The 72,089-nt window shown below is 45.5% G+C and overlaps 1 protein-coding gene across 1 annotated transcript; it reads right to left on the reverse strand.

The window, feature by feature from the left end:
* Positions 1-6,467: 6,467 nt before the first annotated feature.
* has2 (hyaluronan synthase 2) lies at positions 6,468-31,227 on the reverse strand. Its single transcript, XM_052023400.1, has 4 exons — positions 31,051-31,227; positions 19,984-20,610; positions 10,285-10,386; positions 6,468-7,600 (listed from the first exon to the last, which is right to left on the reverse strand). The coding sequence occupies exons 2-4, from the start codon at positions 20,608-20,610 to the stop codon at positions 6,671-6,673; spliced, it is 1,659 nt and encodes a 552-aa protein (XP_051879360.1). The 5' UTR covers positions 31,051-31,227; the 3' UTR covers positions 6,468-6,670.
* Positions 31,228-72,089: the final 40,862 nt, after the last annotated feature.

Consider the following 72,089-nt stretch of genomic DNA (forward strand, 5'->3'; position numbering starts at 1 on the left):
TTGTGAGGGGCAGATCATGTCTCACAAGTCTGATAGTGTCTTTGAGGTGACCAGGCAGATTGATGAGGGTAGTGCAGTAGATGTGGTCTACATGGATTTAATAAGGGATTTGACAAGGTTCCACATGGTAGGCTTCTTCAGAAGGTCAGAGGGCATGGGATCCAGGGAGGCTTGGCCATGTGGATTCAGAATTGGCTTGCCTGCAGAAAGCAGAGGGTTGTGGTGGAGGGAGTGCATTCAGATTGGAGGGCTGTGACTAGCGGTGTCCCACAAGGATCGATTCTGGGACCTCTGCTTTTCGTGATTTTTATTAATGACTTAGATGAGGGGGTAGAAGGGTGGGTTGGCAAGTTTGCAGACGACACAAACGTTGGTGGTGTTGTGGATAGTGTAGAGGATTGTCGAAGATTGCAGAGGGACATCAATGGGATGCAGAGCTGGGCTGAGAAGTGGCAGATGGAGTTCAATCCAGAGAAGTGTGAGGTGGTACACTTTGGAGGGACAAACTCCAAGGCAGAGTACTAAGTTAATGGCAGGATTCTTGGTAGTGTGGAGGAGCAGAGGGATCTGGGAGTCCATATCCACATATCCCTGAAAGTTGCCTCACAGGTGGATAAGGTAGTTAAGAAAGCTTATGGGGTGTCATCTTTCATAAGTCGAAGGATCGAGTTTAAGAGCCGCGGGGCAATGATGCAGCTCTATAAAATGCTGGTTAGACCACACTTACGAGTTATGTGTCCAGTTCTGGTCGCCTCATTATAGGAAGGATGTGGAAGTGCTGGAAAGGGTGCAGAGATTTACCAGGATGCTGCCTTGTTTAGAGAGTATGCATTATGAGGAGAGACTAAGGGAGCTAGGGCTTTACTCTTTGGAGAGAAGGAGGGTGAGAGGAGATATAATAGAGGTGTACAAAATATTAAGAGGAATAGATAAGAGTGGACAGCCAGCGCCTCTTTCCCAGGGCACCAATGCTCAATACAAGAGGGCATGGCTTTAGTGTAATGGGTGGGAAGTTCAAGGGAGATGTCAGAGGGAGGTTTCTTACCCAGAGAGTGGTTGGGGCATGGAATGCGCAGCCTGGGGCGGTGGTGGAGGCAGGTACATTGGTCAAATTCAAGAGATTGCTAGATAAGCATATGGAGGAATTTAAAATAGAGGGATATGTGGGAGGAAGGGGTTAGATAATCTTAGGCGAGGTTTAAAGGTTGGCACAACATTGTGGGCCGAAGGGCCTGTATTGTGCTGTTCTGTCCTGTTCTATGTTCTATTGCCAGCAAATGAAGGCTTGTATTTCCAAATCAGCACAGTGGTGCATCTGATAGAGCCACTGCCCTACAGTTCCAGTGACCCAGGCTCAATCCTCATCTCAGGTCCTGTCTGTGTGGAGTTTGCCATTTTCTTTGTGTCTGGGTGTTTCCCCTGGGTGCTCCATTTTCTCCCACATCCCAAAGATGTGCAGGTTGATAGGTTAACTGGCTGCTGTAAATTGCTCCTATATTGTGGGTGAGGGGTAGAATGTGGGGGAGCGGGGGGGGGGCTGGGAGTTGAGGAGAATGTACGTAACATAAACTTTGTTGGCGTAGGTTTGGTGTAAGCAGGAGCTTGATTTTCTGTGCGGATTCAGGGAGCCAAAGGGCCTGGTTCTGTGCTGTATGACTCTAAGTCATTGGGTGACCTGAGCTGTGACGCATATGAGAAAATGGGCTTTACACTCCATGTTTGTAGAACAAAGTTCTTTCACTGCACCCCCCCCCCCCACACCTAACACAATGGCTGTACCTCACCGTACTTGTGCACATGACAATAAACTCAACGTGACTTGACTTGACGCCCCAGCAAACTTCTCCAAATCCACTGGCTTGTCAGTGTCCTTCTCCGTAGCCAACATTCCCAGCACTGTTGTCTTACTTACACAGTCCGGTTCATTTGCATGTCTGACACCAGATTCCTGAAACAAGCACTCTATTACAAGCTCTGTCATGGGAAGAAATGACCTGCAGATTGGGGAAAAACTCAAGGAGGTGCTGACCGACTCCCTGAGGAAATGCAGCATCCCCACCAAATCCTGGGAGCCTCTGGCCTGTGAGTGCTGATGGTGGAAAAGGAGTTGAGAACCTTGAGTCAGTGGGTTGGGAGAACATAGGGGCCCCATGTAATAGGGGTGCACCACCTCACAAACTACCAACTCATCCCGTCAAGCGTCTCCTGCCCCACCTGTGGAAGAGCCTCCAGGTCCCACATCAGCCTCAATCAATGTAGAAGCAAATCATCCTTCATGCTGTGGGAATGCCTGAGGAGGAGATGAAGGCCACTGTACAAACATTCCCTCGGTTGGATAGGACAGGGAAGGGAGGACGGGTGCAGACACAAAGCAGCATGCATTGTAGACTATAGTGCTCGACCAGTGAGACAGGGCTCTTCATGTCCACAGGACAGCAGAGAACAGGGGCTGGTAGGTGATAGGTGGAACCAAGTGTGGTAGGGGAGAGGAAAGTTAAACCAAAGGAGAAGAAACCCAGGTATGTGAGTGATGGCCAGATGGAGCCAGGTGGGTCTTGGTAATGAGAGGGGGAGTGATGTAAAAGGTGAACAAAGGGAGAAAGACCCCTGGTGGACCGGTGGGAGTGGGAAAGGAGCACAGGGGGAGTGGGTTACCTGAAACTGGAAAATTTAACCTTCATACCAGTGGGTTGTGGGCTACTGAAGTGGAATACTGTTCTTCCAGTCTGTGTTTGGCCTCTATGGTAGTGAAGAAGGCCAAGGTCAGACAGGTCGGTGTGGGAATGGGGAGGGTAGTTCAAATGACATGTAACTGGAAGCTGGAGATGACCATTGTGGACAGATGACATTGTGCAGGTCCTCTGCCAAACAAGTTACCCAGTGTACGCTTGGTCTTGCCGATATATGACTCCAGATGTTGTCCATCACTTCTCCTAACCTCCCTACACATACACACATACATGTAGACACCCATGCACCAGTCATTGGAGGGGGCTGGGATCACCCCTACATCAATAAAGTGGTCTATGCCCTTGGGCCTAACCATCTTGTTCCATCTTCCTTCCCAGGTCTCTGGGACCAGACGCAGGTTGGAGGAACAACACCTCATATTCCGCCTTGGAGTCTCCCCCTAATGACCTCGGCATCAATTTCTCTAACTTCTAGTAACCCCACCCCTTTTTCTCCCCCCCCCACTCCTTTGTCTTCCCTTATTCCCATGGCCCCCATCCCCCGCCTTGATGACCTGCCCATCTCTTCTCCTCCCTTTATTCCAAGGTCCACTGCCCTCTCCTACCGGATTTCTTCTTCAGACCTTTACCTCTTCTACTTATCGCCTCTCAGCTTACTACATCTTGCTCCCCCCTCCCACCCACCTACCTTCCCCGTCTCACCTATCACCTGAACTCACCTATCCCCCGCCTGCATGTGCTCCTCCCCCTTCCCCCACCTTCTTATTCTGGCTTCCGCGCTCTTCCTTTCCAGTCCTGAAATGTCGATTTGTTTATTTCCCTCCATAGATGCTGCCTGACCTGCTGAGTTCCTCCAGCACTTTTTGTATACTGATCTAGATTGCAGCATCTACAGAATTTCTTGTCTCTGGGACCTTCTCTTTCCCATATTCTTTCTCCCCTGCCCCTGCTATTATTTTCTGACCATTTACACCTTCTCCTGACCCACCTCTTTCTGTTCTTGTCCCATTACCACACCCATTTTTATATGTACTACCATCCCTTTGTCATTTAATCTCTCTTGATTTCCACTCCCATCACATTCCTCCCTTTTGTTCTCTCCCTTCACTGAAGGAACTTGTTTCAAAACAAGTTCAATGAAAGGTAACTGGGATGATTAATTAACCCACTGCGGTGGTGATACCACTGAGCAAGGAGACCTCCTTTGCAGCAAAACCAGGCTTTGCTTTAAGAAATCATTTAAAATCTTTGTGACTTTGTTTCTGGCACCTGTTTTATTGAGGGCTCACATGTAATAGTGAACTTCGGTGGGTTGTAGTATTGGTTTTGCTGCCGAACTGGACCAATGAATATCTTGCAACACTTATCATTTTAGCCCCATCCCTATTGGGTAAGATAAGGAAAGATAACTTTATTAGTCACATGTACATGGAAACACACAATGAAATGCATCTTTTGCGTAGAGTGTTCTGGGGGCAGCCCATGTCACCACGCTTCCGGCGCCAACATAGCATGCCCGCAACTTCCTAACCCGTACGTCTTTGGAATGTGGGAGGAAACTGGAGCACCCGGAGAAAACCCACGCAGACACGGGGAGAACGTACAAACTCATTAGACAGCAGCCCGAATTGAACCTGGGTCGCTGGCATTGTAATAGCGTTACACTAACCGCTACACTACCGTGCCTGCCCATTGATAGTCAGTACAGACTCTGTGGGCTGAAGGGCCCATTTTTTAATGACTATTCAACTGTGAAAACTTGGCTACATCCCAGCGTTCTCACCTGACACATTCTAGACTTGAAGCTACACAAATCACCATTTTGAGGTTGAAGACAATAAATTCCACATAAACTTAAAGAACTTAATTCTGTACCGAGCAGATCTAAGCTTGGCTAAAAGCTTTCCAAGGCCCCATGTTCATTCAGTCCTTCACAGGTTCTACCTTCTACATCTCCAAGGACACACAGACTCAGTGCCACTGAGGGAGCACTTACCTAATGGGATAAAGAATAAACAAGTGTTCTGTGTTATCAAAAATATTTATTCATGTAGGATTCATAACTTTATCTAATACAATCTGCATTTTGGAATATGCAGCAACTTTGCTTAAATAAATATAGGATGCTATGGTTAACATTCTACAGGGAATGATATAGGCTACATAAAGACTTGTCAAATGTTTGCAGATTTATGAGATTTAATGATTTGCATGTACATTTTTGGTTATCATTTGCAATAACATGTCAAAAATGATATTTTTTAAAAAATTGCAATACTGCTGAATACATTAAGAAAATTTACCATTTTGTTTTATAATCACCAGAAAACAAAGTAAATTTTAACAAGGAAATGTAAACAAAAGTCAATGTCTAGCAGACACAACGTAGTTATTCATAATCCCACATACAAACCTATGGATTCCACCTCTCACTCGAAAGTCTTGCATGCTCTTAACAACATGTTCACAATGGATACAAATCATCAAAATCTATTTCTACCCCTTCTCCCCTCAACCAAAGACGGACATAAGGAATCACATCCTTCAAAAAAAAAGTCCCTCAGAAGTGTTCGTATGTGCATTTGGCAATCTTGTTCATGAAATGTGTAAATGCACTGTAGGAATCTCAAGATGTCACACGCATAGAGAATGGGTGGTAGAGACAGGAGAAGGTCAGAAAAACCTTTTTGTGGAAAACATAACAACAAATGCAAGAGTCCTAACCTTTGATTCACTCAGCTTTTCAGTGACCAGTTGATTGCAGTGCATCTCGTCTTGGAATTGCTCACTCATGACCTTAACATTTATGCTGGTGCTTTCTTCTATTCTAATAGTGGTATACGATCATTCCTCAATAATTCCAAGACTTTGGATAAAGGTGGATCACACTGTGTCAATGGGATTAGGTTTGGCCCACAGGATCTTTATTTCATCTTCACTTATCTTCAGCAGGCAAGGGACTGTGCATTTCAATAACTCTCACCTTTGGGCGCTCCCCTTCTCTTTAGCCCACCCCTGGGTAAGGTGTTTGTTGTTCCATAAAGCACTCCTCATCCCAGCCGAGCGGACAATACCAAGTGGTGGACAGCCTTGGGATCTCGAATTTAGTTTCCACCACTGATTGAGCAGCCAGTGTATAATAATCACACTTATGGACTAAACAAAAAAAAGGAAACATCTAAAACATACTGAGGCAGGGCACAGATAGTTTAGTGCTTGACTGGAGACCAGTTAAGACTTTCACTTGCTGAGAGTGGAGGTTTCTATTTGCTGTCATTTTTAACTGCCACGTCAGAACCAAATCAGCTTCTCAAACTTCACATTTTTGTTCAGATATTCACATAAGTTGTTCAAGCAAAATTTTAACATTTGTGATAAAAACTTTTTGGATTCATTATTAAAACAAAAAAAAGACAATAATAAGATATGCAGAATTCAAATCTCTTCAGTCCGCTAGTCTGGAAAATTCCAATATAAAGTAAACTTTACATAAAAACCCTACAACTTCAGCCAAAAATTAAGCAAGAGGCACTTTCTTCGGGTGAGAGAGCCAATGGTTGCAAGTCAGGACCTGCTCACTTTCACTCCGTCTGTATGGCTTTGAATGAATATGGATTTGCTGAGGTTGTGTACAGGAGTGAGGGATTGAATCATTTCAAGTGACCAAACATTGTTCTCCGCCTCGTTATCCACAAGTACTGCCAGTGAGGTATTCTGAAGCACATCAAGCATTTTGTCCAATGAGGAAAACAAAGTGCAGCGACATCAGAACAAGTCGTAAATAGTTCCACACAGATTAGTTACTTCAGCGTGAATTGTGTGTAAATCTCACGTACTTTAGTTTCTTTGGCATGAGCCGCGTGAACCCTATTGCATTTCTTGGAAGTTGAAGCAGCAACGATTCATATCCCACAGGCAGCGTTGCCTGATAACGCCACCCAATCCTGGAGTCTTTCACTTGCCACGTGCACATGTAAACATCATACATCGAGTACCATGTCATAATTCTGCTCTTTCCTTCGCCTGCAGCACTTGGTGATTAAGACAATGTAGAGGGTTAAGAGCAGGACCCAGTAACAGGCATAGAGTATCGCCCCGATAATCAGAACCGTCTGCTCGGATTGGGAGAAGGGTTCCTGCGTCTCATTGTATATGGTGTAAATGAGGCCTCCCAGAAGAATGCTGAACCACAAGGACACCGGGATCAGCCCAATGAAGTTCACCACGATGGTCTTCCTTCCTGAGGTGCCCCAGCCTGCCTTGTTTATGGTGGCTATGGCAAACATCTTGGCGGGAAGCAGGCTGGACATGTAGAGCATGGAGTAGAGGGACATGAAGACCATCACGATGTTGCCTCTCAGGCAGCTGGCGAAAGACGACTTGATGAGGCCCACCAACTGGACAGTGAGGAGGAATAAGAGGATGTTCCAGATTCTCCCTCGGTAAAACAGCTGGATGACGGTCGCGATGAGGAAGAAGGGGAAGAATCCAGTGATTACTGCCTCGTACGTCATCCACAGGTGGTGCTTGTGAAACCACAGGGCGTTGTACAGCCATTCCCGGAAGTAGGATTTGCTCCAACGAGTCTGCTGGTTCAGCCACCTCAGGTATTGCGTCGGGGTTTCAGTGAGGCACTTGGATCTCGCGGTGTATTTTGTGGCGTAGCCCAGGCTGAGCACCCGATTGGTCAAGTGCCTGTCATCGCCAAAGCTGCACTGTGAGCCCAGGAACTCCTGGTTGTACCAATCCTCCATGAACTGGTGCAGTAAGTCATTCCTGTACATGCCCAAGGGACCACTGATGCACTGCACACAACCAAAGTATGACTGGCATGCTCTCTCGATGTTGAAAGCCATCCAGTACCGGACACTACTGAGGAAGGAAATCCACGAGTCGTACTTGTTGAGAATCTAATTGGTGAAGAAAATCAATCGTTACTAAATGTAGGGACTAAGTTGCATTTATGTAGCATCTTTCACATCCCTGGCAGGATTTCTCAAAATATTTTAGATCTAACAATCATGGTTTAAGGCCGTGGACCAAATGGGGTTGAATGGGATTAGCGTAGGTAGGTACAATGGCGGTAGGCATGGACACAGTGGGCCAAAGGGCCTGTTTCTGTGCTGTCCGTCTCTAATTCTAAGATTCTATGTGATGTAGCAACATGGGAGCCAATTTGGGAACAGCAAGCTCCCAGAAAGAGCAACAAGGTGGCACAGTGATGCATCTTCTGGTAGATCCACTGCTTTACAGTTCCAGAGGCCCGGGTTTAATCCTGATCTCCGGTATTGTCTGTGTGGAGTTTGCACGTTCTCCCTGTGACAGTGTAGGTTTCTTCTGGGTGCTCCAGTTTCCTCCTCACATCCCAAAGACGTGCAGGTTGGTAGGTTAATTGGCCTCTCTAAATTGCCTCTAGTGTGTAGGTGAGGGGTAGAATCTAGGGGCAGTTGATGGGAATGTGGAGAGAATAACATGGGATTAATGTAAATGGGTGGTAGATGGTTGACATGGACTCAGGGGGCCGAAGGGCCTAATTGTGTGCAGTATCTCTCTATGAATCTGTTTAGGTGACTTGAGGGATAAGCAGTGGCAACAAAAGATGGTGCAATGGATATTTTGGAATTCATTTGAGAGAGCATTCAGGTCTTTACGTCTCATCCAACAGAGCTGTGCTCCCTCTGTACATCACTGGAGGGCCATCCTACATTTTCATGTTCGGGCTTCTGGAGTGGGACCTGAATCCTCTGACGGGTGAAAGTATTGTCCCCCTGAGCCCAGAATGACACACTCTAAATGTAAGGAATTGTAGAGAAAAATCCTTGTCCATTTGTTTGCTGGGATCTGTTGGAACTGCCTGCATCCACTGGTGTCAAGTCTGAAAATATCATTGCCTCCCCACGCTACAGGAGAGGTGTGATCAGCAGTGGGTGCACCCACCGAGACAGCTCCCTCTCCTGCTCTGGCACAGCTGGCTGGCCACATCTGTATCCGGAAAAGGACTGTACAGCTCGCCTCTGGAGCCTCCTTCTACCCTTTCCCTGCACCCTGACAATTATTTAAATTTTCAGCCTTAATCCAGCAAATTCCTGTTGAATCAGCTTCCACTCCCGTTTCAGGCAGTGTGTTCCTGGGTCAGAGCAACTCACTCTGTAAAGAAACATTCTCCCCTCTCTCTTCTGCTTCTTCTGCCCTCCGATCTGCCCCCTTTTGTTACCCGCCCCCTCCCACCACTGGAATCAGTCTGCTGAGCCCCTGTTAGTGGTAATTAGTAATTGGTTTATTATTGCCACATGTACCGAGATACAGTGAAAAGCTGTTATTTGCATGCAATCCAGACAGATCACTCCATGTGGAAGTACATTGAGGTAGTAAAAAGGAAAAACAGAATGCAGAATATAGTGTTACATTAAAGAGAAAGTGCAGTGCAGGGAGACAAATAAGGTGCAAGGGCCATGACGAGCTAGATTGAGACATCATCTTTATCGTATAAGAGGTCCGTTGAAGAGTCTTATATCAGCGGGATAGAAGCCGTCCTTGAGCTTGTTCTCATTCTTCATTGAGAGCACTCAATATGTTGAAATAATTAAATCTCCCCTTAACCTTTCCTGCTTTAAGGAGAACAACCCCAGCTTCTTCTCCACATGGATGAGGGGCTTCATCTCAGGGATGTGTTCCAGTAAATCTCCTCTGTATCCCCTTCAGGCCTTGCCATCCATAGTGACACCTGGTGCCCAGAAATGGTTGGAATTCTGCAGTAGTGGTGCCAGCCGTGACTGGCAAGAGGTCTGGTGGTTAAAAGGAGCGGTGCCCTTCAGAGTGAGGGGAGACGGGATGAGAGCAACTGCCAGTCATGCCCTGAAGCTTCCTTGTGGGAATGCTCCGATGTCAGTCTATGGAACTGGAACCGTAAGATTTCCACAAGGGATCCCTCAATCAAAGAGTCAGGCATTGGGGCTGGATGGGAAATCTCCATTCAACCCGTGGTCAGCGGATGCTGGGGGCAATAGGAGAAGCGGAGCAAAGACAAAAGGCTATGGCCAATGGTGGGAACAGATCCCCCACACCTCCCACTGCCCGCTGGATTACATGTATTACATCTCGCCTTCACTCCCCTTCTCATTGCTCTTGACACCCAGTCACTCTCTCAAATGTCAGAAGCTGGATTGCGGTTTCCCAACCATCCCCAGTGCCCCATTCCAACCCTACTTTAAGTGCCTGAATCTTGACATCTGCAACCCCCGTCCCACCACTAATTATTGTTGCTTTTCCCATCAAAATGGGGTGAGAGGGAACTATGGAAGTGACGGAACCACAGAACGCTGGATGGCAGTCTTCCAACTCAGATATATTATTGGTAGTTACCAATAACCTGCTATGTAACTATTAACTTTGTCTAACATTCTTTCCATCAGGGTGATTCAAGCCAGCTCATTTGACACTGCAGCGATGGTGAAAAATCAGTTCCCTTTGCTCTGTTATGGTGAGGCTCTGTTCCCCTACCACTTACATCCTGCCTCCTCATGACCAGCCACTCCCTCCCATTACTAGGAGGCACAGAGCAGTTTCATCAGTAGCCACAAACACTGCCCTGTACCTGGACATCACCACCAACGCCGCCAACCATTGGATCCTCTTCCAGGATCTTCACCATCTCCACCGTTGCAGCAGGGTCCAACATGGTATCTGAATCGCACACCTGCAGAAAGAAGGGAAGCCATGTTAACCCTTTCAGCTCCGTTATCACACCCACGCACCTTCCTCACAGCATCGCATTGGAGGTTGGCCCAGACCATTTGCTCCAAGTCCACATGTACACCAGTGCCTGCTATTTGTTCCCCGTTTCTGAAATTCAACTCTGTTCACTTTGATAAAGTTTTGGAACAGGATGCAAAATGTGAGGTGTTACGGTGTGGTGAACTTAACACAAAAACGAAGGTGGAGTTCACAGCACAGAAACAGGCCATTCAGTCCAACTACTCTGTCCCTCACCAGCCTCCACCCATCTCTCTCCAGTGGTCCTGGAGGCAATTGTTACATTACAGTTAACATGGCGGGCATGGTAGTGTAGCGGTTAGCGTAACGCTTTACAGCGCCAGCGACCCGGGTTCAAATCCGGCCACTGTCTGTAAGGAGTTGGTACATTCTCCCCATGTCTGCGTGGGTTTCCTCTGGGTGATCCGGTTGCCTCCCACATTCCAAAGGTGTACGGGTTAGGAAGTTGTGGGCATGCTATGTTGGTGCCGGAAGCGTGGCGACACTTGCGGGCTGCCCCCCCCATATCACCATGCAAAAAGATGTATTTCACTGTGTTTCGATGTACATGTGACTAATAAAGATATCTTATCTTATCTTGGCAAAGAGCTGGGGATGGCTGGGGGGAGATGGAGGAAGAGAATCTATCCAGTGTTTCCAGTGTCGCCAATGCACCGAGTGACGTTTCATGTTTGCTTTGCAAGTGGTCAAACAGCTAATACTAAAGCAACATAACAGGAATTTCAACATCAGTGTGGTTCAACCTTGAACACTGGTCATCAGCATACTTCAAATTTGGAATTTGTACTGCCTTGCTCTGTTCATTTACTTTGATGACCTTCCCCTTCCTTGGACCTCAGACACATTATAATCTATTGAAATGAATCTGGTCAGCAGTGTGAACAGCTGGTGAATTGGAACCCCTTGTGTTACTCCTGACCTGCCAGTCAAAATAGCGCTGAACGAAATGGTCCCACATCAAGGACGTTATGCAGTGGGACTTCTCAGTATAACCCCCACAAATCACAGGAGAGCAAATATCAGCCAGGATGCTTGCTCCTCATCCCTGTTAGAAGATTACACACGTTTTGTTTCAGTGTATTCATTTTTTAGGTGCTCGGTGTTGCTGGTAAGTATTTATTGCTTGTCATTAGTTGTCCTTGAGAAGGTAGCGGTGGCAACTGAGTGATGTGCCAGGCGTTATCAGTGGGCATTCTAGAGTCCATCACATGATATGGGTCTGGAGTCACACATAGATCAGACCAGGTAAAATTGGCAGATTTCCTCCCTTGTAGGGCACTGGTGAACCACATAAGTTTTTACAATAAACCGGTAGTTGCTATGGTTACTACTACTAGTTATTGTTCCAACTTCTTGATTAGTAACTGAATTTAAATTCCACAGCTGGCATGGTGGGATTTGAACTCATGTCATTGGATTGTTAGTTCAAATCCCTGGACTACTAGTCTGGTAATTTAACTGTAGCACCGACAGTGACTGCCTACTTTGGCAGTTTTGATGGTCGGTTCTGATGGTCAGTTTTCAGCCCTACCCCATGGGAGAACCATCACAGGGGCTACATCGCCCTGATGGAAAGAATGTTGGACAAAGTTAATAGTTACATAGCAGGTTATTGGTAACTACCAATAATATATCTGAAAAATTGAATTGATTCATCTGTAGCCAACTTGACAAAGGTTTTCTTGAGCAACCTTGAATTTAGATCACATTAATTTTTCCAAACTAATTGAGAAGTGAGGGAAGTCCTTCAGTGGACACAGGTAAATCACTGCCCTTCTGGTTACAGTCTTGCACAGGACTGTCCTCATTGCCCGTGAGGCACAGTGGCGCAGCTGGTAGAGCTGCTGCCCCACAGATCCAGCAACCTGGGTTCAATCCCAACTTCGGGTGCTGTCTGTGTGGAGTTTGTACATTCTCCCTCTGACCACGTGGGTTTCCCGTGGGAGCTCTGGTTTCTTCCCACATTCCAAAGACATATGGGTTTGGTAGATTAACTGCCCCTCGTGTGTAGGTGAGTGGTAGTATCTGGAAGGAACATTGGGAGAATTAAATGGGCTCGGGTAGGACTGGTGTTGGTTGATGTTTGGCATGGACTCAGTGGGCTGAAGGACCTGTTTCTGTGGTGTATCTCTCTGTGACTTTTTTATTTAGCATGCATTAAAAGATAATCTGATGCAAAAGGATTTTATTATTCAACAACAAAAGTGTTTGTTTCTCCATTTACATTTATTCCCAATTGTCCTACTGTGCTGTCCTGTCTGGTGTCAATTATTCCCTCACCAAAACTGTGGGAACAACTTCAAAAGATTTCAGCTGAGTTAAGGACAAGTTTACGTTTCCAGTTATTGCAAAAGACTCCAAGAGGGAGGGGAGAGAGACTGGGAGTGGGGAGAGGTGGGGGCAGACATACTGGGAGTGGGGAGAGGGAGGGGATAGTGAGTGGGAATGGGGAGAGGTACTGGTGGTTGAGAGAGGGAGGGGAGAGAGTTCAGGATTGAGGAGCGAGAAGGGAGAGAGACTAGGAATGGGAAGGGGGAGGGGAGAGAGCCCAGGAGAGGGGAGAGGGATGTGAGAAGGACCAGGAATGGGGAGGGGAGAGACTGGGAGTGGGGAAGAGGGAGGGGAGAGTAGCAGTGGGGAGAGGGTGGGGAGAAGGGTTGAGGGCGAGGATAGAGAGGAGAGACCAGGAGTGGGGAGAGGGAGGGGAGGGATACTGGGAGTGGGCAGTGGTGAGAGGGAAGGGAGAGAGACTGGGAGTAAGGAGAGGGAGGGGAATGAGACCGGGAATGGGGAGATGGAGGGCTGCAGACCCTGGGGTGGGAGAGCTGGTGATCTCCTGAAATCCAGGGCTAAAGATCAGATAATCCGCTCAGTGTGGTTGAGGCTAGATATTGTGAAATCCACATTTTTGGCAAAATTAACAGGTCCCTGTCAGGATCATTAAGGCCTCATTGAGCCCTCCCTGCTGCGCCAAGCCCAGGGACCAAACCCTGGAACCTTCCTGCTCTATATCATATCCTGACTCAGTGGATGTCTCTCCTTGATGGGGAGCTGTTGAATAAAGCAGATGAATTAGTTGAAGGGTTACTAATGTAGGCTCTCTATTGTTCCTTCTGCAAACTGCAAACAGTTCCCCAGATTTATTACAATCTGAAAGCCATTTACCACAACTTTCTTCCACCCTCACTGCAGATAGATATATTTTCCCTCTCGCATTAGCTGCTGACAGGATCAATCTGGAATACATTTACTGAGGAAGAATCACGTTGCTACATCAAAAGTCCTGTCTCCTGCACTTGTCTCCATTGTGTAGATGAACTAGATTGGTATCAGTGTATTTACAATCAGACAGCCTGTGCTTTGACCTAAGCTGAGGAATGGGCCCTTGATTACCTATATATCAGGGCAAGGTTTATAGTTCATTTTGGAGAACCCACTATCTATTTGTTGTGGATCAGCACATTTCATAAAAGATTTGGCCTCCTGCATTTAGTTTGAAGCTGTCTGGACACCAGATAAATCTCACAGGTGACAATACAAAGCATGAGAAGTCTCTGACAACCAGGAATATCCAACCCTCACACATTTTAGGCTTAATGTGCGTTACTGGGTCTTGAAGAATGAGGGGTGATACTACTGAAATATAAAAGATTCTGGAGCAAAGTGGGGGGGGGGGGGTGGTTGTTGATAAGGTAGAGGCTGGGAGGATTTTTCCCCTGGTGTGGGGAAGTGGGGCAAGGGGGTGAAGTAACAGAACAATGGGTGATTCACTTAAGACTGACTTGAGGAGGTATTGCTCCTTGTGCCATTACTGAATTCAGGCAGATTTCTGGTCTGTAGAGGAGCCAAGGCCTATAGGTAACTGGCAGGGAAGTGCTGAGACCAAGGCTGGGTCAGTCATGAGCTTAATGAATGATGGAGCAGATTGACAGGCTGAATGGCCTACTCCTGCTTTTATCTTCTTTCTACAGATCTTTCTGCAAATGTACTGTTGAAAGTATCCTGACTGGCTGCATCATGGTCTGGTACGGCAATCTGAATGCGCAGGAATGTTAGAAGATGCAGAGAGTAGTGGACTTTGCCCAATACATCACGGGGACATCATTCCCCATCATCGGTAGTATCTAGAGGAGGCGCTGTCTCAAGGAGGCAACACATATCATCAAAGATCCCCACCATCTGGGCCATGCTATCTTCTCACAGCTACAATCAGGCAGGAGGTACAGAAGCCTGAAGTCCCACACCACCAGCTTCAAGAACAGCTACTTTCCTTCAAACATTCATTCTTGAACCAACCAGCACAACCCTAATCACTAGTTTAGCAACATTATGGCCATTTTGATCACTCTGCACTAAAATGGACTTTGAATTTTTTTCGTTCTAATTATCTTTCTTGTGAAAGTTGTTTAATGTATGTTCAATTTATTTTTTTCTTGTGAATGCTGCGTATCTGATGCTATGTGCCTGTGATGCTGCTGCAAGTAAATTTTTCATTGCACCTGTGCATGCATGTACTTGTGCATATGACACTAAACTCAACTTTTGACCTCTTATGTTCCCACTTTACATTCATGTACTAACCTCAAAGTATCTGGACAATACAGAGGGGGTAATAGAATGATTAGATAGGATTTCATAGAATCATAGATTGGTAACACAACAGAAAGAGGCCAATTGCCCCACCGTGTCTGTGCTGGCTGTCTACCAGAACAACTTACAGGCGGTTCTGCTATGACACGCGCTTCTATAATGTGAATTGGTTATAACACGATTGATGGATGAGGGAACACTATTTGCATTACATGGGTCACATTGGTTATTGGGAGATTGCAGTTGGGATAACCTGTTGAGATCTGTGCTTTGAGGGCAACAGCAGCATGTTGTGCTATAACATGACTTTCCATAATGCGAGCTTTCTTCGTAATGTAACTATCACGTTATAGCATAACTGCCTGTACTTGGTTCCACATCCCGATCCCTTTCCCATAGCCATACAAATTTTTCTCCACCATATATTGATCCAATTCCCTCTTGCAGGCCACACTGGAACCTGCCTCCACCACATCTGCAGACAGTCCGTTCCAGATTCCAACCACCTGCTGCACGAAGATGTTTCTCCTTATTTCACCCTTAATTCCCTTCCTCTATACATCTGTGACTCCTAGTCCTCGACCCCTCCACCAGTGGGAACAGCTCCCACCATCCACTCTGTTCAAACCCTTCATCATTTGTCTATTTCCATCAGATCTCCCCTCAGACTTCTCTGTAAAGAGAACAGGGCCAGCCTCTTCCTTGTAACTGTAGCCTCTCCTTCCAGAACTGTAAGTCTTTTTCGGACCCTCTCTAATGCCTTCACATCCTTCCTGTAAAGAGGTGACCAGAACTGAGCACAATACTCCAGCTGAGGTCAGACCAGTGTTTTGTAAAGATTCGGCATATTTTCCCTGCTTTTATACTCTATGCTTCTCTTAATCCAGCCCAAGATTGTGCATGTCTTAAGGGCTTCCTCGATTCACCGTCACTTGCAATGGGTCCCTCTGCTCCCACACCCCTGTTAGAACAGTGTCCCTTGTTCTATACTGCCTCTCTTTCTTCTTATCACCTCAAAGACTGGCACAAACCTTGGGGCAGAGGCTGCATGGTTTATAAATACCTATCTGAGACCTCAAAGATCAGCTCATTGCTTTGAAACCATTGTGGAGAATCTTACTTATGGAAGAGGGGAGCTCTTCCCGTCCCCACTAACCACTCCCTGCTCTACGGAACCTCTGCAGGCGACCACAGGAGGTGCAACACCTGCCCTTTCACCTCTTCCCTCCCCACCACCCAGTGACCCAAACATTCCTTCCAGGTGAAGCAACGATTCACCTGCACTTCTTCCAATTTGTCTTCACTTGTGTCTTCTCTATATTGGAGAAAACAAACACAGATTTGGTCACCGCTTTGCAGAACATCCGCGTTACATAGAACATAGAGCGGTACAACACAGGAACAGGCACTTGGGCCCACAATGTCTGCATTGAACATGATGCCAAATTAAACCAGATCTCTTCTGCTTAAACAATAGATGATCCCATATCCCTCCATTCCCTGTATTTTCATATGTCTACTTGGCATTTCTACCCTGGGAAAAAGATTCTGACTGTCTACCCTATCTATGCCTCTTATAATTTTATAAACTTCTATCAGGTCTCTCCTCAGTCTCTGATGCTCCAGAGAAAACAACCCAAGTTTGTCCAACCTCTCCTTATAGCTCATACCCTCTAATCCAAGCAGTATCCTGGTAAACCTCTTCTGTACCTTCTCCAAAGCCTCCACATCCTTCCTGTAATGGGATGACCAGAACTGCACACAATACTCCAAGTGTGGCCTAACCAAAATACATATGTGGCTGCATTATGTCTGCAGGGGCAACCCTGAGCTTCCTGTTACCTGCCACTTTAATCCTGCTCCACTCCCACCTCTCTGTCTGTGACCTCCTGCACTATTACACCAAAGTTCATCTCAAGCTGGAGGAACAACACCTCACCTTCTGATTGGGCACATTGCAGCCTGCACAACTCGAGACTGAATTCAACAATTTCAGGGAACTTGCTTTTTCGGAACTGGCCAGTTCTGCTCGAGACATCCATCTGTATTATAACTCAGTTTCTCTCTCCACACACACTGCCTGATCTGCTGGGAATTTCACACACCTCTGACCTGCACTTCACAGATGTTACATGCTCCTTGTTTTCCTCTCTCTGTGACTGGCCTTATTAACCTATCACCCAACTTCATCAACAGCTTATTCCCATGGCACCCTAGGTCTCACCCTACCAGAGATTTTCCCTTTGTCTGACCCACCCCTTCCCCATCCTCCCTGCTGCAGAAAACCAACTTGTTTTCTCTTTCACAGTTCAGATGAAGGGTCTTCAACCTAAAACATTAACTTTCTTTCCCTCTCCACAGATGCTGCCTGACCTGCTGAGTGTTTCCAGCATTTTTCATTGTTATTTCGGATTTCCATAAGATATAGGAGCATAATTAGGCCATTCGACTCATTAGGTCTGCTCCACCATTCAATTATGGCTGATTTTTTTTCTACCCCATTCGCCGATCTTCTCTCCATAATCCTTAATCCTTTTACGAATAAAGAAACCATCAATCTCTGCCTTAAATACACCCAATGACTCGGCCTCCACAGCCCTCCATGGCAACGAATTCCACAGATTTACCACCCTCTAGCTGAAGAAATTCCTCCTCATCTCAGTTCTAAAGGGACATCCCTTTATTCTGAGGCTGTGGCCTCGAAACCTACACTCTCCTACTACTGGAAACATCCTCTCCATGTCCACTCGATCCAAGTCTTTCAGTATTTGGTAAGTTTCAATGAGATCCTCCCTCATCCTTCTGAATTCCATCGAGTACAGGCCCAGAGACATCGAACACTCCTCATACGTTAAGCCTTTCATTCCTGGAATCATTCCTGTGAACCTCCTCTGGACCCTCTCCAGGGCCAGCACATCCTTCCTTAAATACGGGACCCATTTCCAGCATCTGCAATTTTTATTTTATTTTCAGTGATGGGTGAGATTGGGGAGGTGTGAGAGGAGGCTGGTGTCAGGCAGAAACAGCAGCATGGGGCAATTGACAGGCATAAACTGTTAATGCATTGTATTATTTCCCAGTATTAAAATTCATCCTGACAATAATGAGGAGCGTTTGATGTCTCTGGGCTTGTACTCGATGGAGTTCAGAAGGATGAAATGAAGGATGAAGGATGAAATTAGCAGGATAAAATGTCAGCACAACATTGTGGGCCGAAGGGCCTGTACTGTGCTGTAGTTCTATGTTCTATGTTCTATGATGAGGGGGGGATCTCAATGAAATCTACTGGATACTGAAAGGCCTGGATAGAGTGGATATGGAGAGGATGTTTCCATTAGTAGGAGAGTCTAGGATCTGAGGGCACAGCCTCAGAATAAAGGGACGTCGCTTTAGAACTGCGATAAGGAGGAATTTCTTCAGCCAGAGGGTGGTGAATTTGTGGAATTTGTTGCCATGGAGACTGTGAAGACCAAGTCATCGCACATATTTAAGGCAGAGATTGATAGGTTCTTGATTGGTAAGGGGGTTAAGAGTTACAGGGAGAAGGCAGAAGAATGGGTTTGAAAAGAAATCAGTCATGATTGAATGGCAGAGCAGACCTGATGGGCCCAATGGCCTAATTCTGCTCCTATATCTTATGGTCTAATAAGTAATAAGATCATATTTTTGATATCCATAAGTTCTTATGGATACACAAATCAAAATTATTTCAGCTCGATTTTAACCAACCCTGGTGATTGTGCCATAGCGACTTGCTGATTCGAGTTCCACCCAAGTTTACTGGGCTCTGCTGCGGGCCGACAAGTTAGAAAGGATGAAGAGCCTTTCTCTCCTGATGTCTTCCCACATCTCTACTGCAAGATGGAGACAAGATGGAAGAAAGCTCAGGCTTAGTTTTTGACCCTCCCTGTGACCTCAGACACAGCGTCTAGACTCGTTCAGGAAGGAGAACCACTTGATTGAGGGAGTGGGAGCAGAGAGTGGTGCTTTTTTTATTTCAACGCTGCTCTATTTGAACCACTGTCTGAGAGGTTCTTGTAACTGCTCTGTAATGCCAGGTTAATCATCAGTCTGTAAATAGGCTAAGTTTCCTCCTTCCAATCAGTGCTAAGTATTAATAAGCACGAGACTCTTCTGGCCAGCACTGGCTACTAACACAGCTTCTTGTGGGAAACCAAACCCATCTCAGAGGCTTGGCAGATGACCTTTCTGAGATGGTTTCCTGGATGGGTGGGGGGGGGGGGGGGGGAGCAGTTGGAACATAAATGCTGTCCTCTACTCTGCAGATATGATCAAACTAAATTAAAATATCTCTAATTCCTTCAGACTCATCTGCTCTCAATTGGAGATTATAATCTTTTTTTTTAAATCAGAACTTCGTTGAATGCATAGTGGCGCAGCTGGTAGATCCACTGCCTCACAGCACCAGGGACCCAGGTTCAATCCCAAGCACCGGTGCTGTCTGTGCAGAGTTTGCACATTCTCCCTGTGACCACATGGGTTTTGCTTGGATGCTCTGGTTTCCTCCCACATCCCAAAGACGTGCAGGTTGGTAGGTTAATCATCCAACGTAAAAGTGAGTGGTAGAATCTTGGGTAGTCGATGGGAATTTGCAAAGAATAGAATGGGATTAGTGTAAATGGGTGGTTGATAGTCCGCACAGACACATTGGGCTGGAGGGCCAGTCTCCATGCTGTATGAATCTATTACTCGATGACCCTATCTAGGATACTGCATTATAATACTCTCATACTATTATAGTATCCTGGTGCATTATAGTACCCTTGTATAATGCACTACATTATAACATTTACTTAACAAACAGCAAGTTTTACTGGAGCAATAGGCAAAGTATATCTGCTACGTTTCACAGAGTTCTTTCACAGTCACACAAGTTGATTGGAACCATTTCCAAGGTCAATTGCCTTACTTGTACATAATCCACAGTCCGGCCCAGAGCCTTGAACGCAGTGTACATCACTTCTCGCTTGCCTCCCCATTTCTGCATTACGCAGACGCTCTTGTTGGATCTGATCAGCCCCGTGAGGTACTGCATGCTCTCCCTGTGCGACTCCTCGCTCTCCCCTGGCCCCCGCTCATGAAAGTTGCTCTTCCACAAGTAGCTGGCCGAGCGATCTCTTCCCATCACCTCGCCGAATATCTCCATCATGTAGAGGTCATCCTCGCTGTTCCCGTCAATGACCATGATCACACTCATGCCAGGGTAGGTCAGCCTTTTGACGGACAGCAGGCACTTCCTCAGGTAGTCGGGGTCCTCCTGGTAGGCAGCAATGCACAGGGCCACCGTCTTGTTCAGTTTGATGGGGGTTTCCAGCGACCGCTTCATCTTCCGGTGCTCCAAGAAAGCGAAGAGGCTTTGAATAAGGAGATGAAGGGCTAAGATAGCTCCGTATAGTCCGAAGGAAAAGTAGTAATTGTCCGTGGCTATGAACTGATAACCTACGATATAAGCAGCTGCGATACCCACCAAAAGAGCCAGGCCAAACAAAGTGGTCCCCACAATCCGCAGGATGGAGGAGAGGCTTTTGCAGCGCATCTGTAGGGTCAGAGAGAGCAAGGTTTTAATTTCCAGAACGTAACAAGTCAGTGATAAAACTTCCTCATCCAAATATAATGCCTGAGGGATAATCTTTGCTTAACGTGGTCGGTTGCCCAAGAGTACCCAGCTTTGCTTGGTTAAGGTCAATTTTTAGCTGCAATAACGAACCTTGTTCCCATCCATTCCAATATGCCTCTTTCCCTCACTCTCTCTCCCTCTCACTCCACTCTCTCTCCCTCTCACTCCCCTTTCTCCAGATCTCTCACCCTCACCCCTCATTCTCCCTCCCTCCTCTTTCCAAATATCTCACCCTCTTTCCCTCACCTCTCACTCCCTCCTCTCTCATTCTATTTTACAATTCCTCCTATTTTTCCCCACCTCTGCCACTCCCCCACTCTCTCACTCCCTTCCTCTCTCTCTCAGCCAAACCCCTTTCAATTTCTCACTTTCTCCCTCTCTTTTCCACTCTCTCCCATCCCCTCTCACTTCCTCCCTCCCTCTCACTCCCCTTCTTTCCTTCCTCCTTTTCACTCTCTCTCCCTCCTTCTCTCTTGCCTCCGTCCTCTCCATTGAGACCATCATTTTCAACTACAATGAAGTTCATTTTCAAACAAGTAGAACTGGGGCTAAGGGGAATTAAGTTATGAGAGCAGCTTGTATAGACAAGGTTGTTTTCCCTGGGATTTGACAGGAATGTTTTTAAAAATAACCAGATAGATTGGGAAAATATCTGTTCAGGTGAGAGGAACCCAGGACAGGGGTGCAGAACCTCAACAGGAGGGCCAGACCTTTAGTGAGGGCAGGTTACACAAAGGGTGGGGAGAATGTGGAACTCTTGCCCCTAAAAAATCTTCTGAAGCAGCGGCTCAACTGCCAGTTAATAATTTCTAAATTTAAGTGTTTTAACAGGAAAGAGCATTAAAGGTTAAAGATGGTGGAATGGAGGGATATAGATCATGCACTTCTGTTATTGTTTTACCCTTTGTACTACCTCGATGTACTGATGTGGTGAAATGATCTGTATGGATGGCATACAAAACAAAGTTTTTCACTGTATCTCGGTACACGTGACAATAATAAACCAATTACCATAGTTTAAATAGGCACCATGGTCAGCACAGACATCATGGTTGGAAGGGCCTGTCCCTGTGTGGTACTGTTCTATGTTGATGCAACACAGTGATGGAATCATGAAGACACGCCAGTGGCTCTACTTCATTAGGAGTTTGAGCAGATTCAGTATGTCACCAAAGACTCTTACAAATTTCTACAGAGCATTCTGCTTGGTTGCATCACAGCCTGGTACGGAGGCTCCAATGTGTGGGATCGCAAGACGCTGCAGAGGGTTTCATGGGCACAACCCTCCCCGCCATCGAGGACATTTTCAAGAGGCGGTGCCTCAAGAAGACAGCGCCTAAAGAAGGCAGCATCCATCACGAAGGACCCTCACCATCTGGGACATGTCCTCTTTACTACCATCGGGGAGGAGGTACAGGAGCCTGAAGACCCACCCTCAATGATTTGAAACAGCTTCTTCTCCTCCACTATCAGATTTCTAAATGGTCCATGAACCCATGAACACTACCTCATTATTCTCTTTTTTTGCACTATTTATTTTGTAAATTTATAGTAATTTTATGTCTTTGCACTGCACTGCCTCTGCAAAACAACAAATTTCATGTCACCTAAGTCAGCGATAATAAATCTGATTCTGATTCTATGTTCTATCAAATGGAGCCAAGATGTAGTTCACCACAACCTAACCAAAGGATAGACCAAACTGGAGGGCTGAATGGCCTACTCCCATTCTTACATTTTGCGTTTGCAGTTGCTGTGACTTCCAATATAATTGGCAAAGTGCAGCAGTTCACCAACACATGAGTTAATCTAGATCCTGACGGCAATCTGCTCATGAGCAATGAACGGCACAGGAAGACCGGGGTGTTATTCTTTCCCTCCCAGAGTCTGTGTACTGAAGGGGAGGGCCAGCAGGCACACTGCTCTTGCCCTGCTCATGTCTGGCTGCCTATATTTATTAGGCCTTGGCCTGTGTTTCATGCTGTAATGTTTGTTTTTCCATTTGTCTCTATTTATGTTACCTTTCAAGGGACAGTGTTCTTTCTGTTGGCTTACACTCTGCCTTTTCCTTTTCAAAAATGCTTTAACATTAAACTGGCATATGTTTTGTGCAAATGCAATCCAACTCAAGGTACATGTTCCCATGGTAATCGTTCAGTTCCAACCTGTGCAGTTCTGATAATCTTTTACCCAATGGTAGAGCCGCTGCCTCACAGCAGCAGCAACCCAGGTTCAATCCGAGGATTTCCCAGTGTTTTAGATGCAGCAATCATGGTTTAAGGCTATGGGACCCAATGGGGTAGAATGGGATTAGTTAAGGTAGGTACAATGATAGGCAGGCATGGACATGGTGGACTGAAGGGCCTGCTTCAGTGCTGTACGACTCTTGATTCTAAGATTCTATGTGAGGTAGCAACATGGGCACAGCAAGCTCCCACAATGAGCAGCATGGTTAATAATCAAGTGGGCACAGTGGTATAGCTGGTAGAGCCACTGCCTCAGGTTCCAGTGACCTGGGTTCAGTCCTGACCTCTGCTGCTGTCTCTGTCTTCTCCCTGAGATCGCATGGATTTCCTCCAGGTTTCCCAGTTTCCTCCCACATCCCAAAGACATGCAGGTTGGTAGGCTAATTGGCTGCTGTAAATTGTTGTGGAATCTGGGTGGGAGTTGATGAAAATGTGGGGAGAATGGGCTTGGATAGGATTCACGTAATAGTTGGGTCATCATAGACACAGTAGGCCAACAGGCCTGTTGTCATGCTGTATCTATCAGTCTTTCTGAGGACGCACCCAATGCATTCAATGACAGATGGTAAAATCTCAAGGCTAGGTTTCTGCTTTGTAAATTTGGGGCATCTCCAGTTAGTATTTGTTGGTGAAGCATTGATTGGAGTTGGGAAACTGTTGATTGTCTTAATTCGACAGAGTCAGACACTCCTGAAATGTTCAGTAACAAACTTAACCTGGTTTAATGAAATGACTAACTGACTTCCTGCAGTCTGTAGCCAAAGCTTATATTTCAGCCTCCACCCCCTCACCTTCCTCACCATCAAAGGGACACTGGACTCAATTATTCAACAGAAGCTACATTTAGGCAAACATTTCATTATTCATTTTTCCTTTGGCCATTCAGTGTGTTTATTCATCTGCTGCCTTAGTGGAGGCTCACATTGAAATGTCATCGCCCTCATCTGGCAGGCAGACCCCTGCTCCAAATCATCGGCCCATTTACAACATTTGTTGATTAAAGAAAAATCACTTCATGGTCGCGAACATGGGAGTGTGTTACTCCCGACTGTGAGTCTCTTGTCTCCTGACCTCTCAGTTAGTAGGGGAGTATTAATCACACCCTGTGCCAAGTTTGTAGTGTAGAGGGCTTGGTTTCTCCATTGCCTATTGACTGAAGGCTAAACTTCCAAAAAAATAATAATAATTATTAATTCAGGTGATAAATAAAGGTGGGTAAGACCTTTTAAATTACTAGTGAGGAAAGCACAACACAGTGGGCGAGTATACATTGTGTTTTTATGAGCTTTGGTGACAAATCTTTACAAGGAGGAACCGGCAACTACAATGAAGTTTAGGAGAAGTTGTGAAATTAACAAGTAAAGGAGCAAATGAAAGTGGATGCCTTACCTATAAGTAATTATTCCAGTGTCTTTAACCAAACTCCCAGCTTCTACCTCCCAATTTAGCTTATATAATCGTAGATACTGATATATGCAAGGAGGCATTTTGTCCCAACATGTCCATGTTGACCAAAAAAAGTGGCTATTAGGCTATTTTAACACCCAGCCCTCAGTCTGTGGTCCTGCAGCTCATGACTGTTCAAGTGGTCCCTAGGCAACTTAAAATATGATGATGATTTCTCCCTAAAAGTGGCCACATATATTTTTTTTAGAGTGGTAAAGAGGCCTTCATTAGGCAAAGCTTGAGTTCAAGAGCCAGAAGGTTATGTTACAGCTTTATAAAACTCTGGTCAGGCCGCATCTGGAGTATTGCATTCATTTCTGGTCGCCCCATTACAGGAAGGATGTAGAGGCTCTGGAGATGGTGAAGAGGAGGTTTACCAGGCTACTGCCTGGTTTGGAGGACATCTGTTATGAATAGAGGATGGACAAGCTGGGGCTGTTTTTCCTAGAGTGACGGAGGCTAAGGGGAGATTTGATAGAAGTTTATAAAATTATGCGAGGCATAGATAGACAGCCAGTATCTTTTTCCTAGGAATGAAGTGTCTTGCACTAAAGGGCCTGTATTTAAGGTTAGAGGGAGAAAGTGCAAAGGAACTGTGTGAGGCAAGTTTCTTTTTACACAGAGAGTGGAGGAGGCCTGGAATGCACTGCCAGAGATGGTGGTAGAGGCAGATAGCACAGGAGTGTTTAAGAGACTCTTAGATAGGCATATGAATATGCAAAAAAGGGAGGAATATGGTCAATGTGCGGGGAAGAAGGATTAGATTAGTTAGGATTTATTGGTTTAATTAGTTCAGCACAACATTGTGGACTGAAGGGCCTGTCCTGTGCTGTACTGCTCTATATTCTGTGATGGCTTATGCCTCCACCACCCCTTCAGGGAGTGAGAATGCCTCTCTCCACTCTTTTAAGGGTGATTTTCTTTCTCCCCAACTTCCCTCTATTTCTTCCCCCAGTTTCTTTAAATCTAAGTCTCAAGTTACTGTCTTTTCTGCCAAGGGAAAAGGTGCCTCTGTTTTATCCTATCTATACCTCTCACAATTTTGTGTGTCTTGATTAAATCTCCCATCAGCTTCCCCTGGACCCCTGCCTTGACAGTGTCTCCTCCTAACTAAACTTGTCCATTGGGGCAACATCTTCATAAATGTCCTCTGCACCCTCTGTAACGTAGTGACCAGAACTTTGGACAGCACTCCAAGTGTAAGACGTAACTAAGTACATAGAATGTTCAACAGCAAAACAAATCTACCTCCTCCATGTTGACGTTTCTATTTCACCCCTCTCTGCCTCCTTCCATCACCATTTCCTTCTATTCCTCCCTGCCTTATCTACCTTTGCTCTGCACCCCACTATTCCCTGAAGGAGAGAGGCTCCTTGTCCTCCTGCATTCCTTAATGAAATTAGGAGTCTTAAATGGTCCCCAGATTTTGGGTTGTTGTTAACAACTGTCAAATATCAGCCAATAGAATTGTTCAGCAAAGACTCAGAAGGTGAACCCCTGGATATCTGGATTGCCTCAAGCCATAGAAGTGTCCAGTGCTCCAATTCCCAGTAGTGTCAACTAACCAGATCCAAGTATCAGCTGTGGGGAGGAAGGGGTATTAGATTGTCTCCGCACTATCACTAAGGATTGGCATGACTGGGGATGTCACAAGACAACGAGTTAGGTCTCCCAAAGCCTGCTGACAAATGCTGCCCAGTCTCAAAGATGAGTAAGGCCTGGGAGAGCAACAGCTGGACGGGGAAGACAAAACCTTTCAAAGAATTGGACGATGCTGAGAATCAGGATAAAAAGGATACAAGGAAAACTCAAGAATTCCAAACTCTGCACTTGAGAGTACTGTGTACAGTTTTGGTCACCCTGTTATCGGAAAGACATGTCAAACTGGAAAGAGTGCAGAAAAGATTTACGAGGATGGTGCCAGGACTAGAGGGCCTGAGTTATAGGGAGACGTTGGCCAGGCTAGGTCTTTATTCCTTGGAACGTAGGAGAATGAGGGGTGATCATCTAGAAGTGTTTAAAATTATAGGGGCATAGATAAGATGGATGGTAACAGCCTTTTCCCCAGGGTAGGGGAGTCCAAAACTGGGGGCATAGGTTTAGGGTGAGAGGGGAAGGATTTAAAAGGGACCTGAGGGGTGACTTTTTCCCCACACAGAGAGTGGTGAGTATATGGAATGAGCTGCCGGAGGAAGTGGTTGAGGCAGGTACAATGGTATCATTTAAGAAGCACTTGGATAGGTACATGGAGGGGCAGGGATATGGGCCGAACACAGGAAATTAGGACCAGCTGAGTGGGCACCATGGTCAGCATGGACTGGTTGGGCCAAAGGGCCTGTATCCATGCTGTATTGCTCTAGGACTCTATTTTGTTTGGAGCCAAGAACTTGATTTATTCTGAGAGTTCATCATGTGAGGAAATCACCAAAACATCAGTATACCTTGTGATTATTTACTATTCCCCGATTTAGCAGAGATCAGCCATGAGACAGGGACAGAGCAGGGATATATACCCTCTGGGAATGAGATACGTCAGCAAGGTACCAAGGTACAAAAGCTGACAGGGTAGAAATAAATATGGGTTAGTTTCAAATGGTTTTCAGAATCATATTTATTATCACTGACTTATATGATGTGAAATTTGTTATTCTGCAGCAGCAGTACAGTGCAAAAGTATAAAAAACACTATAAATTACAAAATAAATAAATATTGCAAACAAAAAGAAATAACGAGGTCATGTTCATGGGTTTATGGACTGTTCAGAAATCTGATGGCAGAGGGGAAGAAGCTGTTCCTAAATTGTTGAATGTGGATCTTCAGGCTCCTGTACCTCCTCCCTGATGGTAGTAACGAGAAGAGGGCATGTCCCGGATGGTGCTATTGTGAGGACTGATACCCTAAAAGACTCTTAATTGCAGACACCATTACCAAAGTTCAGTTCAAATTATTTTGGTATTAAAAGGTGAATCATGAAAGGTTATTCAAATGACATGGTCACTATTTCAGGATCAATCATCACCAAACCTGATGTAGTTAAACACAATGTCCTGTAACATCAGTCAAAGTGACAAACCTTCCCATGAAATAAAGTCTCTGGTTCACATGTTTGTTTCTTATTGTTTAGTAAACCTTTAATCTCAATGACACAACGCACACAGGAAATTTATTGCTTGCTATTGACACATTGACCTTTTGAGAAAGGGTGTCGGACCTGAAACATTAACAGGTTTCTTTTTCCACAGATGCTGCATGACTGGCTGAATTCTTCAGGCATTTCTTTTTTTGTTATAGAATGATCATTAATTGGGTTTCAGAGAGAAAGACCCCAGTGTTGCCTGGGGCGCTAAGGAAGAAATCTTGGATTTACAACCAATGAAACAATAATGCTTGTTCAGCATTAATAGTTCAGATTTCTGAACCAGTAACACTGCCAGCTGGCCTGTCATTACTTTATTGTAGTTATTTGGCCCAATATTGATCCCACGATATACTTAATACAGGGCTTGGTATGGTGATTAGGGATGGTCTTGGAACCAGTGCAGTGGTTCAAATGGTGCCAGTGCACTTTGTGCAGAAGGTTGCAGGCTCAAGTGCTACTCCAGGGTCTAGTAGAGGAAACGCTTCAGTGGACGCAAGCACAGCGGGAGGGGCCTTCTCAGATGACATGTGCAGCACTTTGAAGCAAAGCTGTAGGCATCCCCGGTACCTCCCTCTGCCACCCCAACCAAGCCACGAGAGCCAATGATCTGCCCGCTCTCGTCCTTCTATCTGTGGGAGCTTGTTATGCACAACCTGGTTGCTGCATTTCCTGTTACTGTGTGGAAGTCTTAAAGTCAGCATCAAACCCTCTCTTCAAATCAGCACCTCTGGCATGAGAAGTCCATGGAAAGGCTTGCAATTGTATAGCACCTTACACATGAATATATTGTGAAAGGTGAGATTCCAATGCAAGCCTTTCTAAGGTGCACTAATTCAGCTTATTAGAGAGAACTAGGGGTGCTGTAACTTAAGAAGTGTTGTTGGTGTCAAACAAGGAATGGCCCTGCATAATGACAGCAGATGACTCCTCCTGCATTGTATTTGGCTACCCAGGATTATAACTTCCCTCTCTTAAAAGCTAAGAGAAACCCTCTTTTTTTTTAATAATGTTCAAATCAAGCTCTGAGGGTAATCAGGGCCATCTGCGAGCAGTAATCACAGCCTCTGCTGAAAGTCCCACCCTGCAGATGGGAAGTTAAGGGTCACATCTGGATCTGATTCACTGAACTAACCCAGCAACTGTGTATGTAACAATCAAGGTTCTATATCTTGAGCCTTAACTTACTTTAAATAGTCTAACTTTACAGATTCTATGCAATTTCACTTCCCGATAAGGAGAGAGATGGAAGTCAAGTGATTGTCACCGAGAGCATTGTCGAGACAATTTAAAGAGTTGGGTCAGTGATTGGAGCGGAGGGGAGAATAAAGGAACAGAGAGGGATTATCGTGGGTCTGCACTGGAGGATAAACACCAGTTGGCTCCAATTGCCTCTTCCTGTCCTGCACTATAATTCTCGACTGCCATTCCGTTTGACTCCTGACCACTCAATATAATGTTCAACCTTTATATTGAGTCAGAATTGACCCACAATCCTCTCTCCATTGCAAGGCACTGGGTAACTATTAATACTTGTCTGGGATGTTGATGGAAACATTGAAATGCTGGATTCTTTGTATACATTGTCCAAACTACACAAACCCCAGTTCTGTGATATATTATGCTTCATCTTTCCTTTCAGACAAACTAGTGGAACATTTAAAACTTCAATAAGGATTAAACCAACAGAGAAACTCAAATACAGATTCAAAGTACTACAGAATTCTAAAACGCTAATGGAAAAACACTCAGTTCCTTTTGGATAAACTCGATTGCATCTATCTTTAAATGAATTGAGTTCCACGTCTGCACACCCTCTGGCTTTCAAGAAACACTACTTTCTTTGTAAAGTCTTTAAGCATCCAATGCCAAATATAATTCATCTGACAAATCCTGAGATGTCTGTCAATTCACAAGGCCGGGTTGGTAAGTAGCTGGACTGTGTTGAGGCAAAACTATAATTCAGTCCATTCAAAGCCCACCAGTAACTGGTCCAAACGCTGCCAACACTAATGCACCCCCATTAGATTTGACAAACAAGTGGTGTTTAAATGCAATTTTAAAAAAAGCAGAAATGCTGGAAATACTCAGCAGGTCACACAGCGTTTGGGGGAGAGAAACAGGGTTCGTTTCAAATCCGCGACCTTCCATCAGAACAAAGTGTTGAGTATTCCCAGCATTCCTGCTTTAATTTTAGATTTGCGGTATTATTTATTTTACTCTTATTTAAAATTAAATTTCTAGAGGCACCTAAAGGTGTTAGGCCTGAATACGTGAAACAAGTTCTTCCGGGAAAATGTGCGTTGTTTTCCAATCCGGGCAAGTGAGGTTAGTGGCGGGAATATTTAATCCTTCAGTGGCTGGGAATGTTAATGGTAAGGAATATACAATAAATGGAGGTCTTGAGCAGCTGGGAAGAAGTCATTTGGGAAAATTCAGAAGATGGCAATATTTAATCTTTGGGATTATTTAGCATGGAATACTAGCAAATGGGAATGTTCGATAGCAGGTTTCAGTGGATGTCAATATTGGGGATATGTAGTAAATGGGCATATTCCGTGCCTGATAACCTCGCCACCTCTTCTTTCCACGTCTCCCCGGGGCCACCACGCTTGCTCACGCGTCACTCCCGGGGGCTCCCGAATCCCGAGGGGAAATCCCTCTGCAGCCAGCCAATCGGGTGGCTGGGCGTGACGTGGGCTGGGATTGTGACGCGACAAAAGAAGGGAGGAGGAGGGGGGCGTTTCCCCTGCTCGGCGGCGCCACGAGGTTGCCTCACAATGGGAGAGTAGGGGCTGGGTGCAAATTACCCTGCGCACGTTTACATTCCTCTGTGCAAAACCTGCAGGGTTCAACGAAGCAGGTCTAGCACCAACCCCTTTTACCTTTCGCTCTTCTGATCTCCTGCAGGACAACTTGCAAATGCAGCCAGTGTCAAATGAAACGTCCTACCCCGCCTCCAAATCCAATTAAGCCTCAACATGACTTAATGTGAGTTCCAACCGTTCTTCTTGTATTACGGCGGTAAAATAAAGATGGTTTGAAATGCATCGTTCACTTCACACCAGAGAAGTTAATTAGCAGGCTATAAAGCTTGAGGAGAGATCCGATCATTATTAAACCTAAACCGAGAGATCCTACCCTTGAATCCTACCAGTAGCCCGCAGTTCCCTGTGAGTTATCCCCTTTTTTTAATGTATAGTTCTTCCTCAGTAATGCTACTTTTGCCAGATGTGCATTGAAGGAGAGTGGGGGCTGAGAGATCAGTCTAACCCAACCCCAGCCACAGGCCTAACTAACCCTTCGTGTACACCAAGGCTGCAGGGTTTAACAAGAAACTCGTTCCTGCACACGGGCTCCCTTTTCCAAGCCATCAGTGAGAATTAGAAAAGTTACTGCGGTCAACCGTTAACAAATCAGAAATCAAAACATTAAATTCTGCAAATGCTGGAAATCAGTGTAATGTTTTCATTTGCAATAAAGTAATGAAAAATCTTGTCCGTCGGTTAATTAAAAAGTAGTTCACCCACCTCGCTGTGTCTGCTGATTGCAGTGGTCTTGCTCTTGAGTTAGGCACAGTTGTCCCGTGTTTGTGTATGTGTGAGGTCTTCAAGTCTCAGGATAGAGTCAATGCTTCATCTTGTGCTCGGGGGGCACTTCGATCATACGGCACATACACGTCCCCAAAAAATTACTGAGCAGAGTTTGTGCAGAAGACCAGACGCTTCCCAAAAAAAAAATTCCAAACCTACTACAATTTTTCACTCCAGTTCAAATCTTCAGTCTCAACTGCAGAGGGTTAAAATATTATTTCCCCCAGCTGGTGAAAATTTATTTCAGCATCAACCTGGGACGTGTCTGTTACCAAAATAAATAAAACTTAAATATGTTTAGAATACTCGCATTTTTTTTTGCATGCATTCACAGTTAGCTTCTAGCGCGCCCAGAGATGAAATCAGCCCAAGGCTGAACCAGTTCGGCGCAAAAGTTACTTTCCTCCCACTAAACCGTGCGTAATCTTACAGACTTCTTTATTCTGGTCTCCTCCTCGTCCCTGACTTTCTCTAACACTAGTAGTGCGCCCAAAGGAAGTTTTGCGTCTTTTATAACAAGGCTAACAATTTTTTTTAGTCGATGAATCGATGGGGTTTCGGGGGAGGGGGTTCTAAAACCCGCCCACCCGGCAGACTGAGCACAAATCAAAGCTTCCCTGGAAACCAATCCCTCCGTTGCCTTACTACCTGGAAAGAGACTGAAATTCTTTAACGGTAGTAGCCTGTTCACCCTGTATATCTGAACAGGGAAACATTTATATTTTACTGCTGTCACTGGCCAAGACTCACGTGTGTGTTTAAGAGAGAGAGAAAGAGTATTTCTGTGCAGTGCCTCTGAGTGTGAATATGAGTGACTGCGTATGTGTGTGTGGGTGTGTGAAAGAGAGACAAAATGTTTCTCTGTGGTGCCTCTGAGTGTGTATATGAGTGACTGCATGTGTGTGTGTGGTGTGTGCCTGAGTGTGTGTGTGATACAGTGTGTTTCTTTGTGGTGCCTCTGTTCATAAGTGTGTGTTTCTGTGTGTGTGCCTGAAAGAAGATGTTCACCTTAAAAATCACGTCCACGTCTGTTAAGCTAGTTTTGATTGTGAACCAAGACCCAACACGGCGGATATGGGCCAAATGGCCTCCTTCCTTCCCTCTGGCTCTGTGCTGCTATCTTGGGGCTCCTGGTATCCGAGGGGCCGTATGATGGCAGTGTATCCCTCTCCCGCGTGGTGGAGTCCTCCAGCTCACAAGGAGACCTTTCGGTCCTTCGAGACAATACCAGCTCTTTAAAAGAACTTTCTAATCAACCCTACTGCCCTTCTCTTTCCCCAGAACCCTGCAGGATTCCTCTTCCTGCATTGCGGACTTGACTACAGCCCTTGTACTTTTTTTCCCAAAAAAAAGGAAGTTTGCATCTGCGTGTCGTTAACGGGAACGACTCTATTGAAAATACGTTGCAACTTAATTTGGAGCAGGGCTGACCAAACCTATTCACATCTGTCGACTCCCCATGTAATGATCAACAGAGGGCGTCCCAGGCGGTCTCCGAGAAATGAGCGTCTGGACACAGAGCAGAAAGTCAGAGCCCAGAAAACGGCCACAACCCGAGAGCTGTCAAATGACATTAACGCTCTAGTGTCAGGCTTTAAGTGCACGGCGCAGGACAGAAATAACGGGCCGGTTGGACCTCTGACTGTAGCTAGGGTGTGAGTGATGGACCGAACTGTCTCTTGTGCAGGAGGATTCCACGTTGGGTGTGCGAGGGAGGGATACAGAGTTGTACAGCACAGAAACGGGCCCTTCTGTCCTACTCGCCCACGTTGAAGGGTCCATGAACCCGTGAACACCACCTCGTTATTCTTTTTATTTTGCACTATTTATTTATTTTTGTAATTTAATGTCTTTGCACTGTACTGCTGTTGCAAAACAACAAATTTCACGTCATCGAAGTCAGTGATAATAAATCTGAATCTGACCATGATGTCTAGTCGCACTAATCTCAGAGTGGGGATACAAGAGACTGCAGATGCTGGAACCTGGAGCAACACACAAAAAGCTGGATCTGAGTCCAGCTGAAGGGTCTCCACCCGAAACACCAACTGTCCATTTCCCTCCATAGATGTTGCCTGACCCGTTGAGTTCCTCCAGCATTTTGTCTGTTACACTAATCCCATTTGGCTGCATTAGTTTCATATCTCCCTGTGTCCTTCCTATCCAAGTACCTGTGCAAACGCCTTTTAGAGCACGTACCACCAGGCTCAAGGACAGCTCCTTTCCCGGTGTTATCAGACTCTTGAATGGACCTCTCATATGCTAAAAGATGGACTCTTGATCTCCCAACCTACCTTGTTGTGGTCCTTGTACTTTATTTGTTTACCTGCACTGCACTTTCTCTGTAACTGTAACACTATATTTCTTTTTACTACCTCGATGTACTTATGTATGGAATGACCTGTCTGGATGGCATGCAAACAAAAGTTTTTCACTGTATCTCGGTACACATGACAATAATAAACCAATTCCAAACAATGAACTGTACCCACCTCTACCACCTTCTCTGGCAGCTTGTTCCAGATTCCCACTACCCCCTGCGTGAAAAACCTGTCCTGTAATTCACCCACTCACACACACTGCCATCACACAGCCTCTCGTATGCATGGAGCCCCAAGATAGCAGCAGAGAACAATAGAGGTCAAAAGGAGGCCGTTTGGCCTATCCCTGTCATGTTAGATCTTAGTACACAATCCAAAACAGCTTAAGGAGAGAAGAGAATGTGATTTTAAGGTGCACAGCTCTGGGAGGATGTCAGCGCCCTGCCCCACATTGTCCTGAAAGTGGATTATGGAGACACAAGAGACTGCAGATGCTAGAATCTGGAGCAACAAACAATCTGCTGGAGGAACTCAGCCGGTCGAGCAGCATCTGTGAGGGGAAATGGACACTGGCATTTTTCACTTATCCTGCCAGTGGACTTGGCAGATTCTGTGGAGGCAGGATTGGTGATATCTCACTGGTACTTTGAGATGGAGATATAAGAGGTTGCAGATGCTGGAATCTGGAGTGACAAGTTCAAGTTAAAGTTCAAGTTTATTGCCGTGGGCATACATACCCAAGGTATAAATACCATGAAAATTAGCTTTTTGCAGCAGCAGCGCAGTACGTTACAAACATGACATACATAAATTACATAAACTTAAATTACATAATAAGAATTATTAAATTAAATAACAAGAGCAGTTCAGATGAAAGGTCTTGACCTGAAATGTCGACTGTCCATTTGCTATTGGCTTTGGCATTGGTTTATTATTGTCACTTGTACCGAGATACAGTGAAAAACTTGTCTTGCATACCGTTCGTACAGATCAATTCATTACACAGTGCACTGAGGTAGTACAGGGTAAAAACAATAACAGAATACAGGGTAAAGTGTCACAGCTACAGTGAAGTGCATTTCAGGTAGACAATAAAGGTGCAAGGTCATAACAAGGTAGATTGTGAGGTCAAAAGTCCATCTCATCGTATAAGAGAAACGTTCAATAGTCTTATCACAGTGGGATAGAAGCTGTCCTTAATCCTGGTGGTATGTGTCCTTGGGCTCCTGTATCTTCTGCCTGATGGAAGAGGAGAGAAGAGAGAATGACCCGGATGGGTGGGGTCTTTGATTATGCTGGCTGCTTCACCAAGGCAGTGAGAAGAGTCCATGGAGGGGAGGCTGGTTTCCGTGATGTGCTGGGCTGTGTCCACAACTCTCTGCAGTTTCTTGCGGTCCTGGCAGAGCAGTTACCATACCAAGCCATGATGCATCCTGATAGGATGCTTTCTATAGTTCATCGATAAAAATTAGTGAGTGTCAAAGGGGACATGCCAAATTTCTTTAGCCTCCTGAGGAAGTAGAGGCACTGGTGAGCTTTCTTGGCCACGATGTCCACATGGTTGGACCAGGACAGGCTATTGGTGATGTTCACTCCTAGGAACTTGAAGCTCTCAACCCTCTCGACCTCAGCACCATTGAAGTAAACAAGTGCATGTGCACCGCCCCCTTTCCTGAAGTCAATGACCAGCTCTTTTGTTTTGCTGACATTGAGGGAAAGGTTGTTGTCATGACACCATGTCACTAAGTTCTCTATCTCCTTCCTGTACTCCGACTCATTGTTATTTGAGATACGGCCCACTACGGTGGTATCATCTGACCCACTGAGTTCCTCCAGCATCTTGCTTTGTGCTTTGAGGTACCTGGTTTGGGTATTCCAGGGGTTTCTTCAAGGTGTACAGGAGGCAGGGATCACTGCTGCCAGGACTGCCCAAGGATCTCAGTGCTCGGGTGATTGGTGTGTGGGAGCTGAGGAAGGGTTGAGCCAACCAGCCTTCAGTCCGCACCAAGGAACCGCACAGCGTCGGGTGCCTCCTACCCCTCCTGTGGCAGAGCCTACCCACCCAGCACCGCCCTCAGCACTGAGGGGTTCCAACCAGGATGGACTTTCCTGTTGGAAAAAGACTCAATCATGAGGGGCATGGATAAGGTCACAGTCTTTTCCCCAGGGTAGAGTCTAAAACTAGAGGGCATAGGTTTAAAGTGAGAGGGGAAAGAGTTAAAAGAGATTTGATGGACAGCACTTTTTTTTCTGTGCCTGGGGGTCCCTGGAGAGGGAGCACACGACGTCCACGGGCACCTTGGAGACCTTCCGTGACTGGTGGGCACCATAGGGTCTTGATGACATCCTTGATAAGGATGATCATGTACTGATTTGAAGTTTTGTTTGATTGTATATTGAGTGCGTTGTAGAAATAGCAGTACTGGAATGTTTTGACTTTTAATCACGTAATAAACTGACTTTTGAAAAAAAAAGGAGGGGCAACTTTTCCCATAGAGGGTGGTGGCTATATGGAACGAGCTGCCCAAGGAAGTGGTAGAGGGAGTTACAATTACTATGTTTAAAAGACACTTGGACACTGTAGTGTAGCAGTTAGTGTAACGCTTTACAGCGCCAACCTGGGTTCCATTCCAGCCGTTGTCCGTAAGGAGTTTGTATGTTTTCCCCATGTCTGCGTGGGTTTCCTCTGGGTGCTCTGGTTACTTCCCACATTCCAAAAATGTTCGGGTTAGGAAGTTGTGGGCATGCTATGTTGGCACCAGAAGCGTGGCGACACTTGTAGGCTGCCCCCAGAAGATTCTACGCAAAAAGATGCATTTCACTGTGTGTTTCGATGTACATGTGACTAATAAAGATATCTTAGCTTATCTTACATGGATAGGAAAGGTTTAGAGGGATATGGACCAAATGTAGGCAAATGGAACGAGCTCAAATAGGCAACTTGGTCAGCATGTACAAGTTGGGCTGAAGGACCTGTTTCCATTATGCATAACTCAATGACTCTATGACATTGTGCAATCAAGGCCTAGTAGAGATAGGTACTAGATGGTGGGCCAAAGAGCCTGCTTCTGAGGTGAATGACGCTATGGGACAAAGGAACACCCTAAACCTCCAGAACCCTTGGTTAGTCACTTTTTTTTAGATTTTATTTACAGCGTGGTAACAGGCCCTTCCGGCCCAACGAGTCCGCGCTGCCCTTTTTTTTAAACCCATGTTAACCTCCCCGTATGTCTTTGGAATGTGGGAGGAAACCGGAGCACCCGGAGGAAACCCACGCAGACACGGGAGAACATACAAGCTCCTTACAGACAGCGACAGGAATCGAACCCCGATCGCTGGCACTGTAATAGCGTAACGCTAACCGCTACGCTACCGTGCCGCCCACCATGTGGTGCTCAGCATGTCGTTTAACAGTGCACAGAATCTCAGAAGGGTGTAAAAGCTTGTGTCTTAGCAAAAATTAGCTCTGAATCTAAACATCTAAACTGTATTGCACACCGCTGCTCCTGGGTCATTTACTCCTTCGAGAGTTCAGACCCTGTCAAACCAGTCTCAGGATACAAAAGGTGATGTTTCTAACTTAATGAGGTCAGGCGAGCAGCTTCTATGGCCAACCAGTCTTTAGCCTCAGTTCACCAACTGGTCTCTTCAATAGAAACAAAAGAGACCACAGATGCTGGAATCTGGAGCAACAAACAATCTGCTGGATGAACACAGCAGGTCAAGCAGCATCTGTGGGGGGAAAGGAATTATTGATGTTTTAGGTTGAAACCCTGCATCAGGACTGGAGTCCAGCAGATTGTCTGTTGCTTTCTTCATTACCCCAGCTTCCGCACCTCTGAATCCTGGACAAGGTCTCCTGAGATTCTCGCCCATTCCCCAAGGTTCTTTGACCGGAAGCAGTTCCCAATCCAAGGAAACGTGTTGGCAGCAGGAGGACAGTTTGGGGATCACTGATGCACATGGTGCTTGGAGCATTTATTGTGTTTCCTGAATGGTCCTGACCCGAAACATTAACCGCCTGCTTTTCTCCACGGATGCTGCTTGGCCTGCTGAGATCCTCCAGCATCAAAGTGTTTTTCATGTGGATTCTAGCACCTGCAGTCCTTTGTTTCTCTACCCTTTCAAAGGACTGTCCCAGTGTTACTGGGACAGTGCTCAGTCAGAGCTGGGCACTGGATGGCCACGAAACAATGGAAATGATCCAAATGGGGTAATTACAAAAGACAATCTCTGCAGTCACTAGTGAAAAAGAGTGGCCTTCCTCTGTAGCTCTCTCTAGCTCCTACACCCCTCCCTATCTGTAACCCCCTCCAGCCTCTACACCCCTCACTATTTCTGTAACCCCCTCCAGCTTCTACACCCCTCCCTATGTCTGTAACCCCTCCAGCCTCTACACCCCTCCCTATCTCTGTAACCCACTCCGGCCCCTACACCCATCCCTATCTCTGTAACCCCTCCAGCCCCTACACCCCTCCCTATCTCTCTAACCCGCCCCAGCCCTTTCCTCCTGAACAGGTTGGCATTCAAAATGAAATATAAACAGGAAATGCTGGAAATACTCAGCAGGTCAGTCAACATCTGTGGAGAGAGAACTGGTTAACACATCAGGTCAACAATCCCCCTGTGTGAGGGTAAAAGCTTTCTTTACTCCACCTCCTCCCACCCTGCTTTCTGTAAGGAATCTGTTCTATTTTCCAAGAGCTGTTACATCAGTTTTGATGGCTTTACCTTCCACTGCAGTGCTCTTGTGATATCTTACATTTCTTTAAGGCTGGTTGCTTCTGCACCAGAGTCAGCAGGGCTCTCAGCTTGTCTTCTGCTCTCGCTCCCTCTCCTCCTCGTAACACAGCGGTGCAGCTAGTAGTGCCCCTGGCTCTTTTAGCTCCAGACACCTGGGTTCAATCCTGACCTCAAGTGATGTTTTTGTGGAGTTTGCATGTTCTCCCTATGACTGTGTGAGTTTCTTCCGGGAGTTCCGTTTACTTCCCACATCCTAAAGATATGTGGGTCAGTGAGTTAGTCGGCCTCTGTAGGTTACCTCTAATGAGTAGGTGGGTGGTAGCATCTGAGGGCAGTTGATGGGAATGTGGAGAGAATAAAAAATGGGATTAATGTAGGATTAGTGTAAATGGGTGATTGAGGGTTGGCACTGACTCAGTGGGCTGAAGGGCCTGTTTCCATGCTATATCTCTCTAGGACCCACAGTAAAGAGAACGTTCCCCAGCCTCCAACCCACTAGCCTCCACATTCAATGGATCATCCTCAATAACTTCCATCACATTCAACGGAATTCCATCACCACACAATCTTCCCCTCCCTTCCTGTCCCTTTCCCTCCCCTCCCCTCCCCTCTCCTTCCTTCCACTCTCCTCCCCTCCTTCCCCTCCCCTGCCTTTGCCTCTCCTCCCCTCCACTCCCCTCCCTTCCCCTCCCTTCCCCTCTCCTCCCCTCTCCTCCCCTCCACTCCCCTCCCTTCCACTCCCTTCCCCTCCCCTCCTTTTGTCTCCCCTCCCCTCCCCTTTCGGCATTCCAAGGGGACCACAGGAGTTACAATACCTGTCCTTTTAACTCTTCCTATCCCACGATCCAGTGAGCCAAACACTCCTTCCAGATTTGTACTCCTTCTGATCTGGTTTGCTGTGTTTGGTGCCCACAAATTGTCTTCCTCAATGCTGGAAAAATCCACATGTAGATTGGGTGCAATCACGTCCATTCAGTCCATCAAGCTGAGTTTCCTGTTGTTTGTCACTTGAATTTTCCATCCAACTCCCCCACTTGACCTCTCTGCCTTTGGTCTATTACACTGGTCCAGTTAAACCCAGCATCAACCTCACCTGACCCCTTCACTCTAATGCAGTGATCAAGAAGGCTCATCAGCATATGTATTTTCTTAGGCGTCTGAGAAAATTCAGCTTGTCCACAAGGATTCTCTTGAACTTCTACAGAGGCACTATAGAAAGTATCCTGACAGGCTACACCTCAGCCTGGTGTGGCAACTGCTCTGTTCTGGACCAACGGAACCTGCAGAGAGTGGTAAACACTGCCCGGTCCATCACAGGCTCATCATTTCCTTCCATCTAATCCATCTTCACGGTGCGTTGCTTCAGGAAGGCTAATGATATCGTCAAGGATGCCCTGGCCATTCCCTTTTCTCTCTTCTACCTTCTGGGAGAAGATACAGAAACCTGAAAGTCCAGATGACCAGACTCGACAACAGCTTCTTCCCTGCTGTTGTCAGACTTCTGAACCAATCACCTCTTTCACACCCCCTTCCCGGTGGTTCTGCTATGTTCTTGGACCCTTAATTCTACCTCTCTCAGTTATTCCGTTATTGTCACTTTAGCACTTCTTTTTGCACTACTTCAGATTGCACTGCAATCTGTGCGCCATTCTGCTGCTTTGTGCCTGTTGCTGTATTTACTGTTGTATTTATTATTACCATATATACTGTTTACTCTGTAACTTTCACATGAAGAAGGAATTTCATTGCACCCTGGTACATATGACAATGAACTAATCTGAATACGGATCTGAGGAACAGCACCTAACCTTCTGACTGGGCAAGCTATAGCTCTTGGGACTCAGCATTGAATTCAACAACTTCAGATAGCCAGCCTTCCCAGTTTGTAGCAGAACTGGCCAGTTAAATTAGTAAATTGGTTAATTGATTTATTATTGTCACATGTACCAAGGTACAGTGAAAAAGTTTATTCTGCATTCTGTTATTGCTTTCCCTTGTACTACCTCAATGAACTGTTGTAATGAAATGGAATACAAAAAAAAGTTTTTCACTGTACCTCAGTACATGTGACAATAATAAACCAATTTACCAACTTACAAAATTAAATTACTTTATTTTAGTTTACTTTATGTACATTCTTTGACTAAACAGTCTTAGAAATTTTCACCCGAGTTCCAGTCTCTCAGTTTGTAATGGCAAGAGGGGATTTAAACTGTGGCCTTTCTCATTTGCAGTGACTGCACCAACCTCAGTGCGTCCCTTAGCATGTAGTATTATAAAGAGGAACAGAGGTGCAGCACAGAAACAGGCCATTCAGCCCACTGAGTCTGTGCTGACCATCGACCACCCATTTACACTCATCCTACATTAATCCCATTATTTAATTCTCCCCACATTCCCATCAACTCCCCCAGATTCTACCCCTCACCCACATACTAGGGGCAATTTTCAGTGGCCACCACCAATCCACCAACCTGCACGGCTTTGACACATGGGAGGAAACCAGAGCACCCGGAGGAAACCCACATGGTCACAGGGAGAACATGCAAATTCCACATCGACAGCATCCGAGGTCAGGATTGAACCCAGGTCTCTGGTGCTATGAGGAAACAGGACCTTGTAGTGTGCCAGTGGCAACATGTGGAGCCTTGCACTGGAAGACCAGTGTGCTTCAGATAAATTGGAGGGTGTCTCCCGCCAATAGCAGTTGATGTTACTCCTACCTTGCACTTCTAGGACCTCATCATACTTTGGGCAGGACTTTCTTTCTTTGCTTTGACCTTGCACACCTGGCATAAGGTGAGGGAAGAACTTGGGTGGAATTTATCTGAACATGGTTTGGCATTTGTTGTAAAATTGTTGAGAACGAAATCTCCCAGGGGCACTCATGAGGAGGAATCGTAATACTTAGGCAAGGTCTGACATAATTGGCAGCACTTGGATACTTGCAAGCTGTGGTTCAGTTGCTCACCCTCTCCCCTCTGATTCAGCAGGGTGTGGGTCTGAGTCCCATTCCAGAGACCTGAGCACAAGGTCAGGGCTGACATGCATACGAACCTCAACAGGTCATTGAGCCTGTTCTGCTCCTCACTGGGATCAATACCCCAACTGCACCCACCCACTTAATCCCACACCCCTTATTACCTTCAGTTACTGAAAGTCTATTAGACTCAGATTTAAAATTACTAACTAACAGGGTATAAAGTGCTACTTACAGGAGAGAGTTTCTGTGCTTCCTCTCTTTCTCTGTGTAGGAGTAACCTTACTCCTGAACAGTCTAGCTCTAACTTTCTGATAATGGCCTTTCATTTTTCTAACCAGAAAATTAGTTTCTCTTTTTAGAATCTTATCAGTTTCCACTAATATTATGAAAACTTTGATTAGCATTAAATCAGGAGTTTGAGGGATTTCTTTAATCTTCCCTGGTCATTTAACCTTGAGGACCCAGGCATCAATCTGGGCAACTGTACTGCATCTCTGCAAGTCAATGTCCACTCCTGTGTGTTTGTGTGTGTGTGTGTGTGTGTGTGTGTGTGTGTGTGTGTGTGTGTGTGTGTGTGTGTGTGTGTGTGTGTGTGTGTGTGTGTGTGTGTGTGTGTGTGTGAGAGAGAGTGAATATGAGTATGGTATATGTGGGTGTGTAAGCATACAGTGGCATGCAAAAGTTTGGGCACCCCTGGTCAAAATTTCTGTTACTGTGAATAGCTAAGCGAGTAAAAGATGACCTGATTTCCAAAAGGCATAAAGTTAGAGATGACACATTTTTTTAATATTTTAAGCAAGATTACTTTTTTATTTCCATCTTTTACAGTTTCAAAATAACAAAAAAGGAAAAGGGCCCGAAGCAAAAGTTTGGACACCCTGCATGGTCAGTGCTGAGTAATACCCCTTTGGCAAGTATCACAGCTTGTAAATGCTTTCTGTGGCCAGCTAAGAGTCTTTCAATTCTTGTTTGAGGGATTTTTGCCCATTCTTCCTTGCAAAAGGCTTCTAGTTCTGTGAGATACTTGGGCCGTCTTGCATGCACTGCTCTTTTGAGGTCTATCCACAGATTTTAGATGATGTTTAGGTCGGGGGACTGTGAGGGCCATAGAAAAACCTTCAGCTTGTGCCTCTTGAGGTAGTCCATTGTGGATTTTAAGGTGTGTTTAGGATCATTATCCTGTTGTAGAAGCCATCCTCTTTTCATCTTCAGCTTTTTTACAGATGGTATGATGTTTGCTTCCAGAATTTTCTGGTATTTAATTGAATTCATTCTTCCCTCTACCAGTGAAATGTTCCCCGTGCCACTGGCTGCAACACAAGCCCAAAGCATGATCAATCCACCCAAGTGCTTAACAGTTGGAGAGGTGTTCTTTTCATGAAATTCTGCACCCTTTTTTCTCCAAACATACATTTGCTCATTGCGGCCAAAAAGTTCCATTTTAACTTCATCAGCCCACAGGACTTGTTTCCAAAATGCATCAGGCTTGTTTAGATGTTCCTTTGCAAATTTCTGACGCTGAATTTTGTGATGAGGATGCAGGAAGGTGTGCAGAAAAAAGGGTGCTGAATTTCATGAAAAGAACACCTCTCCAACTGTTAAGCATGGGGTGGATCGATCATGCTTTGGGCTTGTGATGCAGCCAGTGGCACGGGGAACATTTCACTGGTAGAGGGAAGAATGAATTCAATTAAATACCAGAAAATTCTGGAAGCAAACATCACACTGTCTGTAAAAAAAGCTGAAGATGAAAAGAGGATGGCTTCTACAACAGGATAACGATTCTAAACACACCTCAAAATCCACAATGGACTACCTCAAGAGGCATAAGCTGAAGGTTTTGCCATGGCCCTCACAGTCCCATGAGCTAAAAATCATTGAAAATCTGTGGATAGACCTCAAAAGAGCAGTGCATGCAAGACGGCCCAAGAATCTCACAGAACTAGAAGCCTTTTGCAAGGAATAATGGGCAAAAATCCCCCAAACAAGAATTGAAAGACTCTTAGCTGGCCACAGAAAGTGTTTACAAGCTGTGATATTTGCCAAAGGGGGTGTTATTAAGTACTGACCATGCAGGGTGTCCAAACTTTTGCTTCGGGCCCTTTTCCTTTTTTGTTATTTTGAAACTGTAAAAGATGGAAATAAAAAAGTAATCTTGCTTAACATATTAAAGAAATGTGTCATCTTTAACTTTATGCCTTTTGGAAATCAGGTCATCTTTTACTCGCTTAGCTATTCACAGTAACAGAAATTTTGACCAGGAGTGCCCAAACTTTTGCATGCCATGGTATGTATATGCATGAGTGATATAAAACACATGTCTGTATACGTATGTGTATGTGAAAGCATGCATGTGGGTGTGTGAGAGTGTGTGTGAGTGTGTGTGTGTTTGTGTGTGTGTGTGTCTAAGTGTGTGTGTGAGAGAGTGCGTGATTGTGTGAGTGTGAGAGTGTGTGTGAGAGTGTATCTGTGTGTGTGAGAGTGTGTTTGTGTCATTGTGTGTGTGTGTGTGTGTGTGTGAAAATGTATGTGCATGAGTGAATGTGAGTGTGGTATAGGTGTGTGCATATGTATATGAGTGGGTGACATACAATACGTGCCTGTATATGCATGTGTATGTGAATGCATGTATGTGTGTGTTTGTGTGAGTGTGTGTGTGAGAGTGTATGTGTGCGTGTATGAGAGTCTGTGTGAGTGTGTTGAGAGTGTGAGTGTGTGTGAGAGTGTATGTGTATGTGTGTGTGAGTGTGTGTGCGTGTGTGCGCGTGTGCGCACGTGTGTGTGTGAATGTGTGTGAGTGTGTGTGTGAGTGTGTGTGAGAATGTGTGTGTCAGTGTGTGTGTGAGAATGTGTGTGAGAATGTGTGTGTCAGTGTGTGTGTGAGAATGTGTGTGAGAATGTGTGTGAGAGAGTCTGTGTGAGTTTGTATGTGAGAATGTGTGTGTGAATGTGTCTGTGAGTGAATGTGAGTGTGGTATATGTGGGTGTGTATGCATATGTATATGCGTGAGCGATATAAAACACATGTCTGTATATGTATGTGAATGCATGCATGTGTGTGTGTGTGTGTGTGTGTGCGTGTGTCTGTGTGTGTGTCTGTGTGTGTTTGTGCACCTGTGTGTTGGTGTTGCGTGTGCCCATATGCTCAAGTGTATGTGTGCATGTGTGATGATACATTGTCTCTGCTTCTCTCTCCGTGGAGGCTGTCGGGTTTCCTATCCATTTCTAGCATTTTCTGTTACATTTCTGATTTCCACTTTCTTTACTGCTTGGCTGGTCTCTGTTATGCATGGAATTTGTGCTGTGCGCCAGCACTTACTGGTGGATTCCTACATTACAACACTTCTGACATAGTTCATTGCCTGTAAAGTGCTTTGGAGTGTCCCTCGGTCACACAAGGTTCCTGGATTACTGTAAATTCTTTCCCCTTTTGAGGGTGTCAGTTCTTGGAGAACTTTGCTGGGGAATAGAGCCAACCCGTTAGGGAAAGTAGGAGGATGGGAGTGAAAACCAGTTCCAGAGAGAACACGCAACTGGCTGAGACTTTGAGTGCTGCAGGTGTTTCCGAAACAATGTTCCAGGATGAGTCAGAACCTCTGAGACGGGATAGAAGTGTGAAGAATTAGAAAAAATCTACCCAGCATAAATAGTGCATGCTGGAAGAGTTGACAGCCGTGTCTAGGTTTGCTCATCAATTATGGGCACCGATCTGGCAGGTCTTAGAGCCATAGAGTCATACAGCGCGGAAACAGGCCTGCGAAGTCCACACTGACCATCAACCAGGCATTCAAACTGATCTCACACCAGCAAGCCAATCCAGATAAACCCATGGCTCATTTTAACTGAATCCAGGAGCTTTATTGATGATTCCAGACTTGATTCACCATTTATTGCACACAAGAACACAAGAAAATAGGAGCAGGAGTAGGCCACCAGTCCCCTCAAGCCACTCAGTATGGCTGATCTATACTGGCATCAATTCCTCTTCCAAGCCAGTTCCATAACTCCTCGATCTTTCAAATATTTATCTACCTCCACCTTAAATATATTGAATAATCCGGCCTCCACAACCATCAGGGGTAAAGAATTCCAGCGATTCACCACCCTCTGAGAGAAGAAAGTTCTGCGTAACTATCAAAATGCATTGGTTGATGGTTACAAAACTCACTCCAGGAGTGCCTCAGTGGTGACACCACCGGCAGTTCTCTCTCGGCTCCGTGTGGGACCATAAGGCTAGACTATTTGCTCACGATTCTGAGGTGGGACCAGGATCCTAGGAACTTGTGACCTCAGGGTGAAAATGCCACCCAACCTGATACGTGTAGTCAGGTCTTGGGTTGAGAGAGAACCTTCACTTTCCACCAATATCCCAGGCAGAAAGTTCCACGCAGTAACACTTCGCCACATTCTTAGGAAGTCTGGAATGAAAAACAAAGTACTGGGACAAACAAACAGAGGAATTGCTTGAGGAATTTCCCCACTAGTTTTGTTCCCAATTATCTTTAATTTCCACTTTTGCTCAGAAGAAACCTTTCCGACTTTGAAATAAGGATATTGCCCAAGGTATTTCACCAAAAATCTACTGACTTTCACTGCACTCTGTTGGAACAGATTGGGAGGACCAGGTGGAAAATGATGCATTAATCCTCAACATCTTACCTTCAGACACAGGTGCACTACCAACAAATCACACCTACTGCCAGGAAGTGCCCACAGCCAAAGCAACCATACGCGATTCGTCCCCCAGACAAGCAGATCCAAAAGTTTTAATGAAGCAACAATGGAAATGGGTATATGATTCATTTTTTTTTAAAGGCACTGATCCTATTCTAATAAAAATGGGGCCTGTTTGAATGTTTGACCTTAGAAGTGACTCAATGAAAGAGAAGAGAACTTATGAGGTAAAGTCCTGGAAACTGATGAAAGGACAACTGAGAATATGAATGAGGAGTTGACAAGATGCACTTACATAGTAGTGGAATGGTTTTGACATTAGTGTTACATGGAACTTTAAAATAAATGAAGCCCAGTAATGACACAGGCTCCCTACCTCACTGGATGTAAAGGATTGTTGCCGAGAAATGATTACTCAGCACTGAAAAAAATAGCATTACGTAATCCAATTTCGATTCACATACTGTATCACTGATTCGGCTAATGCAACCAGTTGTTATATTTCCAAGTTTGCTGATTTTTTAAGTCTGAGCTGGAGTTGAGAGGATGATATAGAGTGGTTTCAAGGGAAATGGATAAGATAAGTAAGTGGGTGAGCACATAGCAGCTGGAATACCATGTGAAAAATATGAGGTTGTCCATGGGAGGATTTTTTAATGGTGAGAGATTGGGTAGTGTTGACACTCAATGAGACTTGGATGTCCTTATACACATGTCACTGATAGCCAACATGCAGTTGTGGCCATCAATTAGGAAGCCAAATGATATGTTGGTCTTTACTGTGAGAAGACTTGAATACAGGAGTAAAGATGCTTCATTGCAATTGTAACACAAAAGGCACTGGAGGAACTCAGTGGGTCAGGCAGCATCTGTGGAAGGAAATGGACAGTCAATGTTACAGGTTGAGACCCTTCATCTGGACTAGAGAGAAAGAGGGAGATACCAAATATAAAAAGGTGCAGGGAAGGAGTGGAGCAAGACTGGCAGATGATAGATGGATCCAGGTGAGGAGGGGCCCAGTCCAGATGAAGGGTCTCGACTCAAAACATCGACTGTCCATTTTCCTCCATAGATGTTGCTTGACCCTCTGAGTTCCTCCAGCACCTTTTATGTTGTTCCAGCTTCCAGCATCTGCAGTCTCTTGTGTCTCCATTTTACTGCAATTGTATATAGTGCCTCGGAGAGACTGCACCTGGAGTGCTGTGTACAGTTTTGGTCTCCTTACCTGAGAGAGGATGGACTTCCAGAGAGGAAGTGCAACCAAGATTCACCAGAAGGGTGAGTTTGCCATTCGATGAGACTTTGAGTAGGCTGGGAGTGTACACTTCAATCCAGACAACATCCTGGTGAACCATGCACCTTCTTTACTATCCTATCCACTTCTGTTGTCACTTTCAGGGAGCTATGGACTTGCACCCCAAGATCCCTCTGTACATCAATGCTCCTAAGTGTCTTGCCATTTACTGTACACTTTCCTCTTGCACTTGACCTCCCAAAATGCAACACCTCACACTTGTCCGGATTAAACTCCATCTGTCGTTTCTCCGCCCAAATGTCCAGCTGATCTTTATCCTGCTGTAAGTTACGTTAATGCCCAGAGTGAATTTTGTCAGTGAACATTTCCACGTGACATCAGGCGAATTAGGAAATTGGACCAGGGACTACAATCTGCAATCCAGGGACTAAAATGGAAGGAAATTATCCCCAACTCTGCGACTTCCTGAGGAGAAGAGGTTAGTCCAGAGGGTGAGTCCAGTTCTCCAGAGACCTGAATTCATTCCCATCTGGATTTACATACAGCTTATGAAATAAATCTGTGATGAAAGGCTAGTATTAGTAATGATGATCATGAAACTGTCAGATTGTTGTAAAATTATATCTGGTTTATTAATGTCCCACAGGAAGGAAATCAGCCATACTCACCCAGTCTGGAAAACATGTGACTCCAGACCCACCTGTGTGGCTGACTCCTGATTGTCCTCTCAGAGGCCCAGCGAGCCAGTTTAAGGGTGACTAACCAGCAGCATCTACTGGCTGTTCCCAGGACACCCACTGAGACAGACATCAAATGCTGCTAAAAGATCATCAGCTTGGTGAAGGACGCCCTTTGGTCTGCCTGAAACCTGTTGGTCTTTCAGCACAGTGAGATGTCCGTAAGGGAATGCTGCTGACTGGCACATTCCAGGCTGCAGGACTATGTGCTGAGGGATGAACTGAAGCTCAGTGCAGCCAATGCAAAGGTTCTGTGGGCAAGGACCGCAGTCTAGGCTCCTTCCACTATCGCACATGGAGGGGCTGAGTTGTGTGGAGAAGCTCCTCAAACATTGAAAGAGTGCATCACCACGGGGGGCCACATATGGCGCAATGGTGCTATGGTTTTAAAAAATAGGTTAACACTACTGAATATAATGACCATGAATGTAAATGATTTTGCACTGTTTCTTCTTTTGTGTATATTTTTTATTATGAATTAAGTTTATTTTTGAAATAAATAAAAGCAGCATCAAACATTGGCATTGCCAGAAATGTCCGTATCTCATGAATGTGCACAAGGAAACCCTTGCGACATTCCCTCAGTTCTAAGAGCGGAAAGGAAAATTCCACCTGCACTTAATTACCAGGCTGTCAAAGATCTGACATGCAGGCAATTCCTCTGGTATCTTGATGCAAGTGTTAATTCAAGGCAGTAACTTTACTGCTCTGTAAAAGCCAGCATTAATCTGTTCTGTTTACTGATGGAAACCATTAAATATTTTATGGAGATCTCGCCCGTTTTTAATAAATGCTCAACATGAAATTTCCTGCTAACAACATCAGGTTACTTCCCAATAAAGCAACTGTTGTGGCGACAAAATCATTTCGAAGAGAGAAGCACATCGTCGTTAGAACGTAAGGAGGAGAAAGCAACTCAACCCCTCGTACCTGCTCCACCACTCTATACCCTCATGGCTGATCTTTTACCTCAGTACCACCTTCCTGCCCCATATTCCTTGAATGTCTAGTACAACACACAAGATGGTGGAGGAACTCAGCGGGCCAGGCAGCATCTATGGAGGGGAATGGATGGTCAACATTTTCAGGTCCGAGACCCTTCATCTGGACTGAAAGATGTGCAGAGTTAGCTGGTATAAAGAGGTAGAGGGAAGGGATGGAGCAAGAGTTGGCAGGTGATAGGTGGATCCAGGTGAGGGCAGTGATGGGGGAGGGGAGAGTGGGAGTGGCACCAGAAGCTGAGAGGAGATAGGTGGACGTAACAAAGGGCTGATGATGAAATCTAATAGGAGAGGGAGGTGGAGCATGGAATAAAGGGAGGGAGGGGGTGAGGGCAGATGGGAACAGTGGGGTAGGGGAACCAGTGGGAGGAGTGCGTGGGTGATAGGCAGATGGAAAGGGGAAGGAGGGGAAAGGGGCATAGAGATGGGGGCCAGCTAGATCAGCAGGAGAGAGAAAAGGGAGAGAAGGAAGTGGGGGGAGGGGAGCAGATGTTGGGGGAATTCAATATTCATACCACCAGGTTGTAGGATGCCCAGGCGGAATATGAGGTGCTGTTCCTCTAGATAGAATATGAGGTGCTGTTCCTCTGTGGATACCTGGAATCAATGTAGCTATAGAATAAGATTTTGGCAAAAGGTGTGCATATATATTAAGATTATAACTGAAGGAAGGCTTGTGTTTCTGCACCACCAGTCCTGATATTCCAAATCACTTCAAACTCAAGGAGGTACTTTTGCAATGAATGGGCCAGAGGGCAGGAGTCATTGGGCTCACAGAGAAGTGTTTGCTGACTGCAACACTGCAACAGGCTGGAGGTCAGACACATGCTGCGCCTCTGCACCCACCATTGAGGCCAGGGTCTTCCTGTGATGTACTCTTTAGGGGCAGTAAAGCCCTCCTTGTCCATAGCCTCAGTGCAACCCCATTCAGCTGAGGGGGTCTTCATTAACAGGGTGGCCTTAGGTTATTTTTCTTTACTGTATACTTCTGTTTTTAATTAATTAACAGTAGCTGAATATGCTTTTCATTAAATTAACTTTATTTTTACTTTTTAATTTTTATTTTAGCTTTCTTTTTACTTATTTAAATCAATTTTGTAGGAAGAGACTGAGAGGTGATCTTATAGAGGTGTATAAAATCATGAGGGGCATAGACCGGGTCAATACACTCAGTCTTTTTTCCCAGGGTTGGGGAATCAAGAAGTAGAGGGCATAGGTTTAAGGTGAGAGGGGAGAGGGGCTTGAACTTGATCTTTTTTACACAGAGGGTAGTATGTATGTGGAATGAGCTGCCAGAGGAAATGGTTGCGGCAGGTACATTAACAACTTTTAAAAAGGACAGTTGGACCGGTACATGGATAGGAAAGATGTAGAAGGTTATGGGACAAATGCAGGCAAATGGGACTAGCTTGGATTGGGCATCTTGGTTGGCATGGACCAGTTGGGCTGAAGGGCCTGTTTCTATTCTGTATATGACTCTAATTTCAACTCAGAGACATCAAGAGACTGTGAAGAGGGCCTTGATGAGATGTCAAGGGTTGTCAAGGTGATGTTGGGAGGGGGGGTGGTGGGGCCTCAGGAAGCAACTCCTCATCATCACTTGCAGCCCCAACTCCACCCAGGGGGCAGGTGGGAAACTGAGGTCTCGAGGTCATGGGTCCATGCTGCCACACATGGGGGGCTAGTGGGGGTGTGGGGTGATGATGGTTGGGGTGAGTCTGGATGATGCGTTGCCCACAGTAAACTCCAAACGAAAATGAACCATTTGTTTTTGTGATGGTAATTAGTCAGGCCATGGAGAAGAAAAGTCCTGCTCTCCTTCACACTCCCTCCAGGGCAAATACATCCTTCCTTAGGCAAGGAAGCCAGAAGCCAGAAGCCTTCATTTCGTGTCCTGACCTGAAACGTTGAACGCTTGCTTTTCTCCACAGATGTTGCCTGGCCTGCTGAGTTCCTCCATCGTCATTGTGTTTTCCATCTAGATTCCAGCATCTGCATTCCTTTGTTTCTCTAAAGGATAAATGCGGTAGTGTTCATGGGTTCACGGACTGTTCAGAAATCTGATGGCTGAGGGGAAGAAGCTGTTTCTGAATCATTGGGTGTGGGTCTTCAGACTCCTCTATCTCCTACCCAATGGTAGTAATGAGAAGAGGACATGTCCCGGTGGATGGTGAAGGTCCTCAGTGATGGATGCTGCCTTCTTAAGGCACCTCCTGTTGAAGATGTCCTCGATGGTGGGAGGGTTGTGTCTGCGATGGTGCTGGCTGGAGGAACTGGAGAGAATGGAGGACAGAGGATGGTTTCAATTTTGTACTATTAGACTGTGGTGACAAGGGAGGAATGGGACTCATTTACAGTGTTGGCTTGTGTGAGAGCAGGGGAGGGAGTTGGGCTTTGTATAATCTGTACAACTTCAACCTATCCAAGGTATCTGAAACCTCATGAATTTAATGCACAATGTTTTGAATATTTTGCGAGAAAAGATCCTCCTGTCTATTTTTTCAATTCAGGCACACATGTCTCCAGTTTGACCATAAGATATAGGAGCAGAATTAGGACATTTGGCCCATCAAGTCTGCTCCACGATACGATTATGGATGATTTTTTTTCAACCCCATTCTCCCGCCTTCTCCCCATAACCCTTAACCCCCTTTCCAATCAAGAATTTATCAGTCTCTGCCTTAAATACACCCAATGACTTGATCTCCGCAGACCGCGGTGGCAACAGTTCACAGATTCACCACCATCTGGCTGAAGAAATTCCTCCTCATCTAAATTTTAAAGGGACATCCCTTTATTCTGAGGCTGTGTCCTTAGATCCTAGATTCTCCTACTAATGGAAACGTCCTCTTCAAGTCCACTCTATCCAGGCCTTTCAGTATCCGGTAGGTTTCAATGAGGTACCCCCTCAACCTTTGATAATGCACAGCTGGCAGTATAACTCCAGACTATGTGATGTAGCCTGAGGCTATGTGTGCTTTTGTTTAATGTCGCATCAAGTTGTTCAGTTGCACAAAAAGTGTCATTAATGACATAGTTTACCAGCTACTTTACAGGTTGAGAAGCCTGCAATGTCTCTTTTGGGGAATGGGAGAACTAGGACCTGCATAATCACTGGACATTTGCCCAGACAAATCAATCAATGTAAACTCATCAATAACAGCCCTGGAAACCTTCCCGGTTAAGTATATTCACACAATTAAACATTGTAAACTCAGTTCAGCAAGTGCAGGTCATTAAATTAGTTGGAAGGATTGACTGTAATTTGCATTACCAAAGATTAGGAAGAGATGTCTTTACCCTGGCTTGAGACCAGTCATTTGATTGAATCAGCCAAGTGCACATTCCTTTTTTGATTTCAGAAATTCACTTTATTCATAGTAAAGCAGTAAATACATTTGGTACATATCTTTCCCTATGTTCAGTGTACCATCAGTTTTATACATGGTCTCGTAATGCATCAAAATCACTCACATTTTCTCCTTAAACAATGCACATTTTGCACAATGCACCTGATGACATATTTCTTTCTCTCATCTTAAGCAGTCCCTTGGGTTGAGGATGACTTGCTTTGACTCTGGTTCTGTCATAGGGTGGCTGACGCACACCACTACTGCACAGAATGCACAGGGGAGGGCTTGGTCCACACACACACACACACACACACACACACACACACACACACACACACACACACACACACACACACACACACACACACACACACACACACACACACACACAAATAAAGACACCACATGGGGTTGAGAGGGAAATGGCAGAGCAGACTCAGTGGCAGAGCAGACTCAGTGGGTTGAATGGCCTAATTCTGCTCCTATGGTCTTAAGGTCACACACACGGGCACATGCACACACACACTTGCACACAGGCACACAAATAGAATCACACACACATGCACATACATACATACACACTCAGACAAGCACACACAGACACACACAGACACACACAGACACAGACACACACATGTAGACACACCCACACACATACAATACATTAACCATTAGGGACAGTTGCAGAGTGACAAACCGAACAGAAGCAGGAGGAGACTATTCAACCCCTCACATGTGCTCCAGTATTCAATGAGCTGCTCTTTCACTCAATGTCACATTCTTGCATTAATCCCACATCCCTAGTAGAGTCACTACTTCACAGCGCCAGAGGCATGGGTTCAATCCTGACCTCGGGTGCTGTCTGTGTGGAGTTTACACATTTTCCCTGTGACTGCATAGGTTTCCTCCAGGTACTCTGGTTTCCTCCCACATCCCAAAAATGTGCAGGTTGGTAGGTTAATTGGCAGCTGTGAATTGCCCCTAGTGTGTAGGTGAGTGCTAGAATCTGGAGGGAGTTGATGGGAATGTGAGGAGAAGAAGATTTATGGGATGGGATTAAATAGGATTCATGTAAATAGCTGCTTAGCAGTTGGTATGGGTTGAAGGGCCTGTTTCCATGCTGTATGTCTCTATGACTCTGACAAACTAGTTCCACCTCTGTGCCAGTTCAATTGCAGACTGAGCACTGCATACAGTTCTGGTCACCACATGACAGGGAAGATATGCTTGCACTGGAGATAGTTCATGAGGATGTTGCCAGGACAGGAAAACTGTGGTCATCAGGCTAAATGGAGTTGTTTTCTTTGGAACAGAGGAGGCTAAAGTGTAATTGGTAATTGGTTTATTATTGTCACGTGTACCGAGGTGCAATGAAAAACTTTGTTTTGCATGCCATCCGTACAGATCATTTCATCAAATCAGTACCTCGTGGTAGTACAAGGGAAAACAGTAACAGAATGCAGAATATAATGTTACAGTTACAGGGAAAGTGCAGTGTAGGCAGACAATAAGGTGCAAGGCTATGATGAGGTAGATTGTGAGGTTGAGAGTCCATCTTATCGTACAAGAGGTCCATTCAATAGTCTTATAACAGCAGGGTAGAAGCTGTCCTTGAGCCTGGTGGTAGGTGCTTTCAGGCTTTTGTACCTTCTGCCTGATGGGAGGGGGGAGAAGAGAGAATGTCCAGGGTGGGAGAGTCTTTGATTTTGTTGGCTGCTTTTATTGATTGAGGACTATAAAACTTAGGGGCTGAAACAGAGTTAATGGGAAGGACATCTTTCCCTCAGCACAAGGGTCAAGAATCAGGGCAAAGGGTTTTAAAGTCAAGTCAAGCCAAGTTTATTGTCATGTGCACAAGTATGGTGCAGTACAGGTACAATGAAAAACTTGCTTACAGCAGCATCACAGGCACATAGATACAAACAACACACAGAATATAAATTATACATAAATTATACAAAGTAATTGGTAAAGGGATAGATGGGAACGGAGAAAACAGTTTTCACCCTGAGGGTGCTGGGTGTCTGGATCTCCTGCATTTACATGGTGCTCTTAACATGGTAAAACCCCAGGCATGGAGCCATATGAGAGGACATTAAGGGAGGTGGTAAAATGCTTGATGGTGAGTCAGGACTTTTTGTGTTCTGATTGTGTTCTTTCTTGTAAAACTTGTGTATAATTTACGTTTAATTTATGTTTTTCTTGTGAATGCTGCTTATATGATGCTCTGTGCCTGTGATGCTGCTGCAAGTAAGTTTTTCACTGCACCTGTGCACACATGTACTTGTGTATATGTTAATAAAGTTGACTTCGACTTTGAATTTTAAGGAGTGCCTTAAAAGAAAGAAAGAGTTTGAGAAATGGAGCTTGAGGGAGGGAATTGCGGAGTCAACCAGATGAAGGCACAGACACCAATGATGAAGCAATTAACCAGATAAACATAGAAAAGTAAGAGTGGGAGCTGGCTGATTGATCCAGTGAGCCTGCTCTGCTATTCAATATGATCATGTATCTGAATAGCAAGTTCTCATTCACTCTTGATACCTTTCATGTCTAGAATACCATCTCTCTCCTTCTTAATTATATTTAGTTTGGTCTTCACAGCCCTCTGCAGTTGGCAATTCCACAGACTCACCACTCCCAAGTGAAGAAATTTCTCCTCACATCCTAGATCTCTGACCCCATGTCCTGAGACTGTAACCTATTGCTCTGCTCTCCTCGATCCAGGGAAACATCCTCCCTGCGTCCAGTCTGCCAACCCCTCACAGAACACTATCTATCTCCTAGACAAACAAGGGACTGCAGATGCTGGAATCTAGATGAAAAACATGATGATGCTGGAGTAGCTCAGCAGGCCAGGCAGCATCCGTGGAGAAAAGCAGGCGGTCAACATTGACCACCTGCTTTTCTCCACGGATGCTGCCTGGCCTGCTGAGTTCCTCCAGCGTCATCATGTTATTCAACTATCTATCTCTTTCTTTCAGTTAAGTTTCAGTTCTATTCCCTCTCATTCTAAACTCTTATAAATACAAACATAGTTGACCTAATCTCTTCTTTTTATTTCAAAAATAAACTTTATTCATAATAAAAAATATATACAAAAGAAGAAACAGTGCAAACCTTTTATATTCATGGTCATTACATTCAGTAGTGTTAACTTATTTTAAAAAAACATAGCACAATTGCCACACGTGGCCCTCTGGGGTAATACATCATCTCAACATTTGAGGGGTTTCCTCACCCGACTCAGCCTCTCCATATGTGGTAGTGGAAGGAGCCGAGACTGTGGTCTTTCCCCACAGAGCCTTTGTGTTGGCTGCACCGAGCTTCAGTGCATCCCTCAGCACGTACTCCTGCAGCCTGGGATGTGCCAGTCGGCAGCATTCCCCTACGGACATCTCAGCATGCCGGAAGACCAACAAGTTTTGGGTAGAGCAAAGGGTGTCCTTCACCAAGTTGATGACCTTCCAGCAGCATTTGATGTCTCGGTGTGTGCCCCTGGGAACAGCTAATCTCTATTCACCCGGCTGTCCCACCATCCCAGGAACCCGTCTGGTGAATCTTCACTGCACTCCCGCTATGGCAAGTACATCCTTCCTTTGGTAAGAAGACCAAAACTGCACATAGCACTCCAGGTGTGGTCTCACCAAGGCTCTGTATCACTGCAGTAAGACAGCCTTGCTCCTGGACTCAACTCCTCTTGCAGTGAAGCCCAACATATGATTTGCCTTAACTGCTTGCTTCACCTGCATGTTTGCAGGCAGTGACTAGTGGACAAGAACATCCGGTTCCTTTTGTATTTTAACACCACTTAAATAATCCTCTGGCTTTCTGTCTTTCCTGCTGAAGTGGATAACCTTATATTTACCCAAGTTATTCTGTTTCTGCCATGCTTTCTTTCTTCTTCCTCCCTTCCGGCAGAAGATACTAAAGCCTGAAAACACACACCACCAGGCTCAAGGACAGCTTCTATCCCACTGTTTTAAGACTATTGAACGGTCCCCTAGGACAATAAGATGGAGCCTTGACTTCACAATCTACCTAATTATGGCCTTGCACCTTATTGTCTGCCTGCACTGCACTTTCTCTGTAATTGTAGGTACGGTAGTGTAGCAGTTAGTGTAACGCTATTACAGCACCAGCAACCCGGGTTCAATTCTGGCTGCTGTCTGTAAGGAGTTTGTACGTTCTCCCCGTGTCTGTGTGGGTTTCCTCTGTGTGCTCCAGTTTCCTCCCACATTCCAAAGACGTACGGTTAGGAAGTTGTGGGCATGCTATGTTGGGGCCGGAAACGTGACAACACTTGTGGGCCGCCCCCAGAAAACTCTACGCAAAAAAGATGCATTTCACTGTGTGTTTCAATGTACGTGTGACTAATGAAGAAATGTTATCTTATTCTGTATTCTGTTATTGCTTTTCCCTTGTACTACCTCAATGCACTGATGTGATGAAATTATCTGAATCGATAGCATGCAAAACAAAGTTTTTCACTGTACCTCGAAACATGTGATAATAATAAACCAAATTACCATTTTTTCCCGCTCACTCAATCTGTCTAAGTCACCTTGCAGCTTCTTTGCATCTTCCTCACAACTCACAGCCCTACCTAGTTAAGTCTTGTTGGCAAACTGTAATATGACATCCAAATCATTGATTTGTATTGTGAACAGCTGGGCCCCAAGCACTGATCCCTGTGATATTCCACTAGTTACCACTACCATCCTGCAAAAGACCTCTCTGTTTCCTGTCTGACAACCAATTTTCAGTCTATGCCAATCCCATCTGCTTTAATTTTACACGCCAACCTTTAATGTGGGACTTTATCAAAGACTCTCTGAATATCCAAACACACCAGATCCAGTTAGTTTTCCCTTATCTATTCCACAAATTGCATTCTCAACAAACTCCAGTAGGTTTGTCAGACATGATTTTCCTTCCAGAAATCATGTTAACTGTTGTCTAATCCTGTTGATATTTTCCAAGTATCCTGTTATCTCATCCCTTATGATAACCACTGGCATTTTCCTGACTACTGATGTTCCGTAGTTCCCTGTTTACTCTATCCATCCTTTTCATAAATAGTGGGACTGGTCAAGAGACTGGAAACTGAGGATTTCAAATCTATCGGAGGGTCTTTGGGTTGGAGGAATTGACAGAGACGAGATGGGGTCATGGATGTTGCCTAACCAGGCGTTTGTACAGGTCAGCAAGTGTAGGGGTGATATGTGAATGGGGAGTCAGGACATGGGCAGTAGATGAGAAGTTTATGGAACAATAAGTATAAGGCATAGCTGGATAAACATGACATAGCTTCGCTTACTAGGAGTTTATAAAGAAAGAGCTGTATTTACTGTATGTCACAACATAAAAGATTAATAACGTGTTCAGAAGTTCAGTCACTGTTGGGATGTGGGAAACAGTCAATATTTTGTGCATATTGTGCTCCTACAGACAGCAATGTGATATTTAACCATTATTGATTGTATTTGTCACAACATGGAAGGAGACCATTCAGTCCATCGAATCTGTGCTTGATCTTGGAGCAATCCCGTCATTCCCATTCTCCCATAATTCATCAGGCTGTACTCTACATTTGTCACCATCTGTACCATACTGCTTGTGCTGCATGGGAGTTTGCCATAGCCTTCTTGGGTAGAGAACTTACTAGAGAAAAAATTTCTTTTTGTTTCTGGGCTTAATGATCAACCACTTATTCTGAGACCGTGACCTCTGGTTACTGACACCCCAGCTGTGGGAAACACCATCCACCTTGTCAAGCCCTGTAATGATAATGAAGTTAACAATGAGTTTGCCTCTCGTCATTTTAAACTCCAGAGTGAAAGCCCCATCTATTTAATCTCTCCTCAAAGAAAACCTCCCCGCCCTCACCATCATTTGTCCAACTGCAGTTCACAAGATGGTTAGATGGTTCAGCCGTAACTAGCTAAAGGAGGGCTAATGTTTCCATCCTCCTGAACACGAGCTAGGCTTCAGGTCAACTCCTCCCTTCCACTGCACTGAGGCAGGTTCCAATAGCAGCTGGCTGATCCCAGAGATACACGCATAGATGGAAGCTCATCAACTCAGTGAAGGATGCACTTTGGTCTGCCCAAAACTTGTTGGTCTTCCAGCACAGCGAGATGTCCATAAGGGAATGCTGCCGACTGGCACATTTCAGGCTGCAGGAGTACGTGCTGAGGGATGTTCCAAAGCTCGGTGCAGCCAATGCTAAGGCTCTGTGGGGAAGGACTACAATGTAGGCTCCTTCTGCTGCCGCACATGGAAGGGCTGGGTCCGGTGAGGAAGCCCCTCAAACAATTGAAGGGTATAATATATATATTCTTTTTATTATGAATAAGATTTATTTTTGAAATAAAAAGAAAGTAGCAGCTGACGCCAAGAGTTGGGCAGGCATTAGCCAATGTCACAGCCACATTCAAGAGCTCATCACTGAAGTTTTCAACTAGTGTCAATGAGGCAAATTCCAGCTGATCAGCAGCCTACTAACAGTCTCACCTCCTTGTCTGCCCTGGTCGTGGGATTGGCCTGGTGTGAGTACTCAACTATGGTCAGCCCAGGGACCCTCTCAACATCCTTCCAGCACACATGTCTCAGCATCAAATCTTAGGAGCCCTGATTCAAAAGGGCACAAGAAGAAGATATTAAGATATTTTTAAGCTAATTAAGTTATTTATTTATTAGTCACATGTACATCAAAACACACAGGGAAATGTGTCGTTTTGCGTTACTGAGAATGTTCTGGGGACAGTCCGCAAGTGTCGCTGCTCTTCCAGCGCCAACATAGCATGCCCACAGCTCCTAACCTGTATGTCTTTGGAATGTGGGAGGAAACCGGAGCACCCGGTAGAAACCCATGCAGACACGGGGAGAATGTACAAACTCCTTACAGACAGCGGCGGGAATTGAATCTGGATTGCTGGCGCTGTAATGGCGTTACACTAACCACTACACTACCGTGCTGCCACAGTTAATTAAGAAATCAACAGGATACTATTTATTGCAAGGGGAAATTGAATCCAAAGGTAGCAAGGTGTGCTTCATTTATATAGGGCACTGGTGAGAGCATATCTGGCACACTGTGTACAATGCTGGTATGATTTAAAGAAGGATGTTAATCCATTGGAAGCAGTTCAAGGAAGATTTACTAGAGTGATTCCTGGAAATGGCTGGTTGTCTTATGAAAAAAGATTGGACAGGCTGGGCTTGTCTCTGCTGAAGTTTAGAAGAGTGAGGGGAGACTTACCTGAAACATATAAAGTCCTGAGAGGTCTTGACAGGGTGGGTGTGGAGAGGACGTTTCCTCTTGTGGGAGAATCCGGAACTAGACATCACGGTTTACAAATAAGGGGTTGCCCATTTTAGACACGGATGTAGTGATTTTGTTTTCTCTCTCCGAGAGGAATGTGAATCTCTGGAACTCTCTTCCTCAAATGGTAGTGGAAGCCAAGTCTTTGAATCTCATTAAGGCAGAGGGAGGTAGATTCTTGGTAGGAGAGGGGGTGAAAGTTTACCAGAGATGTGCAGGAATGGGGAGTTGAGGTTACAGTCAGATCAGTCATGATGTTTTTAAATGGAAGAGCATTTTCCCTGGAGCGAAGGAGGCTGAGGGGTGACCTTACAGAGGTTTATAAAATCATGAGGGGCATAGATAAGGTGGATAATCAGTCTTTTTCCCAGGGTAGGGAAAACTAGAGGGCATAGACTTAAGGTGAGAGGAGAAAGATTTAGAGGGGATCTGAGAGGCAACTTTTTCACACAAATAGTAGTGTGTGTATGGAATGAGCTGCCAGAGGAAGTGTTAGAGGGGGACACAATTACAATGTTTAAAAGACATTTGGACAAGTACATGGATAGGAACGGTTTAGATGGATATGAGCTAAACACAGGCAAATGGGACTAGCTCAGAAAGACACCTTGGTTGGCATGGATGAGTTGGGCCAAATGGCCTGTTTCCTTGCTGTATAACTCCATGAGTCAAAGTCAAAGTTGAGTTTATTGTCAGATGCACAAGTACATGTATGCACAGGTACAATGAAAAACTTATTTGCAGCAGCATCACAGGCATACAGCATTAGAGATACAACATTCATAAGAAAAACATAAATTAAACATATTATACCAAATTATACAAGAAAGAACACAATTAGAACCATAATTCCAAAGTCCATTGTAGTGCAATGTGGTCAAAGTGGTCATAGTGTTACTATACTGAGGTAATGATTAGGGTTGCACAGGTTGGTTCAAGAACCCAATGGTTTAAGGGAAGTAGCTATTCTTGGACATGGTGATGTGGGACTTCAGGCTTCTGTACCTCCTGCCTGAAGGTAGCTGCAGGAAATGACTCTCTGATCAGGCACCTGTTCCCAAATGGTACGTTCATATTTCTGTTGATTGGAACAGCCGCTGTCTCCATGCCTACTGTCTCACAGTGCAGGCAGTTGTGTTGGGACATGGCCATGCTTCCTCTGTGCTTTGGCATGGCTGTGAAACCTAACCGGTGACCCCTTCCTCGCTGCCCCCGGGCAGGGTTCTCACCCATCGGTTCCTGTAGACCAGATCTACGTTGGTCACTGGTTGGAGAACACATGGAGTGGCTGTCTCCCACTCACTGCCACCGCACCCCCCCCCCCAGACTCCACCACACACAGTGAGCCCAGTCCACTCACTCTGCTACAGAACACCTCACTGTGCCCCCTCCCCTAGCCTTTGGGAGGAGTTGTGGACACACAGCTAAACACAGCAGTGACCTGGCAGTGAGGGAACAGAGGACCTTCTGCCCACTCACCAAGGAACCTGCGATGTCCACATTTGTCTCAGCTGCCATTCACCATCTCCATGAGATGGAAAAGCAGTACACAGAAGGAAGGTGTTCGGACTCACAGCACCTGCTGTAGGATCCTGCTGTGCTCAGATCGAGGGTCAACAGTGACTGCAGGGTGGGAGAGGCAGCTGGAGGTCCCAGAAACAGGACCCAGGGAGTTAACCTTTAGGTCCGATGTCATTCATCACCAGGCCGCTGATATAATGAGGGAAATGTAGTGCCAATTAGTGTAGATGCTTCCCAATAGCAAGGTGATAATGATCTGATTTCAGTGATATTACTTCAGTGATAAGGATGTGTTTGTTTGTGCTTGCATGAGTAGGTCTGTGTGTGTGTATGTGTGTGTGTAATTGTGTGAGCATATGTGTTTATGTGTGCATTTGTGTGCAAGTATGCATGTGTGAGAGTGTGCATGTGTGTGCACTTGCACATGTTTATATGTGCATGTATGTTTCCATATATACATGTATGCATGAGTCTGTGTTACACATCTGTGTGCACGTGTGTGTGTGCATGTATGCATGTGTTCGTGTGTGTGTGTGTCTGTACGTGTACGTGTGTGTGTGTGTGTGTGCATGCATGTGTCCCAATGAAACCTTCAGTTCAGTGAAGCTTTCAAAACATGTGCACACAGCAAATCCTCACCCCTGATTACATCCAAACCTTCAGACAGATTTCTGAGCTGCAGCAGTTTGAGTAAGTCAGTTGCACTAATATGTCTGTCTGTTTAAAACAAGACAACATGTTCTCATTTACTGACTTATTTTCCACTGTTGTCATGTCACTTCTAGGTCTTACAAACATTAGTATTGTGAACATTGGGTGAATAACATTTTGGAACATTACGTTAAACCTTTGGGATATTTAAGAACTTGATTGAAATCCAGACAAGTGCAGGAAACCCTCCTCACTGTAACCAGCAGTGCTTTTATGAGGGGATTTGAGCCTGACGCTACTGGGGATATCAACTCATGGTGTGAAGATCCACTGGGACAGTAAGGATAGGGAATGTCAGTACAGACTGGGGCTATTGTAGAGAGGAGGGCTCTGCTGTTTCACCAGACCTACGAGTTCTTATCTACACTAGAAGTTTTAGATTAAAGGAGCCGCCTGTTCACAGTTTGGAAAATAACCTCAGCCCTACCATGATGCATGATGATATCATGGCTCCTTTAGAGGAGCTGTCTCAGAAACTCCCAACTGGAGTGACAAGTATGTTTTTAATTATTTTTATTTTCTTTGTGAACTTTTTTGCTGAATTACTAACATTATTAAAGCAGACCTTCTGTAATCTTTATCATTCCACCACCCCTCCCAATTCCAAGAGGATCGTGATCGTTAGACACCAGAGAGACTGCAGATGCTGGAAATCTGGAGCACATTTGCTCCATCCGCTGCAACAGCCGGGATCTCCTAGTGGCCGGCCACTTTCATTCCACTTCTCATTCCCACACTGACGTGTCTGTCCACGGCCTCCTCTACTGAGGCCAGACGCAGGCTGGAGGAACAACACCTCATATTCTGTCTTGGGAGTCTCCAACCTGATGGCCTCAACATCGATTTCTTTAACTTCCGGTAACCCCTCCCCTCTGTTTTCCTTCCTCCCCCCCCTTTGTCTTCCCTCGTTCTTGTGGCCCCTTCACCCCTTCTCTTTCACCCTCACGACCTACCCACCTCCCTCCCTTTATTCCGTGGTCTACTCTCCTCACCTATCAGATTCCTTCTTCTTTAGCCCTTCCCTCTTCCACCTCTCACCTCCCGGCTTCTCACATCATTCCCTCCCCCCCCCATCCCCCACTCACCTACCTTCTCCCTCACCTGGACTCACCTATCACCTGTCATCTTGTGCTCCTCCCCCTCCCCCTACCCTTTTATTCTGGCTTCTGCCTTCTTCCTTTCCAGTCCTGATGAAGGGTCTCGACCCCAGACGTTGACTGTCCATTTCCCTCCACAGATGCTGACTGACCTGCTGAGTTCCTCCAGCATTTTGTGTTCGTTGCTCGTGGTCACTACACTGCTGTTCATTTTCACCCTGGACACAATTATGAAAGCCCAATATTTCGAACAAAGGAATAGGTGGCCTGATTTTAAATCCTACCGGGTGCACCGGTTTCCTCCCACATCCCAAAGGAGCAACAAGAGACTGCAGATGCTGGAATCTGGAGCAACACACAATCTGCTGGAGGAACTCAATGGGTCAGGCAGCATCCGTGGAGGGAAATGGACAGTCGATACTTCGGGTCAAGACTCTTCATCTGGACAAAGACGTGTGGGTTGGTGGATTAATTGGCTGCTAGTGTGCGGGTGAGTGGGGGAAGTTGATGAGAATGTGGGGAGAATAAAATGGGTCAGGGTAGGATTAGTGTACATTGTTTAGCTGGGCTGGCGTAGATCCAATGGGCCGAGGGGTCTGTTTTTGTGCTGTATGACTCCGTGACTTCAGGGGTGGGCTGGAATCAGCATCCAGAGAGTTAGCAGGGGACTTCAACTCACTGGCAGAACCTTCCAACCCAGGGAGGAGAGGGGTTACCCACTCAACCACAGTTACTGCTGTGTTGCTCTAACCTGTGCCAACATCCCCCCGAGCAGAATTATTACTCACTCTGAATAACTCATGTGCGCACATCACAGAAGTTGGATGGGATCGTTTCCGCTGGTGGGGGGAGGAGGGGGGGGGCTGCAATTGTCTGAGAATTAGAGCCAGACCTTTCAGGAAGGGAATTAGGAAACATTCCCACACAGACAGAGGAGGAGAGGCTTGCAGATCCTTTCATAGAGATGTTAGGTCAATTGTTAATTTAAAATCTGAAGGCTGGCGGGGTTGGAAAGCACAAATATTAAAGAAAATGGGGTAAGGGCTGGTATGCGCTCAGCGTTCAGCCCTGGTCTCACTGACTGGCTGAATGGGCTCAAGGGTCTGAGTGGAGTCATGGTGTTATACAGCATGAAACCCCCCTCATCCATGCCAACTGAGGTGCCTACCTGAGCTAGTCCTATTTTCTCATCCTTAGAATGGGATCCTCTTGTCCTTATAGTTACAGAGTGAAGAAATTATGGCTTCAAGTCCATTCCAAAGGCTTGCTCAATACTTCAGTGCAGTCCTGAGTAAGTGCAGCACTGACTTAGGGCTGAAATTTGGTATCCTTGATATGAGATTTCTTTATTAGTCACGTGTACATCGAAACACACAGTGAAATGCATCTTTTTCTTGCGTAGAATGTTCTGGGGACAGCCCATAAGTGTCACCACGCTTCCGGTGCCAACATAGCATGCCCACAACTTCCTAACCTGTACGTCTTTGGAATGTGGGAGGAAACCGGAGCACCCGGAGGAAACCCACGCAGACACGGGGACAACTCCTTACAGACAGCGGCGGGAATTGAACCCAGGTCACTGGCACTATAATGGCGTTACACTAACCACTATGCTACTGTGCCGCCCTAATATCCTGAGCTAGCTGACCACAATCATAAAACTAAATCCCTGCTGTAGGATCCTGCTGTGCTTAGATTGAGGGTCACCAGTGACTGCCATTCAGTTGACTGAAGAGAACTTTTGGGGCATCATGAGGGCATGAAGCACACTGCAGTAGTACAGGCTCTTCCTGCTCCTTCTGCAGTAACCAAGGACGGCAAAGTGGAGCAGCAGGTAGCGACCCGGGTTCAATCCTAACCTCAGGCACTGTCTGTGTGGAGTTTGCACATTCTCCCTGTGGCCGCATGGGTTTCCTTTGTGTACTCTGGTTTCCTCCCACATCACAATGACAGGTTGGTAGGTTAATTGGCTACTAGAATCAGGCCAAAATTTGATGGGTATATGAGAGAGAATAGGTTAGAGGGAAATGTAGGGGATAGGATTGATCTGAAAGCCAGTATAGACTAGAAGGGCTGAATGGCCTCCTTCCAAGTTGGTAAGATAATATGAAAAATAATAATATTTCTGGTGATCCTGTGCGCTTATGCAGTGCTGATGGAATGGAAAGGATTTGCACTGACATTGATTGATCAGGAAGGTTGAAGATGGTTTGCATTAGAGTTTAACTTTGTGTTATTTCCGCTGGTTTAGGCTTAAGTCAGCACTTGAAAATCTGGTTAGAGTTTTTACAGGAGAAACTGGTTGCTGTTCCCTCCACCCACCTGTCCTACTCTACAACACTGCCCAGCAACATTAAACATTGTTGGTGAGGCCCTGAAAAGGTGGACTGCTGGCCAAATGTCTGCAGATGAAACTTCAAGGCACCAGCCATCCGAGGAAACTGGTGACTGAAGACTTCAAACCTGGTCCAAAGCTCGTGGTCCACCAGACAGCAGTGACTCCTGCCCTTCTGTACACCACTGAGACCTGGACTACCTACAGAAGGCACCCCAAAGCACTGAAGGGTTACCACCAACACTGTCCGTGCAAAACCCAGCCATATCCACTGGTAAGGGGAGGCAAATCATTATCAGTGTCCTTGCCCACACCAATATCCCTTCCACCTGGGGAGACTACAACCCGATAGCATGATCATTGAATTCTCCAACTTCCAGTAAACTGCTCACCCTCTGTCCCTTTTCTCTCTCCTCCTGATCTACTCAGTTCCTACACTCTCCCTAGCCACCCCATCACTCTGTTTCTTTCTTCTCCACCATCCACTCCATCTGCCCACCCCCCCCACTGTTCCCACCTGCCCTCCCCACCTCCCTCACTTGACTCCATGATCCACCTTCCTCTCCTATCAGATTCCATCATCTGCAGCCCCTTATTGCCTCCACCCATCACCTCCCAGATTCTGACGCTATTTCCACTCTCCCCTCCCCCATCTGCCTATCAAACCCCTCACCTTGATCCATCTAGCACCTGCCAGCTCTTGCTCCACCCCTTCACCTCTTTATCTACTCTCTCTCTTTCAGTCCAGATGAAAGGTCTCGACCCAAAATGTCAACTGTACATTTCCCTCCACAGATGCTGCCTGACGTGCTGAGTTACTCCAGCTCTTTGTGTGTTGCTCCAGATTCCAGCATCTGTAGTCTCTTGTGATCAAGCTATGGTGTAAAGTCATGATTGTGTAAAAATTCCCACCAATAAATTCATACCCCAAGCAAGAATACACTTCCATATGTCCAACACTGTATTGGTAGTAGCAAATGGAGACACAAGAGATGCAGATGCTGGAATCTGGAGCAACACAGAAGATGCTGGAGGACATCAGCAGGTCACCTTTTCATACTGGCTATCTCCTCTCTATCTTTCAGTCCAGATGAAGGGTCTCAACCCGAAACGTCGACTGTACATTTTCCTCCACAGATGCTGCCTGACCTGCTTAGTTCCTCCAGCTTTTTGTGTGTTGCTCCAGATTCCAGCATCTGCAGTCTCTTGTGTGTGTGTCTCTCTCTGAATTATACTCAGTTGGGACCATTGGACAAGTCACATCACTCACATGTCCATCACCAGACTCTTGAAATAGAAATTCTACTCTAAGCTTCACCGACATGACTCAACAATTTTCTCAAGGGCTTCTTGAAAAAATGTAGCATCCCTACTGATTCCTGGGAACCTTTGGTCATTCTGATAATCTCAAATGCATGCATTGGGAGCACACAGAAGCCCAGCAGAAACGGCAGAGAGAACACACCACCTCTCAAATTAACTTGGGGACACTAGAGACTTCAGATGCTGGAATGTAGAGCAACAATCTGCTGGAGGAACTCAGCAGATCAAACAGCATTTTAGGGGGGAAAGGAATTAATGATGCATGGCTTCAACCCAAAACTTTGACAAGATGGTGTGGTTTGGATGGTGGGGATCTTTGATGGATGTTGCTTTCTTGAAGCAGCATTTCCTGCAGATAATACCGATGGTGAGGAGGGATGTGCCCATGATGTATGGGCCGAGTCCACTACTCTCTGCAGCTCCTTACGTTCCTGCATATTTGAATTGCCATATCAGGCCATGATGCAACCTGTCAGGATACCTTTAACAGTACATCCATAGAAGTTTGTTGGAGTGTTTGGTGACAAGCTGGACCTCCTTAACCTCCTAAGAAAGTAGATATGTTGGTGCACTTTCCTTGTGATCGCATCTATGTGTTGGGCCCAGGGCAGGTCATCTGATATGTTAATGCCCAGGAATTTAAAGCTGCTGACGCTCTCCACCGCCAATCCCCCAATGTAGACTGGTGCACGTTCACCCTCCTTCCCCTTCTTGAAGTCAACAATCAGCTTTTTAATTTTACCAACATTGAGCGAGAGGTTGTTGTTGTGGCACCACTCAGCCAGGTCTCCTATCTTGCTGCTGTACACTATGATATCATGAATGATAATGACATGGAGAGGTGTTGCACCTTCTGGTGCTGTGATCAATACACCGTGGAAGAGAGAAGATTTGCATTTCCATAGCCCCTTTCAGGGGACATTTATGTGTATGCCCTATAAGGGATATTGAGCTGTCAGGGTTGCCAAAACACCTCTCGGCCAATGAAGGACTTCAAGAAGAGCAGCCGCTGTTCTAACGCAGGTCGCAGGCTAGCTGCTCCCTGCAAAGCAAGATCCCACACTCAGCAACAAGGGAACGAGCAGATGTGGCACCGGTGTGTGCATCAACAGCAAGGACCCCGACCACCAGAGTACATTCAGGAGGAAGCCGGCACACTCACATGCAACAAAGCGCCACGACTTGACAGGAACCCATGGCTGTGACTTCAGGAGACTGTGTGGGTTGGGGACAGAACAAGCTCTGCTCACAACCGTGGGGGAATTCCATGACACCCATCCACACCAGAACTGTCAAACCTGTCAAACCACAAAAACACCAGGAATGTTTCGGAAGGCCTGAGACATTCAGGAGATGTGGAATTATTCCACAATTGAAGCTACAAGGAATTGTTAAAGACTTTTAAATAAAGAAATACCTGAAGGTTTTAAAATTGTGGAAAAGAACACAAACAATTTTCACAAAGATCTGAATGAACCACTTCCTTTATCCCTCATGTAGAGCCCTTCCACTGAAGGGAATGAGGGAGTAGACCCTGTACCTGACCCAAACTCCCAAACCAGTACAGGGCATCTGTAAGGGATGAGGAGTTGTCCTTGCTGAGTTGCTACTCCTTCTTACTCCTACATTAGGCTTCTCATGGGCACTCCAAGTCCAGCACTGGAGTGCAACTATAAACCTAACTGAGCCAATATCCATAAATCGAACCATGAACCAGCTTCCCCTCCATTTACACTTCTCGCTGCCTCAGTAAAGCAGCCAAATCCATCAAAGACCCCACCCACCCCAGACATCCTCTCTTCTCCCTCGCCCCATCGGGCAGAAGATACAAAAGCCTGAAAGCACGTACCACCAGGCTCAAGGACAACTTCTATCCTGCTGTTATAAGACTGTTGAATGGTTCCTTTGTACGATAAGATATTGGCCACACAATCTACCTCGTCATGGCCCTTGCACCTTATTGTCTACCTGCACCGCTCTTTCTCTGAACTGTAACACTATGTTCTACATTCTGTTATTGCTTTTCCCTTTGTACTATCTTGATGTACTTAAGCTGTGAAATGATCTGTATGGATGGCATGCAAAACAAAGTTTTTCACTGCATCTCGGTACACAAGAATAAATCAATTACCAATTACTAATTGAGTGGGTGGTGACTCCCATATGTCAGCACTCCAAACCCTTCCCCCACCTCACCCAACCAACACTGTGATCACAATTTTGTACACTAATCTCGAGAGAAGGATTGAACCATGACCCTCTGATTCAGGGGCAAGAGAGCTGTACGTTAGCCTGTGCCCAGATGTACCTTATGACTCATGGACACCATAGAGGCAGGGAAGGGAGTGAGATTCCCAAAATGGAGCCAGGATGAGAGAGCTGTTGACAATCTGCTGTCCTCTCACATACAGCTCTGACTTAAAACTCTCAGAGACAACAAGTGATGGATCAGTCTGAACCCTTTGTTCACAGGAGTGTGGAAGGAGAAGGAGATGTCTCGTGTTAAACATCTCCCTTCACCACATCCGTGGTTTCGATGAATGGGGCTGCTTTTAAACTGAGCCAGATTAGCATGGAGCCAAAGGGAAGTTTAAAATCTCTCTGGGAGTTATAGAAAGGAACAGCATGGAAATAGGTCTTTTTGCCCAGAGTCCACACCGACCATCAACTACCCATGTACATTAGTCCCACGTTGACCGTATTTTTATTCTCCCCACATCCCCATCAACTTCCCCTTAGATTCTATCCCTCACCTACACAACAGGCGCAATTTACAGTGGCTAATTAATCTACCAATGTGTATATCTTTGGGATGTGGGAGGAAACTGGTGCGCCCAGGAGAAACTCACACAGTTGCAGGGAGAACGTGCAAACACCACACAGACAGCAGCAGAGGTTAGGATTGAAACTGGGTTCCAGGAATGAAAGGTCTAACATATGAGGAGCGTTTTATGTCTCTGGGCCTGTACTCGATGGAGTTCAGAAGGATGAGGGGGGAATCTCATTGAAACCTACCAGATACTGAAAGGCCTGGATAGAGTGGACGTGGAGGGGATGTTTCCATCAGTAGGAGAGTTTAGGATCCGAGGATGTCCCTTTAGAACTGGGACGAGGAGGAATTTCTTCAGCCAGAGGGTGGTAAACCTGTGGAATTTGTTGCCACAGAGGGCTGTGGAGGTCAAGTCATTGGGTGCATTTAAGGCAGAGATTGATAGGTTCTTGATTGGTAAGGGGGTTAAGGGCTATGGGCAGAAAGCAGAAAAATGGGGTTGAAAAAATCAGCTATGATTGAATGGCAGAGCAGACTTGATGGGCTGAATGGCCTAATTCTGCTCTCTTATATCTTATGGTCCTATGGTCACTGGAGCAGAGACTGCAAACCCAATAGCTGTGCCTTGTATATTGGTGAACTAAAGCTTTTATTTAAAAAAGACTAAGGTATTATTAGCTCATCAAGAATAATTATTTGCAGCAAACTAAAACTGGGTAAGTTGATAAATGACATCAATATAGAGTTTAGGTGATAACGGTGGAAAGGGCAGCTTCAGACATAGGATGGAGAAGGAACTGCAGGTGAAGATAAATTCTGTAATGTAATTATCCCAGCATACGTTACTTCTTGATTCATCAAAACTGTAAAGAATACGGCTCCAGTCTATCCAGCAGCCAAGTCCTCTGTGTCCCAATCACACTAAAGGAAGTCCAAGTGTTAATAACTTTGCTAATACCCTAAAGGCAACATTAAGGCTTTTAACACACAAATACACAGTCTTTCTTGTGTATCCATTAAGGCTTTTAATTCCTCTCTAATCAGGGTCCCTGTTTACTGCACCTGGCTTCAGCACACCTTGGCCAGGGAGCTCACCATAAGTAATGTCAGACGGAACAATTATCACTGCTGGTACCCACAGATGGATGTTTCTCAGTCTGCTGTACCTTGACTCCCACACACCAACTTTAGACATGTATTCAAAAGTCTTTCAAACTTAAAGTACGTCCAATCAACAAATGTGGTTTAAATTGTCTCCACTAGATTATGATGACTAATGACTTTCACATCCTTCTGTGCTATCTACAGAGACTCTCACCAATACCAGAAGACAATTAAATACTTTTGATGTCTAGTCTAGTCACTGTAATATACAAAAACAATGGCCACATTACACACAGCAAGTCCCCGCATCCAGCAATGAGACACAAAGACACAGAGCCGATAATCTGTTTGGATGGTGTTGATTGAAGGGAAGGAGCCCCTATCTTTCCAGTTATCTTTTTTGCCTACCTTCTATAGCAAACAAGGTTTTGGATTAACATTTCATCTGCAAGGCAGCGCAGGTCCAGTTGGTCAGTCTTGAATTCAGATTAAGTCTCTGAAATGGGTCTCCAACCCATAGTCGTGTCCACTGAACCACACACAGTCCAGGTGAAGACTAATCAGGTTGAAGTGAATCAAATCAAGTTTATTGTCATGTGCACATGTATGATGAGGTACAGTGACAATGAAAATCTTGCAGCTGCATCACAGGCACATAGGTACAGTCAACACACAAAACATTAATACATAAATTGTACATAAATTATACAAGACAGTGAAGAAACAGACTGTGCGAAACAAGACATTGGTGCAAAAACACAAGCACAAGTCCATGGTAATGCAAGAGGTGGTCCGTAGTGTTCCGTTGCTGCGGTAGGGTTAGGATTGTGTAGGTTGGTCCAAGAGCCTTGTAGTTGTAGGAAAGGAGCTGTTCCTGAACGTGATGATGTGGGACTTCAGGCTTCTGTACCTCCTACCTGATGGTAGCAGCAAGAAAAGGGCATAACTTGGATGGTGGGGATCCTTGATGATAGATGTCACCTTCTTGAGGCAGTGCCTCCTGTAGATGCTGTCAGTGTTGGGGAGGGCTGTGCCTGTGATGGACCGGGCTGTGTCCACTACCCTCTGCAGCCTCTTGTGTTCCTGTGCGTTGGAATTGCCATACCAGGCCGTGATGCAACCAGTCAGGAAACTTTCAACAGTGCATCTGCAGAAGCTTGTTAGAGTACTTGGTACCATGTCAAATCTCCTTAAGTTTCAAGGGTTCTCATGTTCACATTTTCTTATTAGATTTAAATCTGTCCATCAAGTCTATGCCTGCTTTCAATTCCATTCCCCCTCTTACTATCCTGTAGTCTCTCAGATGACAATCAACACTTCGCTGATGCACTTGCTGCCTGCCTATACTAGGAATAATTTACAGCGGCCAATTAACTTCCCAACCCGGGATGTGGGAGGAAACCGGAGCACCTGGAGGAAACCCACACGGTCACAGGGGGAACGTGCAAACTCCACACAGACAATGCCCAAGGTCGGGATCAAACCTGAGTCTCTGAAGCTGTGAGGCAGCAGTTCTCCTAGCTGTGCCACTGTGCCGTCCAATTTCATTGAATTCAGTAGAAAGACAAAGGACTGCAGATGCTGGAATCTAGATGAAAAAAACAACAAGATGCTGGAGAAACTTAGCAGGTCAGGCAGCATCTGTGGAGAAAAACAGTCAACATTTCGGGTCAGGACCCTTCTTCAGGACTGAAGATAAGAAAAGGGGAAGCCCAATATAT

The sequence above is a fragment of the Pristis pectinata genome, chromosome 9 (assembly GCF_009764475.1).
Source record: "Pristis pectinata isolate sPriPec2 chromosome 9, sPriPec2.1.pri, whole genome shotgun sequence".
In the NCBI taxonomy this organism is placed as follows: Eukaryota; Metazoa; Chordata; class Chondrichthyes; order Rhinopristiformes; family Pristidae; genus Pristis; species Pristis pectinata.

Coding starts and splice junctions, on each gene's coding strand:
- has2 (XM_052023400.1), bottom strand. CDS start 20,610: ATGCGCTGCAAAAGCCTCTCCTCCATCCTGCGGATTGTGGGGACCACT. Junction 10,387..19,983: donor GGACTGTGGATTATGTACAA/GTAAGGCAATTG, acceptor TTCTTTCTGCAG/GTGTGCGATTCAGATACCAT. Junction 7,601..10,284: donor GCGTTGGTGGTGATGTCCAG/GTACAGGGCAGT, acceptor TTCACCAATTAG/ATTCTCAACAAGTACGACTC.